General features: G+C 41.9%; 1 protein-coding gene across 1 annotated transcript; it reads right to left on the reverse strand.

Annotated features, from left to right (window-relative positions):
• Positions 1-24,754: 24,754 nt before the first annotated feature.
• On the reverse strand, positions 24,755-40,016 carry TSPAN8 (tetraspanin 8). The gene is made up of 8 exons (XM_010561779.1): positions 39,957-40,016; positions 35,051-35,126; positions 32,269-32,384; positions 31,555-31,629; positions 31,362-31,469; positions 29,533-29,682; positions 27,374-27,457; positions 24,755-24,808 (listed from the first exon to the last, which is right to left on the reverse strand). The coding sequence occupies exons 1-8, from the start codon at positions 40,014-40,016 to the stop codon at positions 24,755-24,757; spliced, it is 723 nt and encodes a 240-aa protein (XP_010560081.1).
• Between the last annotated feature and the right edge of the window lie 32,073 nt (positions 40,017-72,089).

The following is a 72,089-nucleotide window of genomic DNA, read 5'->3' on the forward strand; positions in this document are numbered from 1 at the left end:
CTCTTCTGTGGTTGGCCACTGGCTTCTTAGTCTTGAGCACCATCATTGTCCTAATGCAGATTCCCACTGCCTGTGTCTTTTGCTCCTTCCTGAGCTATTGCATATTGCTGATGTCCTCAAGTTCTCTCTCTCACGAAAACTGGGTATAAATGAAGTCTTGGAAAAACAGAGTAATTTAAATATGCCCAGAAGTGTTTTACCTACCTCTGTGTAAGAGCCGAGTACTAGAATGAGCAAATGAAGATGACAAAGGTTTCTTTTTTTTTTTCATTCTGGTTAACGCCTTTTCCCATTTGACAGAGATCAAGGCAGCTGGTCTGGTTTATTGTCTGCAAGACACATAAAGTATCTTAATCTCCTCTGTTACCTGTTTTGTGTGGTGCCAGTGTCTGCATCTTCTGGGCTTCACATATGCAAAATCATCCAGTGACAAGAGTAATACTGTCTTGATTTAAGGATATGGCATGTAGACAAGCACCATTTTAAATTAACGGGGAAGCATCTATTCCCAGCTTGACTCTGTGTAAGAAAGTAGAGGTTGAGAAATTCTCTAGTGAGAAAATTCTTTGAAGATCTACACTCTGGCATAGTATTACTGAATGAAAGCTTAGACCCTGTGAAGTGTATGTCAACATTGCTGCTGATTTCCGTCAGCCCAGAGCTGCTTCCAGTGTCTTCAACAGAACAAAGGATTTAGGGTTTGCGAGATTTTTTTAATAATAAAAGTGGAATTTTGGCTGCCTCTTCTGCACAGAGAGAGTCATACCAGCAGGTGAGAAAGAAGGCAGAGCTGTTTAGTAAATGGAAAATTTATGCACAGCAAAGGAGAGGCTGTTTCAGAACGTTCGGAGATTTGCTGGAGCTTTCTTGATGTACATACAGGCTGTGGATAAGTAACCTTCTTGTTCCTGCATTTGGACACAGTAGGTGTGTTTTGGTGAAAGAAGCACTGAATAGTACAATATACTAGCTGATAGAACTGCTGAAATCAACACCAATCATTTCTGGAAAGCAAACAGGCTTGTGGGATGACAGATATAACAGGAATCGCAACGATACCCATCTGATCTCCACCCATCCGGCCTGTGTAATTATAAAATAAACCAAAGAAGAAAACCAAAACAAATTGGCTGCGAGAGCTATGGGATTTATTCTTTAGACCGGTGCCAGCTAACGGACCCCCGCAAGAAAACAAAAGAAATTGTTTATAGTTTTAAAAATATTTTCCATTTTTGAAGTTGCTCACAAATGAATTTCCTAAAAGGAGAAAAAAGAGAGAGAGGAACAGATTAGACAAGCTAAACTAAAAGCAAAAAAAGAGCAAAACCTCCAGCTACAGTGAGAAGACAAAAAATATTCCCGGAAATATAATAGATTGTTGCTTGAGAGTGCTCTGCCGCAATAATTTCTGTAACAAGCCCACAGCCAAATCCACAGGATTTTCACCATCCAGCTGTGCTCTGCAGCTATTGGGGCAAATTTGAACATACCTTTGGGAGATGGAGTAGTTCCTATATCCCACCTTTTCCCCAGAAGCATACTTCACCCCATTAACCAATACTGGTCTGCTGAAGATTTAAAGAGGCAATGCTTCAGCAATGGCCCAAATAATTCCAGTTAATCTAAGACACCAAATAGGCATGCCTGGTTTGCAGATGTCTTAAAACCAACAGCAGTTTTGTAGCATATGAGTACAGAGTCTCAATCCTCTCTACCTTCTTGCTGCCTGAACTTTCACCAGCCCGTTCCCCTCTGGAATTCCACGCTCAAAGCACAAATACCCAGTTTTGTCTTGAGCAATGACCAGAAGTAACACTGCTGATCGAAAAAGGCCCTAGCCATTACTTCTGTCAAAGGCCCCACATGTCCCCTGAGAAATTCCTTCAGTTCTGTCATGTGGTTGACTGGAAAAGCGGCAGAAGCTGTGTTTAAATTAAAAGAGAATCTGAACTAATGGAGCTGCCTTTTGCTTGTGTCTCAGGATTGGTTGACTCCTGTGTCTATGAAGATGTGGGTTCTACTGCAGCTTTTCACACGCTTGGGACAGTCATAAAGCTCTGTCTCTCACTCTTTGGTGGATTCTCCAAGATATGTAAGCCCTCAATAGCACTGAAATCAACCAAAATATTCAACAGATAGGGAACAAACAATGCACACTGAGCAAGCTTACTAACCTTGTTCCTTCCAGAAACTTGCCTAAAAATATTTCCCTTTGAATGAATTGCGAAATATAATGCCCAAAGAAGAACCTGCATTCTTAGTGCACCCCTTTGCTCATTTGTATTACCAGTAGGCTGCAGATTAGAGCATGAACCCTGCCTGGGTAGTGCATACACCAGGCTATTGCAACAAGTGATTTCAACGCGGTACGCAACCAAGGGGCTGAATGCGTCCCTCCTCCTGCGCAGCCGGTGCTGAGCCTGGCACGACGTGAAACCTGCTGCTGCCGCTGCCCGCACCCTGCTTCTAAAACGTTCTTGCAGTTTCTCAGATTTCTCTTCAATAGCTCTGATTTTTTCCACCCGAAGGAACAGAGAATGATCAAGGGAATCGCATCTCTTTGAAAAGGGATGCGATTAGTCACTCGGAGAGGAAAAAAGCTCTCATCGGGACTCATTCTGTGCCGAGGAAGAGACTGGGCTGCATGCCAGAGTGCTATTAATTCTACCTGGAAACAGATTAAATTCCAGGTCACCATTCTGGACACGGAAACCTTTTGTTTGTTCCACATTTTCAGCAGGGCTCCGGAGTTTTTTGGCAGTGTTTTGAGCATTGTGCTCTATAAAGCAGTGTTAAATACTGCACAGTTATAGTCAGGAAACACCTCAAAGTCCCCTAATGTCAATTAGCTACTTCCTCTGCGAAGTCGTAAGCAGATGCATGAGAGCAGCTCTCCAGGAATATATTTGCTAACAGGTGCATTATTAGGAAGGAAAGAAGGTTGTTTATATTAACGGGAAGTCCCCTTGAAAATCGCTCGTCCAGTGTTTTCTGTCTGCTGCTGGCCCTGCTCTTGCCTCTCACTTTTCACCCACACGTGTTGGATAATTAGGGGTTCAAACGATTTATGAAGGGCCTCTGCTTCCAGTGACTCATAGCTTCAGGGATTATCCAAGATTACCAGAAGGCTTATGATTCCCTTATGGTTTCAGAAGAGAAGCTGTGCATAACACATTGGTCTTCATAGATGCTGTAAAATTAAAATTACAGAGACTGCTGACAGTAATGATAAACTACGGCAAGCCAGGTCTTCCGCTGGTATAAACTGGGGCAGCTTCACTGAAGGCAGCAGAGCTTTGCCAAATTACACCAGGTTGATGATCCAGCCTGTTACAAACTAGGGCTGCGCAATGACTTTTTTTTTTCTTTCCACTACAATAATCCAGTTTCTTTCTTGCTCTTCATCTCTCGAGGTGCAGAGGGCCAAACACAGGTTTTTTCCCTAGGTTTAGATCACAAAACTCATGGATTTACGCAAACACAAGTCAGAATCCCAGGCTATGCTGACCTGGACTCATTTTTTAGTGAACTCTGTTTTGGCATGGGACCAACAACCACACGTTTGAATTCAACCTTTATATTTTAGTACACTAAGTCCATTCAGATCATAGATGATGTTCTCATGCTAAGAAACCACTCCTATTTCTAGCTCCACCGTCAACAGGTAATATAGCATTCAGACTGGAAGAGATCAGCTATACACACTACACTTGAAAACACAAGCCCTGAGGAAAAATTAAGAAACTTGCAGAACTTGGAGTAAATTGGTGTGAAATAATGCAGCTTGCCTTGAGAAATGCACTGGCACAGCCCTGTGCTCTTCTGAGGGAGAGAGGGACATTCTGCCTCGGTCTCATTTCACAGAGGCAGTGAATTAAAACAAATTAAAATGCTTGTACTGGCTTCAAGTTACAAGCTGGAGACCTCTACACATGCATGCAAGCAATTTGAAGGTGCTTTTAGAATTTGAGAATGAGTTCATCTGCCAGCTCAGTTGAACAAAAGCCCTTCAGAGATGGCGGTGGGTGCACAGAACAAGTGCACAGACACATCTTTTGATCCTGTTGCCACTTCTGTGCTGCGTCTAACATACTTCAGATCAGCACAGATGCTATTCTGTTGGATTATTCGCCCCTTTCCCTTTAGGGACAACCAATACATGGATATATCTTGCTTCATTTGAAATACCCGAACGCATTGCGTGCTTAATGAGAAGACACGCGGTGTGTCAGATCTATACCAGATGAGGGCTTTCCTTCAGGGGAAAGCATTTGGCCCTCGTGTTTTCCTTGGACATTCTGCAAGTTTCCAGTTAACTTAGGAGCCTGAGCCCCATCTAAAAACTGACTCGCAGTAGATCTGCACCACACAAGGAAACACAGCGCACAGATAACAAAACTAGAAGGATGCTCGCAGAAACACGTGCAAACACCAGCCCCGGTCCCCAGCACCCTGCAACCAGGTCAACGAGGTGCAGCTGAGCTGAAATGCTCTGCCCCGAGCTGGGGCACAGCACGGACGAGATGCCCAGACTCCCGCTGCTGCCGAAACCGTGTGGTGGTCTCTGCTGCGTCAGGTCCCTCCTCATCGTTCTCTGTGGCACGACACAAGCGTATACTCAGGCTTCAGAATTTCAGGGAAGAGGTCGTAGAATCACTGCTGTGCTTTTGCAAACGTTACTCCCCTGCCTTAATCAGGCGAACGCTATTACTGCTTCGGCAACAGAGATACAGGGACTGAGTAAAGGAAAGAATATGAAATTTAGCCCAGAGCCCTTTTAAATGCACTTCTATGGGTAATTTAATAGCTGTATTATAAAATGTTAATGTCAGTATAAAAATCTGGGGAATTTTAGGCCCAAACTGGGTTAACTTTTTTCTTTTACCCTCTTTCCTCTCGAGAAGCTTGTTTTCTTTTTATTGCATTCCAATAACGAGAGACCATTTCACACAGGTACATCTGCAATATGTTACAGGCAGCACAGAATATTAAAACAACCTGTGCTACTGCTAGTGAAACTAATAAGGGAGGTAAAACTTTTCTCAGGCTGAGAGGAAAAAGGTGCCTATAGCAGGAACTCCATTACTGAACTACATTACTGGAGGTACAGCACTGAACACCAAAGTCATTTCCAATTCTAAGTCTTGTTTCAAACAGCAACTCTGCTACTCGAGGCCAGGGCGAAGTGGCGGAGGTGGTGGCCAGGCAGTTCACATGAGGTTATGTTTAGATACGGATCAGGGTTTTAAAACAAAACAGTAAGTTAAGATAATAAAAATGAGGAGAATATAAAGCAGAGAGAGAGGAAGTTTATACATTAACCTTACTTACTGCATAGAGAGGGGCAAACCTGTCTACCCTAATCCTCTGAATCGACATGAGTGTGAAAGTTCACCTCCAGTGTTATTGAGTTCACGCTCGGCAAAGGATCAGCTGTGAAATAGATTGCAAAGCCAGGAGTGAGAGAACAATTCAGCTGAGAAATGAAGAGGTGAAAGGGGAAAAATGAGCAGAAGGAACAAAAAGGGGGAGTGGGAAGGGTAGCTGTGTGAGAGAAGCCAGAGAAACAGAGAGGAAGAGCCAAATGGAAAAATAAACAAATAGTTTCTTTTTTGGTTAAGGCTTAGGAATTCCTGCTACACAGAAAAATTACCATTTCCAGATTTTTCTCTTTTTTATTTCAAATTGGAAGGAAAAGTCAGAAAGACAAAAGAAATTTATAATGGAATTTTGTTAAAAAATTGCTTTTTGTGGTTCTGGCCACCCACCTGCTTACCAGACTGGCTCTCAGCACAAAGTCTAACAGAATCAACACATTCCACCAAAATGCCACTGTCCAGTGGAAAGTGGCTCCACTGGAAATGCTCTGTCCGGCCGTATATCCTGTCACTGCTTTTTTAAGCTGTATAGGTACCCGAGGGGAGCTTGGCTTCAAGAGTAAGAGCACAACATGATCTGCTAGTGCACATAATTTTTCAGTTTAGATTTCAAAAGGGAAGTTACTAATGTGCAGCCCAGCTTTCCAAGAGCAAAAAAAGCAAATCTGTATTATTGTTGTACCTCTACTGGTGGAGGAAGAGGGGGAATGTGGAAGGAAGAGGACAAGACAGAGACATGTTCATTTAAATAATGTGTCTGTGTGTGTGAGAGGAAATTGACAGATCTGAATTTATTCTGTGGCCCCCCGAAGGACTTATACCTCCGTATTTGGTTCTCCCAACTCCAAGTGTCCTAGACTTTGTTATATTTATTGTAAGTTTGGTGAACAACTACTAGTTCTTTGCTGGTGGGCTGGCCAAGTCTCAAGTATGGAACCCCCTTGCAACTGGCTCTGACCTCATGTTCTTCCCCCACGAAACTGGTACCTTGCATGTTGGGAGAGCAACACCATGACGTCCTCCCAGTTCGTGATCCCAGGTAAACCCCTCTCTCTTTCCCACACTCTGCACCCTCGTGGCGCAGCTCTGGAAGGCTTTTCATGGTTGCAGCCTGTGACCAGGTTCTTAAAACATCACTGTTTCTTCAGGGACAATCGGGGCAGGGAGCTGATGTGGCCAGGATGGGACAGCAGTGATAGATGTGGACACTGGTAGGGATGGAACAAGCCTTGGGGGGAGGGATGGGACATCATCGGCATCATCCCGAAAACAAGCTGGGCTTTAGCCAGGGGACATGAGTGGGCAGTGGGAGATCAGGCACAAGGAGGTCTGGAAATACAGATTGGGAACATCTGCAGATGGGGAGCAGTGGAGGGGGTTGGAGCAAGAAGGAGTCTGGAGACCTGCAGACTGAAAAACGCTGGAGGAGTGCGGTTGAAAAGGTGAGCAGAAGAGCACTGGGTGGGAAGAGGCTAGGGACTGTGGTGGGTAAGACTGAGAGGTAACATGGGGCAGCTTACCATCACCCACCATGTCACCACGTGAGACTCTTCATTCCTTTTACTGTGCTTAATTTCCTCCTAATTAAATGCCAAATCCAGCTGGTCTGCTTAATCTTAAATCTGCCAAACTGCTGATCAGTCCTGAGATGTTCTAGAGCAGGGGAGAGGCTGTGGGCCAATACTGTGACCTGGACCCCATATTCAGAAACTGTGCTCTGAGGCTGGCATCGTGCCCCCCACCATGTGGGTCATCAAGGCAGATGTGCCTCATCACTTAACTCCACACAGCTGTGGCTGGTCTTGGGGAAATTTGCACTAGTGTGTATGAAACTAGAGGGAAAAAAAGTATCCAGCTACAAAGAGGGTCACATTACTTTGACTTGAGAGCTTAGATGTCTACATCCCTCCCTCTGAAAGCAATCCAGGATCTGTGAATTCACTTGCACATATAGATGTTTGGCAGATGCATCGGGGAAAAATATGTGACTGCGATACATCATTAATATGTTAGTTTATCTAAGGTAAGGGACATAATACTGGCTAAGAAGGCTTTTTTTCTGCTGTATCAGTTCTTTGAAACTGATTTGGAAGCAGTTCAGATTTTCATTCAGATTCAGTGTTGATTTCCAATAAATTTATTTTCAGTACCCCTTATATTTATGCTTCTTTCAGCCTGTTTTCCTTCCATTTGGCAATCTGCATGTGCAACTCTAGCTGTTAGCTGTTGGGCCTGGTTGCTGCAATGGGAACTGGCTGAGGTCTTAAATTATGTTTGAGAGCTTGATCCCACTTGAATAAAATCAAAGAGAGCTTTCCATTAACTTTAACATGAACAGTGGAGAAATCAGAAATGAGAAATATTTTACTGCTTAAGTTCCACAGCCCTGAACTTCAGTAGGTATATGCAGCCAGGACACAAAGATGGGATATAAGGTTGATTTATCAGAATTCAGGCTTTAAAATTAAATTAGTAGATATATTTACCATCAGAGGGACAAACTCTACCCTTATGCACATATTCCTCCTTGCAAGTCTATTGCACTCAAATTCTGCACTATCTATATGAACAAACTACAGTTTGTTCCAGTTTGTCGTCTTATAATTTGCTTTCTCACAGTTCTAGAACTTCTCAGGTGCCACCTCCAAAAGTAGCATTTTTGCACAGATAATGGAGGTGTTCTGGGAAAATAGCCTCTTTGTACTAACAGAACAAGTCAGAGGCATCCTAAAAGACAGGCCAGAGCAATGCTGTTTTGTAGCATCCTGCTGATTTGCACAAAAACCCCTTTGTTGATTCCCCTTGGTTTTTTTGACCTTCAGCTGTGAACTCCCTGGAGGCAGAGACCCTCTCCTTTTAATTGTATGGAAACTCTTTAGCCCAAGAGGAATGCTACTATGAGCAAAGGACAATTTTGAAACTTTGTGAAGCTGCAAATGTTAGGTGGCGAGACCTTTCCCTGTGGTGATGTGTGCTTTCTCACACAAATGGTCCCCCCAAAAGTTGGCTGGACTCCTGCTGAGCATAAATGCTTACCGTTGCAAATAAAAGCTGTGATCGAGACCTTAAAGCTTTACTGTTAGCCAGCCAGACAATAATTCATTTGTACTTGATTTTTCATTAACTCCTTTTTTGCTGTTTAAGGGGATCTTCCCAGGGCTTTTTCTAGTTGTATTAACCCTAAGATCTTTATCTTCCATGTGCTTTTCTTCTATATGAAGGGAAAAAGTGAAACCACATGAAACCGGGCAACGCACCAGAAAACATTTATGAAATTTCTGGTAAAGTGTTTTGGCATAACTACATAACAATAACATACTATTTTCATTAACTTGAACAAACAAACCCAATAGATTATTAAAAAACAAAACGAAGAAGAAAGTACAGATGCGGTGTAACTTTACACTTTGACAATGCAGAGGACAGATTTACCAGCTTGTTTACTGCTTCTCTTGACGAAGGAAAAGAGCTAACCCAAAAGCCATAGGCAGAATCTACAGCAAAGAATGCGGCGGGGGGAGAAACCCCAGTTGATCTAGGTCTCACTGGTGCCAGTAAACCAGCAAGATCCACAGCACTGTTAAGGATACAGCATTTGCAATCATTTAACTGACATCTAGTTAAAGCTGACGATGTCAAGGTAATGGATGCTCAGCAGAGCACCGAGGTGTCTCCTGAAGCGACAGGACTGTATTCCTCATTTACCCTCCTGCAAGCATGGACTAATAATTGGTTTAGAAGTATTTTCCTCTCTTTTCTTTCAGAAGATACATGGTTGCTTAATAAGGTGAGAATAATTTTGGTGTCATACAGAGCACAAGAGCGTATGCTCTGTGCAACAGTTGGAGGGAGAACCTCCCTTGAGTGACTGCTCAGTCCAAGCATTCTCCACTGCTGAGCTGAATTCGGGTTACGTAGGTGGTGGCACACAAACCGCTGCCGTACAAGCAATCTGCCTCCACTGTAAGCAAGCTGGCTTGGACAGTAGAAGCAGTAAAGCCCATTCATATAGCAGTCCAGGGAGACTATTTTATTGTATTTCTGAGGATAAATTTATCTTCAGGTAAAACTGCAGGCGGATTTATTTTGCAAAGGTCTCGGTGGCTACGTTGCCTGTGCTTGCTAACATGCAGCTTGCTCAGGCCAGCTCTTTGCAGGACCACACTGTGGGACATAAACATAGCCTAAATGTGCGTGTAAGACCAGTTTCTTCCATGGAGAAGGGGCACAGCAAGCAGGAGGCAGAAGAAAGAAGAAGCATCAGCTCGACGCAGCTCTGGCCCAAAGCCACAATAAGAGAGGAACCAGGAAGGAGGAGAAGCAGGAGCTCAAAACTGTTTAGATGCAGGTTAATGTGCCAAGTAAATGAAAATCAGACTGTTCAGAGATGGATGCCGCGTGGTTGTAGATAAGGGGAGGAAAGGACTGCTCAGGGTCACAGCTCCTCTGCTGTTATATTAGGGGGAATGTACCCACCTCAGTCCTCCCAGTAAATCCATCTCAGAGCTTTTAAAGGCATTTATTTATGCTTGCTCAGAATACTGGGTCTCATGAGACAATTAAAAAAGACTGATGGAGCATTTCTAAAAGTCCAACAGCTATTTCAAATATGAAAGAACAAAGAGTAGGCTGGGATTCAGGGATCTCACAGAGCAAGAAAGCATTCGCAGTGAAGGAAGCGCAAGTGGGCTGTGTTTCCTACATTAAAGCAGATTAGTTGTGAAAGAGTGATGGGGTTTGTGCATTTTTTATTCCTTCTCATGTGAACTTGTACATCTGTTAGACGTTTGTGTACTAGTTTATAAGTAGTGGAGCTATTTAAGCTGGTAAGACATACAAATACCCCAAAGGGAACAAGTATGTTAACATGTACAGCTGTTATGAAATGGGCATTTTCTGTGCTAGGCCAAAAAATTCTCATCCTTGTGGCATTTCCACTAATTCAGAATGAATATAAATGTTGAAAATTTTATTTGATTTCTCATACAATGAAGATCAGATCTGTAAAGTTTCGTTTTTCCCCTTTTAAATAGAGATAGTGTTAAGCTTTCCACCGCGCTTTGTTCCAGCAGTTCCTCCTGAGCTAAGTCTTACATCTTGTGGGATACCCTGATTTGATCTAATTGCAAGGAATAATTTCCCGTTCTTATACATGGAGGTATTTTGGAAGAGGCTTTTGTTTTTGTTTTAAATGCAGTCCTGCTGTTCCAGCTCATGTTTTACTTTCCCTAAGAGAAAAGAAAAATGACTAGAAAATGGGTAAGAATTGCATTATTCCCATCACTACACTTTCTTTCTGCCCTTTAATTAATTACTGTGTTGCAGAGCTTGGGGACACTTTACAAGGAGCTGAAGTGAGCTGACCATTGGGAAGGAAAAAAGGCTGACAACAGAAGACACGGGCAGAGCGGTAAGGCATGAGGATGAGAGGCAGAAAAAAGCCATGAGCAAATTTAAACACCAAAGTCCAGCATGGTGAGTCCTCTGCCCTCTCGTGCCTAACCCAAAGTGTACGCGCTTTGCTCGGTGGACCTTAAGAAAGCCTTCCAGTACTGTAAGAGAGTGAAATCTGTCCCTTCTAGCAGAGGAGTGACTTAGGCTCCTGAGGGGAGCTTGTGGGCTGTATCCCAGCTGGGGAGGCAGGATCCTACGCAGGAGCGAGGTGGATGCTCCATCCACCCCTGTCCCATCAGGGTGCCCATGTGCCTCTGTGTGGGGCATGGGCTGTGCCCGTCCAAGCCCTTACAGCCCTCCTGCTCCGCTCCGGGTACAGCTGCCTGGGACCCCTACCTTGGGTTGATGTATTCCTCTTCATGCCGGTCCCTAACATGGCAGTGTCGAGCATCACGATGCTCAGCCCCTTGGCGTATTTGTCTTAAATCAAATGGAAATGGAAAAACCTCTTCACACAGGTGAGATTCAGAGGCAAACGTAGGATGACCTGCCCAGTGCTTACAAGCCTGATCAGGACTTGCGCTGGCTGCAGTGGTCTCCCATCCCAAAGGGAACACCTGTCAACTCCTTATGGAGATGTGCTGAGAAATCCAGCCCATCCTGCTGAGGATTTTCCTGCCTCAGCATCAGTTTTGTCACCAACTCAAGGCTTCCAAAGGAAAGCCCTGAACTCCACAGCAGCCCAGCTCTGCACGGTGCCTGCGCCTGTCCAGGCTGCCCTCCTCCTTAATGGGAGAAGACACACACTTCTGCAGAGGGATTTGGCTCACCTGAGGTTGAGGTGGATCTGTGCTGAGCTGCTGCCAAGGCACCCAGATCTCTGGTTTTCCTTCAACCTCTTTTCCCAAGACCTGGTAGGAGATGGGCAGCGGGGACCCCAGGCCACAGGGTAATTGGCCTCCGCCAAGCGAGTTGGAAGAAAGCTAGACATTTTGTGATGGAAATTTTTCTGCTTCCCATCCATTCCTCAGCAAAGTCAGGCCATCCATGTGGAAAGTTTTGATTGTGACTAATCAACAAAGAAATATGCCATTGAGTAATTTCTGATCTGGTTTTATTTGCAGTTGTTGTCCTGAAACATAGCTTTTTGAACATCAGTGCGAATGCAGACTTACAAGTCAGAAGTGGCCACTGGGAGCGGAGAATTTAACTGTCTGAGCTTACCTTTAGCTCTCATACTTGTAACTCAGATAAAATACCGTGAGCCCCTTCTCTTATTATCTGTCTGCTTATACCATCCCCCATTTCCAGCTGTGGACTAGCAGATCGCTGGAAATGGGTGGATGCTCATCTTAACCCAAAAAGAGACATCAGAAAGAAACTGGATTAATGCTGAGAAGGGGAGGTTCATTTTTTAAAAGATACTTGTGCTTGTCACAGTGGAATTAAGAAATCTTATTCCTCTCGCTTGATATATGGCACATTCCTACTCCCATACATCTGTCCGGATACATGCCTAAGCAGCACACTTTCAAAGTGTCCTTGAGAGTGGCTCATCTTTTGTGCACGAGTTACAGGATGATAAAGTCTCTGTAATAATCATTTATTGTTTCCAATTTCCATCTGTATCCGGGTGTAATGTTCACAGATTCAAAAAGCTGGAACAGGCAGGTATTGGCTAAGTAGCCCACCTGGCTCCACTTATCCCCCTTTCAAATTAGAGGCAATGTAACCCAAAACCTCTATCTTCTGCTTTTTAACATTTCACACAAACTCATTTGGGAAATTTATTGTGGCTTTAAAAAGATCTGACTTTTTTATTTGGTGCGTCACACTGCAAGAACAGTACAGTACCTGTTAGCCAGATGGTACAGGAATAACAGGCCAAAAGGTACCAGATTTCTTATTTAGAGTCTGCTGTGAAACATGCATATCAGATTCAGGTGATATTAATGAAAAAATAATGCTGGAAAAGTTACAAGCCATTATTCCATGCAGAAATGGCATTTTTCCCCTTTTACAAGCACTCTCAAGTTAAATAAGCTTTGAACTTTCAGATCTTTCTGTTTGCGGGGGTTTGCTTATAACAGTCATGTAGCCAATATGACGACAAGTTTGGAAGAGGCCCAGGTATTTTTAATCAGTGAGACCATGCTGCAATGTATGAAACAGATTTAAACTGCTTTTTGCCTTTACATGACCAAAATTTTCTCTAACTTAATATAAAATCAGCGTAACCAACTGACCAAATTCCAGGAAAATTTACTGCTCCTTAGCAGGCCGGGCTGCATTATAATCTTAATTGTCAGCCCTAATATGCTCTTCCGAGGGTTTTATGAAAATCAATTTAGTTTTAGAGATCGTAAATGGTGTGGCGGCTCTGTCAGCGTGAGCGCTATCAAACTGCTTTACTGTCATATCAAAATTAATATCCAGTTTTCTTTCTTGTCGGTATTAAACCAGACCAGATGTTTGCTTCGAGTTTGTAAACTCCTGGTAACAGTGACAAACAGGATGAACGTTAGAGGGGAAAACAACCCCAGCGCCGGCGCTCGGAGCCAGTCGGTCCCACCCCGCTCTGCTCCCCGCTGCGCACGAATAAGCCATCCCTCCCACGGGGTTGTTTGCTCGCTCGTTCGGTTGTTTGTTTGTTTGGAGGGAATTGGGTTAGAGTAGCTCGACTTCAAATGAAAAACACATCCTAATCTAGCGGGACCTGCACTGGAAATAACGCATCAGAGCGTCCCGGCCCTTTCTGAAGCCTGATCTGCGCTGAAGTTTGGCTGCTGGAGCTGTGCTTCAATTAGGGGTTTCCAGACTTGCTGACACAGTCATGCCAGCAGAGCCCTAGTGTAGACAGGATCTGCTGGGAAACAGCTTCTTTCGGCCATCTCGTGTAGTGCCTTTGGGGAACGCTGTCTGCTTTTCTCCTTACATGGGCTTATTCCTTCAGACGTGCCGTCAGATCCTGCCCAGCCCAGCCTGCAGCACTGGTCACCATGTCCTCACCCCTATCTCTGGGGCTTTCAGCTCTTCGTGGGCAGGTCTTCCTCACCCCAGGGGCTGGCCGGCCCCTCCTGGGCCATCTCCTTCTCCCGTCAGCTCCCCGCAGAACTTGCTTATCGCTCTTCAGCAATATTCACCTCCTCGGTGAGCACCTCGGGAGAAGCCAGTTGCAAGTGAGACCCACACGTGTGAAAGACTGTGGGCTTTTTAGGGCTGCTGTAACAAACATGAAATGAAATGAATGCATAAACCTACCCAATACCTCACTTAATAAAAAAGTTAACCCTAGTGGTGGCAGGGGTACGGAAAGAACTGCAAAACCTAATCACAGTGGGAGGAAGTATACGACACTCCTGATCTCAGCTACTATTAATATCTGTGTAGGATGTTCTCACTGCGTAACATGGAAAATGGTAATTCCTATAATCTTCCTGTTTTGTAGGAGCATCATAGTTTACCTGATTTGTGAGATGAGATAATGAGCTGAGGTCTTAAAGTAATATAGGAAACCATTAGTTTCAATGAGGATTAAAGTGTATCTTTAACTGCAAATTTATGGTGTTTTCCAAATTTAAGACAGGCCACTTTAGACAGAACCAAAGAAAAAACAAAGATGAAAAAAGGGTGCCTTTCTAACTTAAAATAATACTGACATAATTTTCTCAGATTTTCACATTATTTTGAAAAGACCTTCAAAGCAGGGCTGTCAAAATGTTATTAATAAGGTGTAAAATGGCTCACATGTTAACTTTCTTCACATTTCATTACAAATTAAAAAAAAGAAGAAGAAAAAATAAAGAGAAACCATTTCTGCAAACTAAATTTAGCTTAAGTGCATTATTATTTTTTTCAGCAAAACAGGTCATTGGTGGAAACCTGTGAACGTTTTTTGGTTTTCCATGGTTTAATGAAAATTAGACATATGCCATTAAACTCATATGATGAATGTGCAAAATCATTTGAAACAGAAAGGAAAAACATATCTGAACAGGCTTTTTGCAACAAGTTTTAAACTGCACACGGCTTCAGTCAGAAGACTTGGAGGCAGCTTAATTTCTTTGAGCTATGAGACAGAAGGCCAAAGCCCTCAGCAGAAGTAAATTGGTATTGCTCCACCAAACACACTGGAGCTGTGCTAATGGCAAAGGAATCATGCTGATTGACATCAGATGAGGATTTGGCCCTATTTCGTCTCCTGGGTGAATGAGATTTTTTGTGTTAAAGAGAACATTATTATTCCACAAATGGCACAGCACTGTTGCCCTAAACACTAACTTGCTTTTTTAAACTGTTGATTCCCAAAGATTCTTTAATCTAAATCAGGGTAATCAGGACAAAACAGTTTTCCGTTCCCTAAGATCACGATGTGGTGCTCTTTGTTGCTACTCTGAGCTTGCTCAAATTCACTGTTTCTACTTGAACATGGACTCCTGCCTGTGAATGTTGTCTGGCCACCAGACTGATACGCTTCAGTTTGTGTTAGAAAAAATAGATGCATTCCGAAGCAACCGACACTTGCCATTTTAGCAGTTTAAGTCTTTACAATTAATGAGTACCATCCTCTGCAGAATCCTGCAGTTTCAGAAAACAATAACAACACATGGTTTAAAAATCTGTGAAATGATGCTGATATCTTATTAGTTCCCTGTTGTTCTGCAAATCCATCTCGTCTGCTACCATCTCACCTGCCCCCGCCCCGCCCCGAGTCCTTAACTCTGCTCTCTAACATTTGCAAAAATATACAGAAAAGTCAAAATAACAAATTATAAGGTGACTGTGAAAGCTCGTTTTCCATGCACGGTGCTTATCCATGCTCCAGTGGGGTGGACGTTTCTTGGCTGCAGGCAGATGCTGAGCCTTGAAGTTGTGGCTCAGGTGCTGAGCTGTGCCTTGTGCCTGACAGCAGGCTGCTGGCATGGAGGCCACCGTAACCCTTATCTCTAGTGACGACTTGCACATTTTTCAGCGCATCTGGGCCCTAATAATTGTATGTCCTTGTTAGAATTTGTCACACTCTAGGCTACGGGCGACCTCCCAAGCTCTGCAAAGTGTGTAGCAACACCATTACGTTGGTTGGAGTAATAAGACACATACCACATACAAGATGTATGCAAGAGATATACCCTGGAGAACTAATGCAAAGTAAAAGCCTGGGGTTCACAAATTTGCCACGTGTTCTACAGCTCTAATGCTGAAGAAAACTGTCCTCGGCATATGGACAAGCCTCAGGACAACCAGGAATATTAATTAAGGCAGCCCTTGCTGCTTTGCTTTCTTCTATCACCTCAGTTTCAAACTGCCCAGCATTTTCCATGCCAACGTTATTTTGCTCCCAGGTGCATGACAAAATCTCAAAATAGAAAGCGTAGCTGAACTGCACTTCACAGCCTTAAAATAATTTAGTTATTCCCTTCCTTGCAGCCTTCTTTCCCTTTCTGTTGCCCACAAAATTAATTTAGTCATAATGCCTGTGGCTTTGCTGATTCCCTGTCACATCTTCATGTGAACAAGTCACTTAAGTCCACAACAGCATTTGTGTCTGTTTCTCAGTCTCACAGTTGGGTCAGCTGCTTCAGAACACAGACTATATACTGTGCTCTTATTTCCAGCATGGTGTGAAGTCGGTGTAGTCCCATTAGCATTCCTAATAGTACATTACCTAACTTATAACAGCATTTTGACACAATGATTCTGTTTCCAGCGTAACCCAAACTTTTCTAGACTTCTAATATATCTGTCTAAGCGGTCTGTTGCAATAACCCAGGTAACTGGTTGTCAAGCGATAACAAATCCTTTTCTAGGGACCAAGAGAGTGAATCAAGAACCTTGAAGTAAATTGTCTCACTTTAGCTCTGCTAAGGTGAGGAAGAAATCTGCAGGGCTGCCAGATATGACAACAGGATCCAAGGGATACACTTGGTCTCGTCTAGCAGCAGCTAGAGCCCAGGCAGAAGACCGTAGCAGTCTAAAAGGCACTAAATGCTGACTGAATCCCACTTAATTTATCCAATCTTAATTTGATAAATAATAGATTCACTGAAGTTCAGAACAGATCAGGGAACCTCTATATTTTTTCTTTTTGGAGTCATTAGCATGTTTGTGATGTGATGGTCATGGGCTGTAATATGCAGTAGTACATACATAGTTCCCCTGTGAATATTCTCTAAATACTCCGTCTGGTGGCTTGCATTTCTTGAGTAAGTGTCAATATTCATTTCTGGTTTCATCTCTTTGTACATATTTTTCATTTCTGCCTGCATAGTTCCAGGGTCTCTAATGCATTTCTATTCCAATATAACTTAAAGTGATCGCCATCAGACAATAGGCATAAATTCAAAGCATGGATCCCCAAGCACAAAAAGTTTATACCAACTATATCACTTATCATTTCAAGCTTCAGAAGTGGCTGCCATATGACCAGAAATACATCAAGTGTCCCTCTTGGAAGATAGAAAACCCACTCCACCTGCTCACAAAATTCTCCACACCAGCATGAAGTCCATGGCAGTTGCTCCTTTTACATAACATTGTTGTGGTTATTGCAGTTAGAGCCATGCATTATTAACATTGACTTGCATTATTAACATCGACTTATGGTCACTGCCATCCAAAAAAGTTAGTCTTTCAAGAATATTGGAAGCGGAGCCAATTTCAGCTCTGAAAAACTGCTCTTGAAGACATTTGTCCACAACTTTTTGCATCTGTAGCACATCTCATGCTAAAGCCGCAGGCAATTTTTTTTTTTCTCAGATGGTTTGTATATTTCTTTGTATGTATATTTTAAAAATTATGTTTAAACAAGTTCGCCACACCGTACTCCAGAATGGCCTCTTTATTCTATTGACTCAAATCCTTTTTCCACTGGCTGAAAGATTAACAAATAGTAACACGAAATAGGTAATAGCAGGAAGTTCCCTGTGTCACTGTAAGAGTCCATGTGTAGAATGGGAGCAGAATCTTAAAACACAAGGAGAAGGTAATTCATCGCAATTGTTTGTGCTATGGTATTAAGCATGTCAGAGATAGCACATCTGGATCCTTTGTACCACGATCACAGTACCCAAAACCATATCTGATAGACAATTTCCTGTACTTAATGTGACGAACCCTTTCAGAATCTGGAACGTCTCTTAGAGCAGAGGACATTTTTGAAATCCAACCACCATAAAACAAGCCCTCATTTCCTTCCCCTTTCAGCACACTCTGTTGTGTTCAGTAGTCTGTGATTTCTCATTTGTGCTGACAAACAGTCCAGTCCTTGATCCGTTTGCAAAAGGCTCCAGGGATCCATCACGCTTCCCATCAGGTTGGGTTGTAAACTTTGGTCTTGTCACTCCGATCGCATTCCGGTTCATGTAATTCACATCCTGGCTCCCTGAATTCCTCTCCCAGTTGCAGTTAGGTATGTTCTCGTTCGCTTCCTTTTCTGATGTTCTGAGCCTTGTTGCCACATGGTCCTTACTCCCCACTCCATCTGTTTGCCTGTCTATGAACATACATGGAAGTGCAATAGCCCGGGTATCAAGGCAGCATGCTCCCTACTCCTTTGCTACAGCAGCCAGAGAGGTGACTGCAATTTGCTTCCTACGCAGTAATGCAGTGCTGGTGTATTTCTTTGGTATATTCATTCCTATTCCTATTCACACCATTGCTATATACTTTTTTATTCAACAATTTCCTCAGTCACTGCTTTTCTTGAAAGAGTCTATTTTAATCCTGTGCCAGAGGATCTCAACAGCATTTACAGCAGTAGACACTTGTCCAGGCAGGGAACAGAAATAAATAAAGGAGGCCCTGATGAACAGCCAACATCTGTTTCCATAGCTCCACTTCCTAATATTTGTTACTCTTAATATACCGCTAATACAGGTATTAAGCATTAGTCAAAGATGGTTTTGACAAACATCTTTGAACAAAACTAAATACATTCTAAAAGATAATTTTTTAACAGAGACAGTAGTAAGTACATTCAGTGCCTTTGTCATCCCCTACAGAATCAAATCTACAAAAGATCTTTCCTGGTCTGAATTAACTGTAATAATAAAGAACATAATGTCAAGTTGAGTAATGATAGATTTAATGGTTCAGAGTGTAGCTGCTGCTTTAATCCGTGAATATAATGAAATAGAGTTCAGGAAACACTTGTATTACAGTGAAGTAATATATTCAGCTGAAACTTTAGCAAGGAAATGCATTACAGAAACAAAATAATCAGTATTCCTATATCGACCTGGGTTTAGCTGATCTGGCAAACCTTTTAGATAACAAACACCTCAAAGGCAGAGTTGGAAACAGCTTAGAAACACATTAAGTTCATTTAATAACAGTTGTGAAACTACTGACACTTTGGGCCTTTTGGTGCAAGCCCTGGAACCCACTCCACTAATTAACCTCCTTATGTTAGCAAGATCACAGACTTTCAGCGTAAAGAGCTGGTATGCTGAAATGCCTTGAGACTGTTTGATGAAGCCATCTGAGAGTGCGCTTGGGTTTGTCCATATTCGATGCCTGGTTTTCCTACCAGTTTCGTCCATAGTCTTGTGTGTGCAGGTCCATTAGCACAGTTTAGTTCAGTTTTCATGAAAAAACGGGCCCAACAGTCTCTTCGAATCTTGTACAGGTTAATGTAGATGAAGAAACTGGAGTCTCTCTGATGAATTATACTAGGTGAATTTGAGCTCCTCGCAGATTAGGAAGGAAGAATATTACATGTGTCTTATCCCTCTTACTGCCCAAGGACCTCTCTTGCCTCTTATTCCTTCATGCCTTTTCCACTTCTCTGGTTCCTGTCTTTTAAAGAATTCTGGACTGCTGGAGCAAATTTTATAAAATTGAGGGGTAAGGGGATATTGCTGTGGAGACTTGTTATTCTCTACAAGGAGAAAGAATTTGTAAGCGGATTTGAGACAGAGGGGGAGAGGCATGATTTTCCCATTCGTCCCCAGTGCCTAAGTTCAGATAGATAAAGGATTCAACCCTATCAAGTGGTGAATGACATCACCCCTCTACCTCCCCAAGAAACCCAAGCAGGCTCAGCATTTTGCAAAATACACCGAGGGTCAGCTTTCAGTTCAAAAAAGAAAGACTTGAAAAGAACAAAAAGCAATTTAATCCAAACCACTGCACAAAAAGAGAGCCCTTCAGTGAAAGGATGAGAATATTGCTATTGACAGGGGTGGGGAGAAAACCTGCCAGTTTTCTTGATATATAATTATCAAGAATAATCAAATTGCCATGGATAAAGCCAGAAGAGATCTAAGCCTCCCTTTGGTCCTAGTGTAACGTTTCCCCAGATGGGCACAGCCCGTTCCCTCCTGGAGGAGCAGTGTCCAGGCAGCTTCCCCAGCCAGAACCTTTGCAGGGGGACGTTTTGGTTCTGGCCCGGAGCAGCGTTAGGTATTTGCTCTGTAACTGGCTGACCCAAACAACCCAAAGTCAAATATCCCCTCAGTTGAGGAGAGTTGAATCCAGCCTATATCAGCTGAGTTTCTCCCATGCCAGAAAACCTTTGGCTAAGCAGTTAGGACAGGTCTTAGAGCAGAGCCAAAGAACTGGCTTTTAATTTTGTGGTTTCAACCCTATTTCAGAATTTAAACTGATAATACTCCATCTTAATTTAAAAATAAACCCTGCTGCCTCACTTAATCATGTCTTTAAACATACTTGGGCTAGATCTGCAGTGCCCTGGTGTCCTTCCCAGAGGGAAAGCCAGCGGTTCCAGCTCCTCAGGCTCATTCTCCAGGCGTCCCCAGGGACTGTACGGCTGGCAGAGCCGTCTCTTGGGGTACCCTTTGCCTACCAGCTCTGCTGTGATGAGCCCCAGCTGTGATACCGGCTTCTTAGGGACCCTGACAGCCAGCCAAATTTGGGGCAGATCTGGCGTTGCATGAAGAACAGGTTGAACTGGCTTTCAACATGACAGCCAGGACACAAAGGTGGATCGGGGCCAAATTCCCCCCACACTGAGCTGAGTGCAGCAAACGCTTGGATCTTGATAAGCTCAATATCTTTATTCATTTTTCTTTCAAACTAACCTGTCCTGTTTTGCTTCATTCTTCTTTCATTTTTTTAAAATCAGATTTCATTTTTGTTTGTCTATCTGCCTCTGTCTTTCTCTTCATTGTTTTTTGTTTCCAACAACGGACTTACTAACGCTCCCTTCATTGTTTATGGCATTCCTGACATTGCTTTACTGACCCATATTTTACCATAAACTATATCTTCTTTCTTTTTCTATTCATGCTGTATTTTTCCCCCAAATGCAATCCCTTCTGAGAACAACACGTTCCCCTGAAATCCCTTAAATGATGTAACAAATCATTCTTTGGAGATAGTTTGACCCAGGTGTGATGTCTTATCTGTTGCTATTAAATCGTTGTTTGGCTTTGACATGATAAATCACAAGTTTGTGTTAAATAGGCTTGGGTTTAAGTTGGGATTCATCTCCCCTAGCAAAGGCAGGGATGCGTTGTCTTTCTTCATACCACTCTTATACTATTTTAAGATTATAATAATATATGCTTTTTCTCCCTTTGGTATTCCAAAGCACTAAGGTCTTGGCCATGTGTCTTTCCTCTGTACGCTTGATTTTATTGGGTAACGTTAAGAGGAACATAACCTTGGATGAGATTATTGTGAAAAAAACAAAAACAACCTTCCCCAACACCCCACAAAAGAAAACCCTTATGGTTTTATTGTTCTATCGAGGATTTATTGTCAAATTCCATTTCAGCGATTCCAGACATCATGATTAAAAAGTGGATGTGGGCTCAGAAAAATGACCCATTGTTATTTCGAGTTAATTGCTAACTCAAAATGTTCTCTGATAAGAATACCAAAAGGACTCCATGAAGGAGTGGTGCTGGGATCTCTGTTACAGCATCGTGGCTCTGAGAGGGACATTCCTGCACAACAGATGAATCTCATCCTACCAGCCCAGAGAGTAAGCAGGGCTCATTTCCTAGCAGGCTGGATTATGACTGAGCAAAAATGTCAGTGAATTAATGAATAATTAATGCACCCTCATGGAATATTATACTAATGCTCTTTCCTGACTGACCGCTGCTGCTATTGATTTTAACAAGTTCAGTATTGCAGGGTGGGATTCGTTCACTCTAACTTCACCTACCTGCAGTGCAAATGACTCATCTAACCTCTTTGGACACCTATTTTAGAATGAGATGGCTCAAATCCTAGATGTGCTTATTTCTCTTCATTGATCATAAGAGGAGTCCAAACAGGTAGCTCAGATATGGCAGAGGGAGTGGACTACATGGTCTTTAAAGGACCCTTCCAACTCAAAACATTCCGTGATTCTATGATACGAATTTCTACTCTGTAGAGTTTTGCATGTGGCCAGGTGAATCCCATCCAGACAGATTTCTCTTTGGTTTATGCTTGCTATTTTGCTGTTTTCATTGAAAAATGGAGAATAATACTTCAGGCGGCTACAGAACATTACAAGTAAATAAGTTTTGCAACATCAAAGGCAATGGGCACGTTTTAGAGGCAAACCCACTTCAGCAGCAAGCTGGTAATATTCTGAATTACTTCATTAAGTCAATCCCATTTAAACAGTCATAGTAGCATATAATCATAGTACTTCAGTTTTATTCCTTAAAGCTTCAGGAAATAAACACAAATTGCCTAAATAAACGGAGGAACTATTCACCTTAGCTCCAGATGAAACTCTTGCATCGAGCAAGGTTCCTTGTTGAAGACAACAACATTTTGCTGTTGATTTTAATGGCACCACTGTTTTAACAAAAAGTCTAATGTATCATACATCATTATTTTAATGCAAGAAGAAGATATTTTGAGGGCTGTGTCCAAAAGCAGGCTGTAGACAACCAAAATTAAGATGTATTAACACCTTGCTTTTATACATCCGTCTTCCCCAGAGTAGCACACAGGACCAGACTGGTATCCAAGCCAGCGTACATCATGCCAATCTTGTGCCAAGCCTTATGACAAATCCATAGCAGTAATACTCGAGTTTACAGCTGCCTGAAGCGAACTACTTCTGGCAGCAAGGGTGAGCTGTAATTTCCCCTTCATGTCCATCCGCTAGGCATGCACAGCTCTAAGCCCCCTCTCTACGGGAGACCCTCTGGTCCTTTGTTCAAAGAGGAGAACATTCTTTCTCATGCAAAGGAGAAGGAGGAAGAGGAAGATGCAATTCTCTCTATGTCTTGCCCTTCTACTCCCCATTTTCTCTGTAGTGATAATCCAAGAGTCCAGCTATCATCCCATGATCGGGGTGATTCAGGCTCAGCTCCCAGGATTTCAAATCATAGGTAAGATACACGCAGGAAAAAAAAACAGTCTGGGGAAGAGGAGGACCAGAAGCCAGCATTTCTCCTTCCAGTGAGTACGGCTGGATTATGGAGTCATGCTTTTTCTCTGGTCCAACAAAGTTTGAGCTCTTCTGGCACAGTTTCTGAGGTTCAGCGGAGGGAAGGGCAAGTGCCAGAACTGTCTGGTAGCTAGATGACTTTCCTGGGAGACACAGGAATTTCTGAAAGCAGCTCTCACTGCTTGGCCTAATGGTCTGAGTGCTAGGGAAAGGGTGGGGGGCGGGACAGAAACTTTTCCTCTGGATGTGTTTTAAAAGAAAGCAGTTGCTGCAGATGAATTTTACCTGAACCCTCTCCTGTCAGTATAAGGCATGGGCAAAGGCCTCTGCTCAGGGAAAGCTTTTCATGCATTTATAAGCAACAGTTGCGTGGCTCTGTCAGGACGGGAGCAGTCTGAGCGTGCTTTGAGACAGTTGCGGGCACTTGAGGGGTCTTAAAGTTGGAGGGCACGGTACGTGGTTTTCTCTGAAGAGCAGCTGTCTGGAGGTGTTTAAAGTGTTTAAAGTTTAAAGATGAAGCAGGGGGCCCAGCAGGACTGGTGGAAACAGCTAGCCCCTGACGCAAGGCAGTGAGGCCGTCGGCACGCTGTGGGAAAACCTCAGCAGATCCCTACGGGCACCGTTAGGCATCTTCCTACCTTTAAAAAGCAAAAATCGGCTCCCTGATGCCGTTTTACTTTCTGTCAGGGAAAGGGCCAGCAGCTCCCCAGGGCCTGGGACCACGCGTGCTCCCCCCCCCCCAGGGTGGCAGAGCAGGACCCAGCAGCCAGGACCCGTCTGAGGGGACGCGGACCCATGGGGCAGGGGGGGGTCTGAGGTGGCGGGGATGCTTTAGCCGGCTGCCCGCCGTGCCTTCCGTCGCCCACCCGGGGCTGGGGAGCCCACCGCTTGCCTTAGCCCCTCCGGGTGAAGGCTCACCCGCCTGACTCCTGTGTGTGTCTCGCCCTCAGATGGGCTTGGATTTCACCCTTGACGCATATTTGCAAAACACTTGCCACGAAATCCAACTCTCGCGTGCAATCTGAGCATCCTTTGGGCCTGAGAGCGACCATCTCATCCGCCGGGAGATAGATTTAAACGTCCCCGAAGGGAAATGCGGCTTTCCTATTTGGAGGAAAGCTAGTTCCCGCGCTTCTCACAAGTAAAACCCTGACCATATATACCATATCGGGTGTCAAACTGACCTGCGACACTCGTAATGAAAACACCCTGCCCCACAAGCCAAGCTGCCTTCCCCGGACCCGTCAGCCACGGCAAGATGGTTTGCAGCTGTTTAGGGTGACTGCTCCGGGTGGTGTAACACCCGTGTGGACACACCGTGTGGTGAACTCGGAATCTCAACATGACTTAAATGCTGTCTTCAGAGAAAATAAACTCCTCGGAAACATAAACAAAGACATTTATTACAAATAAAAATTCACATTCACATCATTAAATCTTATGAAGTATGAGGAGGTCATTTTGCAAATTGTGAAGCATCCGAGTGCACAAGGGCTGCCGTTTTCATCAGAACAGCTGCCTGAGACATGCATATATATATCTGAGTGTGCCAGGCCAAATATCCTTCTATCTGCAAAGGTTTTGATTTGGCTGGTGACATCGTTCTGACACTTTTACAGTTTCATTTTCTCTGGATCTGGCAGTAGAGGCTCATAGAAAACCCCAAACCGAGAATCTGGAAAACAAAGACATTTCTGGTATTACTTGGCAGTTCTGGAAATCCCAGGATACAACCGATACACAGTGGGAACATTTTGTTTGCAAATGTCTTGGATTTACATGCAGGCTAAATCTGCTATGCAGAAGATCTTTCCCAATGTAATTCTTAAAGAACATGACTCTAGAATACAGCCATTTTAATGAAATCAGTATGTACCACAGGTAAGACTGCAGACATGACAGAAAACTTTCATTTGTTTAAAAGATGGATAGCCTCTGTTGGATGGGGGACCCTGTAACTCTGGGGGTTTAAAATGCAGTTGTTAGCTGCAATGGAGCAGCAAATACTGAGAAGTTCAAGAAATTCAGACAAAAATTCAATCTTTTATTTTCTAAGAAAATTGGAGGAACTTCCTTGATTTCATTGCATATTCTAAGGGTTGTTTCCCTTTGAAATCTCTTTTCTTTTCTACTGTCACTCTTTTTTATGTAAATATATGTGTAAAGGCATACGTGTATATGTATACAGGCATACATCTATACACACTGTTTTGAGTGGCAAATGATCATGCAACAAATATTTTATATTCATTGATAATAGATTTGGGATAGAAAGACTGAGTCGACTAAAGAAGCTGTTGCTTGAAATATAAAATTCAGTAAGGTCACCTTCTGTAGTGGGAATTACTGGGTGAAATTCCACAGCTTGTGACAGACAGCTGGCGAGATCAGAAAGCTTCCTTCTGGATTTAAAATTAAGCAGTCTGTGAAGGTGTTTCACAAAAGTGGAAGGTATCCACTTGACAGTTATGAAGCCATGAACACCAGGATGCTTCATTTATTTAAGGAAGAGACAGCAGAGAACATAGGAACACAGGGGTACAGTCGAGGGGATGGACTCACAGCTGGAATAAGCTGACAGAGCTTCCCTGACATACCATGCTCTCATTTTCACTTGTGCCCAAGTGAACGTGGGCCCTTCTTCTCAGTATCATTTCCACTAATAGGGTGAGCTGAAACCATTAACAGCCCACAAGTGGCCTAATGGAGCAGGCAAAGGGGGGAACACTACAGAGGAGCACTTTTCCTTGTCCACTGCTTTTTATCTGGGGTTTTCCAGAGCACAGACATGGTTAAGCCTTTGATTTGCAATTACTTGAGAATTCATAATACGTTAGTATCTTTGGAAAGGCTAAATGTTTATCAAGTGTAAATTGCCAGCTGACAATTTGTACCAGCTGAGGCTCATATTGTTTATTCATGTTGTTTTCGAATCCTTTTATGATTGGGAGAGGCAGCCGCCACAGAAAATGCCAACTGGAGAACAGGGAAGAACGATGGCCCATGAACTAAAGGCTACAACTCATGTAACTGCAGTAACTAGAGCAAAGTGACTTGTAACTTACCTTCAGGATATAGATGCAATTTTATACTTCTGTTACATTTTTAAAGGCCTTTTAATATTGGTGTATTTCACCTATTTTTTCCCTCAAAGTCTACATATAGGCGAGAGACCTGACCCTCCACATATAGCACCTTAAATAACATGAAGCCTGTGCCAAATAAGAAGTTACTGGCCTGTCCTCTCCCAGTGCTGCAGCTGCGTAACTCTTCCCCGCTTACTATTATTTTCCTGGAAATGTATTTTTGAGTTGGGGCTTTTGCCCACTCTTCTACCACGAGGAGCAATCCTCTGCCAATGATGTTAAGAAGTTTTCACTTGGAATAACAGACTGAACTCTGCACAGCAATCTTCATCATTTCTGCTTTTCCCTCAAACATCCACTGGCAGGGGGTGGGGGAGGAGAGAAACCACAGAGGAATAGTGAAAAGAAAGAAAATGACCGAAGAAAGCAACATGATGAAATCCCCTGTTTCTTTGTCATTTTCTCCTAATCAAAACCTATCATTCGTCAAGTAGCTGACTGGGTAGCCTCACTGTTTTTCCTCCTCTCTTCGGGAAAATTTTGCATGTTATTCTTCAGTGTATGATGAAGCAATTAAAATAAAGAGCTCACATACTCTGCTTTTTTTACACACAGGAATATATGGAGCAGCACAGGTGTGCACTCAGGCACATTCACGCACCATCTTGACAGCTAAATTGTGCCTCAGAATAATAATTTTGTACCATAATTTCTCCGCGATAAGAATATGCAGTTTAGGGGCTAAGTTTTCTTATGAGATTACTCTTTCCTCAAGCAAAGAAGGGAAAGAGGAGGAAAAGACTGGCTTTTCTGCCTCCTGCCTTCCTGGGGCTGGGTATCCGCACGCCCCCCTGTCCACGGGGCTCACTGTCAAGGCACAGCCTGGCCCCAGGACTGTCAAATCTTTGCAGAAAAAGTCCCATGTGATACACTTATACAGGCAGCAGGGTGGTCTGATCCCACCTCAAGTTCACAGCTCGGCAGCCGCATACTGTTTATATGAAATAACAGTAAGATTATAGCTAAGGTGAGAGGTGGTTTTCCCTTGTCTATTAATTGAGCAAGCCAGGTGTTCTAATCCCATTCCCAGTGTATTTCTAAGTAGAACACATTGCTTGTCAGCTACTAAATATTTTAATGGTGTATACTGGTACCTCAATAACGGCCAGTCCAAAGGCGATACCCATAATTATGAGCAGATGGTCTTTAAGGTATTTGACAATCACCTCTCCACAAGGCTGAAAAATAATAAAAAAAATGATTAATTATATGTAAGCATTATTATCCTAAGGTTATTAGGAATGCATCCTCTAAAATAACTTCTCTCGCTCTTTCTCTTTCTCTCTGTGTTAAAGAAAGACTGTTTGAATTTACTCTGGCTTGTTGCTAACAAACACAATGAACACAGCTATACATACCTTGTGCTCTGAGAAAGATATCTAGTCTTTGCCTTCCCAAATACGAAGATGAATTTAGTAGCTGACCATAAAAGGGTACAATTTTAAACAAAGATATATGGCTGTAATGCCTTATGTTTGTATGATTTTCAGTTGACAAGAAAAGAAGCTTTTATTCTTATTCAAAAGAAGCTTATTCACTTGATAATCATTTGCTGCTAGGAAAGAACCAATGGAGCAATGACCAGATCTGAAAGAGAACTTCAGTTTCCCGCTAACCTGATCTTGGATTTGAAACTTCAAAGCTTATTATTAGAATTGGGCTCAACTAAAAATATTTGCATATAAAACCTAGCTTAAAAATTAATTTTGACAAATGTTTGGTGGTCTTGGGCTGGGGCTGGGAGGAAGAGAGTGATCATATCTGAAGTTCGATGCAGAGCTACTCTCCTTTTTAATAAATGCATACATCTGTTCTTATAATGACTACATCTTCTCCAGGCATTGACAATACTCCTTTTGCAAACTGTAGGCAAAGCCAAGTACGGCTTAAATCCATCAAAACTACAGACTGTTCCAACAGTACAACTGCCTTCCCCCCAAATATAGTTATATGCTTTCACCATATTTCCTCCCTCACAATAAACACATGGGTCTTCTCCTTCTAGTCCTTCTAAAAAAACTCTCATTTAGGCTGACTCAGAACTGCACTGAATTTCAAATCTTTTTGCCTGGATCACAAGAGTTGAATGTCTTTACTAGCATCTAACACCACCATGAAATCCGTGTGTTCATGTGAGCGATATCTTGCACCTGCAGTAATTTCACTGATGGCTTCTCATGTGTCCTTTGAGGGTTTGCCTGAGGCCAAAAAGACATTAAAATGTAGCCAAAACAGCCTCTTTGTATACGTCTTATTTCCAGATTGGGTTCTGGCATCCTCTACTTAACCAGACTGTTCCCTTGCTTTAAAACAGTATTTGCTTCTGTGGGACTACACAGGGAGGAAATTAGTGTTCGGGCAGGACCTGGCTAAGGAGCTGTGCATTTAGAAAAGTATACAAGCAGAATGGACATTTGCTAAAATCTGCTTTGTGCTAGGTGCAGATTGGCAAACTTTGTACCAACAGCATTCTAAAAATGAAGCTGTTTTGTGCTAGTATGCATGGAGTCCAAATTTCCATATAAGGAGACAGACAAATCTTGAAATTAATTAATTGAGATCTCTGCTGCCCACCTACCAATTTCTGAGTATGCTTTCTTATTGCCTGTCCCCAGACATTTTTGCCTTATTATTATATTAACTGCCACAAGCTTTTCAAAAGGCTGTAGTTGTAGGAAATTACACTTCGAGTATGCTGCCATGAAGCCTACAATATGTAAGGTTTCCTTCCAGCAGATCCTGCAAAATGAGTGTGGGGTTTTTTATTAAAGGACTATAAAACCCCAAAGGTCTTGCATTTAATGTGTTTGGTTTTCAATATCCCTTAGCCATTTGAAAGCCTCTGAGTCAACGTGTCTACCACCAAAATGAGCCTGGATGGGAACATAACCTTCTGAGGGAGGAGTGAGAGCCAAAGGGTAGCTGACGTGCTGCCCTGACCCCGAGGCATACCCTGACCCCAAAGCCATAATAGTTTTCACCCATAGTAACCATGCAGACTGCCGAGGTCCTAAGGGTACTACACTGCACAGCTAAAATAGAGGCATCCCAGGAAGAGGCAGCAGCAGCGTATTTCATGTATGCACAGTAATTTCATCCCAGATTGCACAGGGGCAATACTGGCTAATGAAGTGAAGGCAAAACTTTGCCTTTTTGGAAAGATACAGAACTTCTGACTGTGCCAGTCACCAAAGACAACCGTGGGTTAAAACCTCTTTTTGGAAAGACGGGTGGAACATTGTGTTTTTCTTACCGTTTTATAAACGTATCTGCCTTGAAAGCTGGTGCAGAGGTCTTTTGGTCGGTCCTTTAGTTCACATGCACAGACTTTAATGCCACCAAAAGCAGTATTAAAATTTTTTCCCCAGTCTGCAGGTCCATTCAGCAAACCACAGCACTCATTCTGCAAGAAAGGAAGAAATGGGGACATGAGGAAAAAAGTGGTGATTTGCACTTCGAGGGGAGTAAGCAAGGGAGCTGAGAGAAACAATGGAGGAGAAATTTCCGTTCATCTTTTCCCATGTGGAAGTTGTCGCAAATTTGTATGTCTCAAACAACCTTTACATTTCCATACCAGTTATAAGAATTTAAGCGCACAATTTAAAAAAAAAAAAAAAGGAAAAAAGACCAGATTTTCAGTATACAGGACTCAAAAAACATTAATATACTATAAAAGTGCTAATTGTCGGTGCCAGAATGGAACTGCAACATGGAGCAATGCTGGGTATAGTATTTTTTGAAAATCAAGTCTTCTTCCTGCAAGTTATACTTGCAGAAGGTAAGTAAAAGCTCCAGTAACATCCACATTTCACATCTTGAAAAGCCAGGCTGAAAACGTAAAATTCAGGCATGTAAAACTCTGAAATATAGAAAAATAACCACCTTGAATGATGGTTAGCCCTTTAAATTAGAAATGGACTGAGGAGGCCAGGGCTCCATTTGGGGTTTGTGAAACCTAAACCAGGTGCAGTTTCACTTCATGTTCCACTTTATTCAAGCCACTAAAGCTCAGGGGTGCAGACTTGGGTTTGAGGTCCTCCCTGTTTTAAAAAGCAGCTGGAAATGTTCACATAATTTTGTATAAAAGCAAAGGCCGTGGGACATAATAAAGCAATGCTGGTCTATTTAAAAATTAATACAGTAATTATGGGATTTTTCATTTTGCTCACCCCTCAATCATCTCTCCAGGGAGCTGCTTATTATATCAGAAGAAATAAGCTGGCTCAGAAGCAGAGGACAGGGCTGGAGGTAGAATGGGGAAGGAGAAGTGGAAGTATATATATAAGCCACCCAAATATAGTTCCTTGCTTCCTTTTCTTTCACGCCAGCAGCCCTTAAAAATATAGGAATTCTTTAAGCCTACCCATCAAAGTCATCACGTGTTAGGGCCTAAAAAAAACCCAAACCAGCAGGCACCCACAGGTACTAGTGGGAGGGGCAGGGGTCTACAGCATCAATGATATCAGTGAGATTCAAGGGCACTCTCTGGGTGATACCCAGGAGCAAGCTGGCACCAAGCGTCCACCTTCGGGGGTCCTGCAGGTGGGAGAAGCCAGGACAGGTATAAGCACAGTCAAAACAAACCTCCCTTTTATCATATTTTCTTCCCCCTTCTTACATAGTAAAGTATGGCATTTAATGTCGCCATAGGAATAGGCTATTGCAAATGAAATACACTCCTGAAGTGCCTAATCTTGCCTTAGGAGTACTGGAGAGTTCTTAGCTGGGACAGAGTGAAGGGGCAATGTCCCTTCGGAAGGGAAAGCTGTAACAAAGGAGCAGGCAGCCTTCTCATGAAAGAGCTTAGCTAACTGTCAGTCTCACTTGCGTGTTCTGTGTCCTTGCTCCATTGCTCTTATGAACACTATTGCACAAAGAAATGACCGCAAAAAGACCAGGTCATATCGAGAGAGCAGAAGCCCCTTGTTTAGTGGTTTAATCTGCATTTAAGTCAGACACTTCCCCATCCCCGTGGAATAAAATTCAAATCTATGACAGAGTAAGCCATAAAATGAAGCACAGACAAATGCTAGAGATGGAACAGACAACAACAACCCCTATCCTTTGTTACATTTTAATTACCATTCTCTCAAACTTCTGGAAATTCTCTTGAAACACTTTAGATTCTTCTGTAGAGCTTTGCAATGTATTCACACTTGCCAGGAGAGTCTTGTTAAGGGATGCTTCAATCTGCAAGTCCAAATATTTTATTAGTTTTCAAGGTAGAAACAAAACTCTCGGAAGACATCAATGAAAATGCAGAATAATACTGTACCTGAGATCTGTACACTGCTCCTAAAATACCTCCTGTGACTTGAAGGATCAGGATCAGAAGCAGTCCGATAAAAAACTAGGAAGAAAACAGAAGAGGGAGAAAACTATAGTACTTTTGACCAAGACAATATGATTTCTTCTAAGTGAATGTCAAGCTTTCATGTGCTTGAAAAACCATGTAGGTAGAATGAACTGAAGTTCCAGTCAGAGCCGCTCCAGTTATTCCTTCTCCGGCGATGAGAAAAGGGGGTGCTCGAGACAGAGTGTGCTCAGCTGGTGAACAAAACAAGGTGCATACCGGAGTAGTGCCACGATGGGCAACGTGTAGGTGAGAGGTGTTGGGCAGGAGGACAGGGAGGACATTCTAGGAGGACCAGCAAAGGGAGCAACTGGGAATTTATGAAATTAAATGGGATAGGTAGGGAGGGAGGACTGGTGGAGGGAACTTTGGTGATGGTTGGATGGAAAAAAAGCTCGTGACGTGCTCGGGGCTCTGTGGACCCTGTCTCTCTGTTGATGAGACCACCCATCATTTTTTCTGCACTAGAATTCATAAGGGGCTCAAGCACAAGGTAAGCAATGAAAACACATGATCATAATCAAGCATCTGGTTAAAAAAACAGAACCCATCTGCATTTGATGCTACTTGCAAGGACCTTATCCATCAAACGTAGCTGTGGCCTGTTAGAGGTAGCCAAATATTTTTCTTTCCTACCAACAGCAGCATGCACCGGCTCTCCTTTATGGCACCACAGCACCCCAGAAACCCGAGGACCATAATGATGGAGCCCACGGCTATCAGCAGATCGACCCCTGCAAACAGGCTGCTGTCTATATCCAACTCCTGAAAAGAGAGGGGAAAAAAATCTTTCAGCTACAAGAAGCTCCTCCTAAGAACATCTATATCCCCTCAAACAAGAGAATTACTTCATAACTCAAAAATATACTGATTAGCAACCATGGAGAAATTCTGACCCATAAATAAACAAACCTCTAATGCCCCCTTCTTAAACATTTTGTTGGGGAGCTCAGTGGAACCTGGCTTTTCACAGTCTTTGTCTCTGCACAAGATGAAAGTCAATTTTACGGAGTAAATAAAGATCTCTTGTCTTTAAAGTGCCTTTCAGTTAGTTTTCAGTCGATGAATCTTTGCTTTTTACTGGAAGTAGCAAAATTGATTATCTCAAAATGTCTCCTACATTAACCAAATGTTAAAGAAACAAAACCTCTGTTTGTCATTAGAAGGCCAGGAACATACTCTGTGGCTGTTCCTGAGAGAACACTTCTCAGAGCAATGCTGGATATACTAAAGAAATAGTTAGACATATTTTCCAAAGCAGCTTGCTTTTTTTTAGGCATGATCTCTAATATTGCCCTCAGAGATGAGGACTGTATTTTGATGTGTGGGACATTCAACTAAACAATTCATATACCTCAATATTATTAAATATAAAATTATTCAGTTCCCACAGGACTGACTAAGGCCAAAGGCCAAAATAGAGAAAAATGTTCAAAGAATATTTTCCAGTGTGGCTGGTGCCAAGATTAGCAAAAATGTCTGGAAGTTGTCACATTTATCTTCTGATGGAAATTGCAAAGGTATATAGACAAGTATAATTTGAAGAATGTGTTGTTCTTTCCCCTTCCAAGTTGGACTGAACCTCCTGTTATTTATTCTTAGAAAGCTCTATTCATCTACAGCCAAATCCTTACAGTCTGTTCAATTATTACTCAGGCAAAATATACATTGGTTTTGAATGGGAACTTTGCCTGCCTAGAGGCAAAAATGTGAGAAAATGCTTTCAGTTTTGGTCCCTACTCTTAATTCACAGTTTTGGGGGAGTACTCAGTGTCACTTCAGGAAACCAATTTGGGACACACTTTTCTGAATAGGAAATCTTGCAAAAAATAAGAAAGGATAATAGTGGTTATGATTTTCCAAGCTCCGTTGTACCACCTGAGCCATCACACAGCAGATGCTCAACTAGCAAGTATGGCAATTTTAGCTTCTTGTAAAATGTTGGTTGAGGAGTGAAAGTTGTCATTCTTTCTCTTCCACAGCAGAGAACGGCAGAGCTCTCCACCATGATGTAATTTACCCCATGGCACAACGTCGTCATGAACTGAGTTCTGTTGCATCCATCCTCTGCCAGACATGAGACATCTGGGACTGGCTACAGGCAACAGTGTCATCAGCCAAATGGCAGGAAAGCTATCATCTTTTCTCCACCAACTTTTCATTCCCAGGTGGGAAATACTGACTTAAAAATTATTGTTATTGATGGACAGACTTCAGCAGAGCAGCAGAGGAGTGATCTGAAGCTTTGCAACTTAATCTATACCAAAGGCTCAGTCTGAAAGCTGAAAAAACTACTTCTGTGTCATACCTGGCCATTTTTTCACTTCCATCGCCAGAAAGCCTTTTTGGAAATAGAAGTATGCGAATTAAATTTTCAAATTCATTTACATTTCCGTGACCCAAACTCACAAGAAGAAATACACTGCTTAAACCTTAGAGTCAGATTGTTCTTCCTGTTAGTATAACAAAGCACCAACATACAAAGATTGCACGGTGCCTTTCAGAGAAGCATCTACAAGCTGTGAAATCAGCTTCACTCAAGGGTGACTGAAAGCATGCTGCGAGTCAGAGACCAGTGCCACTGGGAGCATGCTTGGCAAAAGGTTGGCACGGCCCACGGGGCCAAAGGGCCTTTGCACCAACAGGTCCAGCCTCTGCTGCATGTCTGCAAGACCAAGGGTTCCTCAACATTCTATTCCCCCTAGCTTTGCAGGAACAGAAAGGTATAAAGTCTGAAATAATTTAATAACCCAAATAAAATCCGGGAAGGGAACTCAAGGACTTTCTTCCCCGCTCCAGGAGGGCTGTTAGGACATTTTAATCCTAAAAGTAAAGATTTTGGGGTCTCTAAAACTCTTTCTATATAAATATGAGGGGAAAAGGATAAGGTGTTTTTAAGGAGCCACTGAAAATAGAAAGGAAAAAATCCCTGCTCCCTTTCAAAGTGGCAGTTACTGGGGAAATAAAAATTGTGTTATTGCAGATAGTGAGAAAGGTAAAAATATTCCCTACAAACATATGGAATTAACTGTAGGAATATATATGACTATACTATTCTAATAGGGAAAGACATCGAAAAGTCTAGGAGCCACATGGCCCCTCATTATTCTAACACTGAAATCAATAACAAAAGCATCATTCGTTTTCATTAGAGGAGAGAGAGAGACATGTTGCCCAACGGAAATCACTGTGCATCTGCAAGAACCTACATTAATAACACTAGAAGACACTTCTTGTAGTCACATGTCTGTGCTTACGTCAATCATTTTATCTGACTACCTGCACCATCTTGTTTAATCTTAAACATCATAAAATGCATTAATCTTTACCAACAAAAACATAACAAATTTGTGGAAATGAAAATGGGAGATGAAAGTATATGCAGTAGCTTCCACATTTTACATGGTTCTGGTATGACTGCATACATTTACCTGCTGAACATCTTTGCTAACACGTATCCACACAGAGACTCCCAATATAACGGAGCCACACACCTGCAGGAGAAAATAAAGAACATTTAGGAAGATCAGAAATTTTAGATTAACGTTCAGCATCCAAATTGCACCAGATGCTGGCCAAAATTCTGAAATCATTTGTTTGGCAAAGTGAAAGAAACATGAATTGCTGGAGCATAGAATATTGATTCATATCCAGGAAACTTCATAAGGGTAGTTAAATCTTCAGTTATGCACCAGATCCCTGATGTTTCTACCTCAGAGGACTCTGCATTTCCTTGATGATTTATACATGTGGTTGGGAAGCACACAGAAATTCTGTCAGATGAGGGAGGAATATAAATTGCTATTGTATGTATATAACATGGCTGTAAAGCACATTGTTTCTTGTATAATGGAAACACATGAGATTTGATAAGGGATGTTTGTATAAATGTTGTTTCTAGAAATATTCAGGACACACATCCAGAGACATATTCTTTATGGTAAAACTCTCAGGAAAAGTTCTAAATAAAGTCTTTCTGCTGTTTCTATTGCAACAGTATCTGGCCATCTCCAATCTTTAGAATATTGCTTCTATAAAATGCCTATAGTTATTCTTTCCATTACATTTTTACAGGAAACAATCATACTCAGCCATGTACATGTGAAAGTTAGACTGGGGTGACTTGCTTTAAGGTGTTGAAGTCAGGGCAGATGAATCTCAGGTCCAGACACATTCCTTAATCACTAGTTGGGCTCCTGTTTCGTTGATCGTTGAGGTACCATTCCACCATGCATCAGTCACTCTATTCCTAACCTTGTCCGTGATGATTCTTACACAGAATTTCTCTTTATTAAGTGTTGGAGACAGGTAATTAAGAGACTAATCAGGTGTAAGGATTGAGGACTGAGACGACTGGTAGGAAAGAGTGATCACTGAGGGCCAGAGACTAGTCAGATTTAGAATTGTCTTCCTGTATGTCATTAATACTGAAGTCATAAATGGCCCTGAAATGTTGTTATGAGCTTCCCATGAAGACTGGGACTATTCCTAACTGTTTAAAATTAAGAGAGATATTTTTTATATGTTTTAGATAATTTTTCTTAAAAAATACTTTCCCTGCAAAAGGTTTCATATAATATTCAGCATCAAAGACCATAACGACTTTAGCAGATTATTTAATATGGAACAGAGCCAGCACTCGGACATGAGTACCACACATTTTCCTGCTCTAAGTAAAGTTCCTATAAGTACATTTGAAACATGAAAAGGAAAGTTGTACAATTGATGACAGCTATATCATGTTATCAAATTTAACTAGAACTCCCCACTGAAACCTTCTGAATCCCACCGAATCTGTCTAGAAACTGCTGGTATCATATGACTCTATATTTGGGTCTTGTTCAGCAGCACTATGTGAGCCATGTGGCTATGCACCAGACAACATGGGCTTGCTAATGTGAAAATTTCCACTGAAGTAACTATTGCTACAAATCCAAACAGAATTTGGCCCACTGCCTTATTTGTTACATAGGACCTCCCACAAAAATACAGCACAGTAGTAGAAGTAAATAAAGCTGAATGTACAGGAGCTTACCACTCAGATGGGAATGCTACAATATTTATTTCCTCCACTCAAAAAAGAAACATCATTTATAAATCAAAATTTTTAGTAAAGTGTATATGTTTTAATTGTAAAAATAGAGTTGGTTTAGGCTGATAAGAAATGCTCTGTTTCAGTAAAATCTTAATGTTTTGTTTCTGTTTATGCTCGTAATATACAAAATGTACAAGAACATGCAAAGAAAGTTTTGAAATAACAAATCAAAATGGTCTGTTCCCAAAGAGTCAAAGTCAAACATTTCAAGTTTGCTGGAAGACTCAATCCTAATTATTAAGTTTCCTTGAAATAAAGCTTTGATGAAAGAAACTTTCATTTCAGAAAATTTTCAGTTTTAATGAACCAGTATTTTCCAATGGAATAAAAAGAGCTTTGAAAAGATCCTCACCCATTTTCCCCAAACTGGGTGGCTATCATAGTTTTGCCTCAACCCTTGACCAAGAAGCACTGACGTCATCACAGTCTCATAAACTGACCAGGAACAGGACTGTTGTCCCTCAAATTCAATTGGTTCTTCTCTTCTCAAGCCCTTCAGTCTTGGTGTGATGAAGAAATACATCCTAGTTAAATTAGTATCACCTCAGATGAGCCTGCCCTGACTCTGGACCAGCAGTACATCAAGACTCTGCACTTCCCAGACATGGGAAAACCAATCCTATGGGGAATTCCCTCCACTGGCACACACTTTTTAAGCAACCAGTTTAAGGGTATGAGGAGGAGCATTCTACAAGTTTGCTCCTGTTCAGGAAAACATTTGACTGGAATACTTCCTTGAGATGCCTGAAATTAGGAGTGCTAGGAAGGTCCTACAGACAATGCGGTCTATGGCTCAGCATACCTGCTAAGTTTGCCTTGCTACTTTCAGGGATCGAGATGTTCAGAGGTAAGGTATGGGGAAGTGGCCACTTTGGTTGTAGATGGGACTGCAAGTCCGGTATCAACAACCGATCAAAGATTGCTCTGTCACTCATCAGGTTGCCTCAAACTAGGATCAGACATCAATATTTAGCAGAAAAAAAATGGTAGTTCTACTATTTTGCATGATGTGGAGTAGCAGAAGCTGACAGAATGAGGGCAGCAGCTGAGACTGGATATCCTGCAAGCTCTGAAGAAGGGAAAGAGGAAAAATCTGACCTATGTGTCAGGTTTAATGCACAAAACTGACTTAACTTAAGGACTATTAAAAGCTCCATATATGCACCCAGCTCCAAAGCACAGCTCTTCAACAGCCTATGCTCAGCTTTCTTTCACCAGGAGGCAACACTGCAGGGACACGCTGGAGCCCAGCATGAGGCTCACAGGGCTGTAGATTCCCAGAGGGCACATGACATGTACTGCAGCCAGAGCCACTTTGCAGAGCTAGCTTAGACTATTCCAGGGCTTGCTTACTTAGTGCTATGCTGTAAGAGCTGCTTAGAAAAAGGCATCAGAAGGCTGGAAAGTCCACTCCCACGTCCGCTAAGAAGGGACACTCCCAGAGAGACTGCAAAGGGCTTAAAATGAAAGGATGGCAAGTAAATATGCAGCCGTTGCTCTTACCTAATCAAGGTTAAAGTCACCTTCATTTCCCACTATCAGTTTAATTTTCCACTTTCCAATTGCCTTGTGCACCAGGGAGAGCAGCTGTGGGACCAGTGGCTGTAAAGACGTCACTGTTCCCTGTACTTTGCTGCAGCAATTTAATGATTTCCAGGACTTAGACACAGGAATGTGAATCAAAGAATTCAGCTTCATTGTACTCTGTCGGTCCTTATTCCTGTTTGCATCACGTCTGTTCTTCTCTATCTTGGTAGTGCTAAACACCTTCCTTTAAAATAAGTAACTATAGCTGCATTCCTGTCCTCCTCTGTCCCATTCAGGCAGTCACATGCACAGCAAATGCTCTCAGCATATTCTTCCCCAGAATAGAGTACAGATTTTCCTACCTTTGGCGTAAAGATAGGTTTGGGAAGTTTGTTCCATGCCTGATTGCTTCCTGAGCTTTCAAGACTCTCCCAGGATCGCATCCTGTGTTTTTTCCTAGGAAACCCATGCCGTCACTGGAGGCTTAGGCACGGGGCATTATTCACATGTTTGTTCCAGAAGTAGTTTGGAGCTTTTCTAATGCTAGGCTGAGACATTTGCCTATGTTTTAGCTTACAGTAAATACAGATGAATGTGAACAGGAAAAACTTCCTGAGGGGCAGGAATTTCGAGTCAAAAACTTATGGACTCTTTTAAGTACCGTTGCAGAAAAACTTCAACACAGATGTCAGATATCTTCAATCTGCCTTGATGGAGGTGGAGGAAGAAGAGGGGGGAGGCAGTCCAAACCATCTCTGGCCTGTTAGGAATTTCTTTGTGAGGTTCAGAAGCGATCAAAGAATTTTGCTAATTCTTGTCATTTTGGCTAGCCACAAATTTTCCAAGGCTACTGTTTGTGGTCCCTTTTGAATGGTATCACCTTTTCACTTGAAAAAAATCCCTTGAGGCAAAGCCCATATTGTGGCTAGTAGTTCCGCTTCTGGTTTCAGTGAACCTCTGGTGAACCTGACAAATCTCTGTCGGGAAAGCTGACAGTGAGGTTGAACCATGCGAGAAATGTTCTTTAACTCAAACCTTTCCAGAGCTTCCAGGACCTGAAATTCTTGCAAACCAGCTGAGGTATGATAAATGGACAAATATGGTTCAAACGACACCCAGAAACCTCCCTGCCATCCTGTGCTGTATCTGCCTTGGTACAGCTATTGGCAGTACTGCCAGCCCATACCATCTTACAAACATTTACTGTCTACCATCAGAAACTAATTATGACACTGAACATAAAGCAAAGAACCACAAAGAAGGATATGAAAACCATTTAACAATTAGGAGGCTAAAAATACAAGTGAATTTTCTGTATCTCCTGTTGCAACTACATTTTCAGGATTATGCCATTTGGAGGCAAGCAGCAGACAATAAAAGCAAGAGAACAATGCATTGTAAGTGGAGAGCCTGTTATCTTCTGACTGAAGCGAGTGATGTCCCTTGACATGAGGGGCACGATATAGGCAGGGAGACAGACTCATGGCTGGTCCACTTTTGAATGTGGAAGGAAAGCTATTCTGAAGGAAAAAGACAAAGGGAAGGGCAAAAGTTAAACATATTCTCCCCTCCCTGATTTAGAACTGTACTCTGGTTCCACTTATACTCTATTTTCTTTACAATTCCTTCAACTACAGCATTCAGATAATGTTGAACACATTTCATGCATCACTAATAACAATTTAAACACCAACTTACTTACCCAAAATAAGAAGTTGAAGACGAACATGGAGTACTTCATGCAGCTGCTTACACCCGCCATTTTCAACAAGCTGAGACAAAAACGAGCACTGCAGAAGAAGCTTCCTAAGAGTTTGACCTCAATAAAAAACTTGTTCCTGCGTCTTCAGAAAACCTCTCAAATCACGTCAAATACGCCGTGCTCTGCTACTGAAAGCAAAAATTGTGACCAAGGCATCAACAATTATTTAAATAGTTCCTGTACAAAGGGTAAATATTAACCAGAGCATTGGGGAAGCACTACCAGGTGTTATCACTGAGTCTCCAGACCCTTATTGCATCTTTGTGGTTTGTACTTTTCTATTGTCATGTCAGTCCTGTCCTACACCTCGAAAGTAAATAGATAATGCAGCAGAAGTCATAGTTTCAAGAGAAAGGGAGGTGAGCATAAAAAAATTTCACAGACCTGCTTTCAAGAGGTGCAAATGATTGCATTTCTTAATGCTTTTAAGTCACAGGGTTTACTCTTTCATTACCCACTGGTCATTGCCAACATTCATTTGGTCGTGTTCACCCTCCCACCCCAGATGTTCAACTGGCATGAAGGGCTGGGTCTGTGTTATCCCGGCAGAGGAGGGGTAAGGAACGTGCCACCATTTTCTCCCTCTCGGTGTCTTCCTCACCAAATCAAGACCCCGGGAACCTGGGCACTGTGGTGCACAAAACGTCCTGCTGTGCAGGTTTCCAAAAGTGTTGTGAACCCCAGCATAGCAATCAGGGTTCTGGTGTCCGATGGAGGATACCTCTCAGCAACAGGAGCTAGATTCGTCCCAGAAGACAAGGCAATAAACCTGTTTCATTAGTTTTGTTTTATGTCTTGTTTGTTTTCTTTTGTTCTCCTCAGACTAGGAATCCTGAGGGGAAAATAAAGGTATCATTGCTCTGTTTTTTCTATCAATCAGCCCATTTTCTGGAGAAGCCCCGTATAGCAGTCCTTGGAGGGATGAGGGTCAGACACAGGTTCCCCTGAGTTCATCATAAAAAAGCAGCTTTATTTTGCAGGTGAGCACAAAGGATTTAAATGTGAGAGATTAAGGACATGCTGGACTGAACTGATTTATGAAGCCCCCTTGGCCCAAGCCCATTTTTCAGTCTTCACTGGCTGTTCACATTCTTCAATTCTGCTGTCTGTATTTGAAAAAAAATGGGAAGTGTTAGTATATAACACACCTGTAGATGGTGACAAAAAGATGTAACTTAGATCCTGGCTTTTGTAGGATCCACAAAAAAATAATCTACATTACATTGAAAACAACTTCCTCTAGCTACTCTCTAAACCAGCTTTTAATGAAGGTGTGATGTTGTAATCTCTCCATTTACTTTCACTAATTATATTTAAACAGACACAACCATTCCTATTTTTATGAGTGGCTCTATACCTGCCTTTGCCTTTCTGGGCTCTTTGCTGGAGTAATGCTATTTTTTCTAACTCTAGGAGATCGGCTGTCTGACTAGCTTATTTCGCAATATCCACCCTGAATCTGAGAATGTTCCTAAAAATAATTGCGCTCATGAAATACAGATTTTGTAAGGATTGGGAGAAACAACTGTGTGGTATGGTTTAGATCTAAAGCACTCAACAAATAAGTAAGTTGAGAAATGTGGGTGTCTTTATGGAGGGATGCCATAGCCACAGATGAATCATGAGAAAAGTTTAAAGGGCCATATAAAATTGTATGAAAAGGGCCATGAAGGGTAATAAGAGAATCACAGATGACACAGGATTTGAAGAGATAAGTCTGCAATCAGACCATGCAATTGCAGCGAACTAAGTTTATTATAAGTGGAGTTCGGAAATAGCGTTTTGTACCCAAAACTACACAGCTATAAATCTTCACACACAGTAGATACTCGTTAAAGAAGGCTTGAGCTGTAGCACTGTTGTCTGTGAGATGCTTAGCCCAGGCATTCAATCAAGGGTGTCTGAGGGAAACTGTGCTAGGGCAGTAATAATATAGGGAGCAAGTGTGAGCATACACACACTGGCTCTTCGAAAAAGGCCGGTGTGCAAGGACCTTTCACGCACAAGAGGTCCAATCCCTCTTCGCCTCCCTGTTTTCCTTCACAGCAGTCTCAGATTTTGGGCAGGCAAGGGTCTGTGCCAGCAATGCCCCGGCGTGACTCCCAGAGCCTTTTAAATATGCCTATTGAACATTAACCTCAAGCAAGCTCTGCTAAGATCCCAGTTCTTCCTAAACTTTGAAAAATCTACCTGCATTTTAAATGTTTACTGATCTCTTTGGAAAAAGCAAAAATAGACTTTCCTAGAACTCGATAGATGCTCTTTTTCTAAGATGGCAAATAGAAAGTAATGTCAAAGTTAAATATATTTCCTAGTGGGTTTCTAACATGCTAAATATGGCTACGGAAGAGAAACTCAGTATCTGAATTGACTCCAATTCCTACATGTTTCATATCTATATGTAATGGTATCCAAAGTAAAAGTATGTCATCTAAGATTAAAAGCAAACAAGCACTTTTCATTAAGTGACAGATTTTCAGGTTAAATCTTCTGTATGAGTTGATGATTTCTTATTTCCTGGCTACATAGTGCTTTTTTGTACGTCTTGGAGAAGGGGAAAGCCACAATTATGGCACAGATCATGTTTGCAGTTGACCTACAAGGATGAAGGTCATGCAGATAATTGCAGAGCCTTAGGAATGACAGCACAGGCATGAGAAATTTTGCTGCTATTTGTCTGCATGTAAAATTGCTCCCATTACCCCTCCACTAACTGTTTAGATGATCAGCTATGCCCTACCAATAACAAAGCCTGTGCCACAAGCTGCTTAAAAGCTTTTCTCAGTAAAGAAGTTGTAAAACCCCATTCACTTACTGCTCCTCCCTACAGATCAGAAGAGGAGGATTATCAGTGCACAGCCTGGGTGCAGCGCAGGGTGGGAGCCTCTCACCCAGCACACACAGTTCCACATCACAACACGGGAGCTCTGATGACATGCTGACTTTGCCCTCTGTGTCAAACAAGAAACCAGAGAGGGAGAGGCATATTTTGGCAGAAAAAAATGCCAGTACACCTGTAATGAACCTGGAGTAAAGCGTCTCCCCTTTGACACTTCCCAAGCAGCTACAGTTGGTTTTATAGTGCTTTTATCATCCTTCTCCTCCCAGCTTTCCCTTGCTCTGAGACTTTTTCTTTTTTTTACAACCTCCATTTCCCCTTGTGAGGTGCCTCTCCATGGTCAGTTTGTGACCAAAGCCCCATATCAGATGATTCACTGTATAGCCAGTCATATGTTCAGGTCTGGACTTGAAAAACTGGTTTGTCCTGGGTAGCAGCGAGCCCTTTGAACAGTGCCATGTGGATAGTGGGTAATAAAAGTTTGCTTGCCATTGGAATTTCTGTTCAGTGAGGTGATAAACGCACAATAGAGAAGACAGGTAAGAACTATATTCAGTGTGGAGCTTGCAACCTCAATGGACCCAGCACCACCCCAGAGTGAGCTAGAATCCCCCCAGAAAGCAGTGCGGTGTGGTCCCTCAGTGCCAAATCCTGCTACTGACTTCTCTCCTTTCTTTTCCTCCCTTCTACCACACCCTGAACTGTTACAAGGATGAACAAGTTTTGTCTCAGAGCAGGATCTGGAGCCCCTCCATTTCCTATGGGCTATAGGAGTGAACTGGGCTCCTGTTAGTGTCATACTGGGAACTGATGTCTTGCCTGTTAGGGCTTTTACTTTCACTTTGAAATAATACATGTTTGTAGCTATTAACAATGTAAACCCTTCTTTATTGATGACTATGTTCCTCTGCACTCCAGCCAATAAAAACGTAAACTCTTTATAGAAATGATACAGCCCAACACATGAGTTGGTGAGCAGCCCAGCTCGGAAGAGGCGGTGGCCTGACCATCAAAACAAACCTTGAAGTCCCAGCCATGTCTACACACTCAGGAGCAGGCAAATCCTGCTGTGTCCCATGCCAGTCCCAGCTCCGGGCTGGGAAATGTATAGCTGGGTTAAGGCTGTGCTCTCCCCTCTTCACGAGGGCTGGAGAAAGGCAACGCAGATGTGCAATATCCCTTGTCCCAGAACAGGCACTCAGAGGGGGACGCCGGTGTCAGTGTGTTGGCCATTGGGGTGTTGGTCAGAGGGTCGTCATGCCCTCCCTCTGACCACACTTCTCACGTTAGCACTGGAAATCTTGTCCCAGGGGAAGGGAGTCGAAATGGGGGTATGTCTCCACAAAAGGTTCTTGTTCTGACAAAAGAGTTTCATCAGAAAATCCCCAGCCAGCTCTGTGCTGAACTCCTATCCAGGCGCTCTGTGGCCTGACGCCAGCATCACTCATATGTTCCTGCTTTAGCGAGGTCTAGTGTCTTGAACACTCTCACTTCCCCTAAAGCAACAACTCTTCCACCAGAAAACAAACCTTGTGCAGCAGGTCTGCCTGTGATCCGCTCTCCCTCCCAAAGGATGCAGCCTCCTCTTCCCATACACCACCAGTTTTCTTGTAAGCCTTTCATCTGAAAACTCTCTGAAATACCTTTTTTTAAGCTCTCATTGAAATTTGGCTCATATTAAAATCAAAGAAGTCCTTAGGTATGAATAAACTCACATACCTAATCCACATATTTCTCTTTTCACCTTCCCTGCCTCCCCAGACCTTTTCATTTACTGCTAGCCCTCTTGGCTGTTTTACATCCTTTTTGCTCATTTATGTACTTCATGAACTAAGCTGTTCTTTTATGTCAGGGCTTATGTCAGGGATTTCCTATTTCCCAGCGCCTGGTCAGGATTCATTTAAACTGTATATCTCTGGGTTTAAAATATTTTGTTGGTTTCAAAATGAATTCATCTTGGATTAACATGCTAATCAGTGTCAGTAAGGGTTTCACTATCTAACCTGTAAGTATATTATTAAGCCTAACTAAGTTAAAAAAATGCTTGCTAAAGAACCCATACTGAATATGATTCTCTGTATTATGTAGGCAGGGTTCAATGTGTGGGAGCTGTTACTAACATAAGAGGTGGTATTTTTGACCCCTGGCATTTTCAGCTTATCTTGAAACTCTCTGTGCCATAAAGTACAGATTGCCGTGAAGAAAGATGCGTTAAAAACATAGAGAGCAGCTTTTGTCAATGAAGAATCAAAAGGCTTCAGATGCATCTTCAGAATATCATCTTCTTTTTCAAGCAGGAGGGAGCCGAGCCAGGAGTGTTTCTCCTGGAAGAGGACATGCATATTTCATATTCAGGTCTAAACACCAGCAACTTGATTCTGATTTTGTTTATGCCCATGTAAATCAGAAGAAGTTTATAAGGCAAGTTTCTGTCAGTACAGATTAGAAATGATATATCTAACCTTCCTCCCTGCCCTAATTTTTCCAAGGGAAAAAGAATAAAACTGCCAGAAAAATGTGACACTTTCTCTTCTGAATTTTCCCTGCCGCCCTCCAGCCGTGGGTGGGAAGTGTCCCAAATGATATGAGACCTAGACAGGTATACAGTTATTTTGTGATCCAAAAATCAGATACTTGTATGTTAGAAAGTGAGAACTAGGTTATTCTGTTGTTGTTTTATAGACATCAGTTATGTAACTATAATTATATTATTCCCTATAAAGATGCTTTCTTAATGCTTTATATGAAAACTCTACATAATATGGGCAGGCAGGCAATGTGGTCACCAGTTATGTTTAGAATTAGTACACAGGAAGTACAAAACATCTGTCATGAAATTTTGCCCCCAAAAATGCAGATTTGATATTTATTTTGACAAGTGTATTTCTTCTATTTCAGGATAATATGACACTCAATCCCCACTTTCACTGAGGCATACCTCTGTTTGGCAAAGTAAGTAAACACATACAAAAATTAAAAAACAAATATAAGTAAGCAAGCTTTAGCTTTCAACATTATTAATTCCTTACGTCTCATTCGGGGTAAAACATCCGTGCTCTGAAAGTTGAATGGGAGCTTTCTTATTTTTCTAGAGTTGCTGTAGACAAAGTGATGCTATCAAAATAGCACTACACAGCAAGTGAGCTACAGGCTTCACAACCCCTGAAACTCGGAGGTCCTCTGGGACTATTCTACCAGATGTGTAGAGTCTTTTCACAGTCCAGAGAGGAGTTTCCATCAACCCTCATCTGCTCACTGACCTTCCCAATCCCGCTGACATTAAACTTTGCCGCTCTGCAGCGCTCCGTGGACACTGGGGTCTTTTCTGATTCAGATAGTTGTATTGCTTTTTCAGTTTAATCCCCCCACACACAAACCTTTCATTTCTGCCCCTGAGTGCCGTTTTTTACAAAGCTCGAATATGAAAATTCTATCATTTGCAGACTATAAACATTTGCAGAAAAAAAACTCGTATTTTCATTCCCACTCATCTTTGTCCCGCAAGTGCTATTCATTTATCCCCTCTATACATAAAAAGGCTCTTTTCTTTCCAAACGTTTTTTCTGTAGCTGGAAGGACAGGAAGAGAACTGAAGAGTATTACTGAAAACTTTATAGTAACTACCAAATAGCAGAGTTAGCGGCTTTACCTACTGGCAATGATCCAGATTTATAACTTGCACATGTGCAATTCACATTTGTACTAAAAACTAATTTCCTACTGAAGCCATTGAAGAAAGATGCTGTAAAGAGCCCGGTCCTCAGAAAAGCTAAGAAGCCCATGCTGAGGGACTGTCGGCCTCCCAAGACTGTAATCAGAGCTGAGAGTGCTGAGCTACTTTCAGAGGAGTCTCAGTACCATCCAGCACTAAGCTCCAAATGTTAACCACTACTGTAAAAATAGCTCCCCTTTTTTCAGCTTTCACAATTTTCTGGGATTACCTCCCTCTGAACAGACAAGCACACAGAGCTAGGATACTCTTGGCTGTTCCATAAAGATGATTCTCTTCAATGCTACAAGAAGTGTCCAAACCCCTCCCTTACTGACATAGAAAGAAGGCGCATACTGGAACAAGCCCGGGGCTTTTGTATCTACAGAAATTCTTAGAGACCAGCTCGGCCTTTTGGAGGCCATGACGTGCTTCCTCACTTGCTTTCTGATCCCCTTGACCCGTTCTGTGTCAAACAGTACGATACCAGCAGGGATGAGCTTCTGAAGGTGAGCCTCTGATTGCCGCCATCCATGAAGGATTTCAAAGCTCTGCACACAGTTCGTCTTAGAGCTGACTCTGAAACTTTAAAAACCTCCTCTGCAGGGCTAGGGAAGGTAATATTTATGGAACTACTCTGCCTCAGAGTATCTGCCCTGGGCGGATAGTTGGAATGGCAGAGGCCTCTGTTAACCTTACAGTTAAAGAACTAATGCAACAACTCAAGCCAAAATTCACTTAGTAAACTTCCTATTTTACGTTATCAGAGTTTCTATGAGAAATATTTGCCGCTGTGAAAGTATTTGGCCAAGCCAAAGCCAAATCTTGAACAACCATGTTTATATCCGTGGCAGGAACCAGAGGAACTTACAGGAAGTGTGAACTAAAATCAATGCAAATTGTGAAAGTCTAGCTTTAATTTAAAATAGAATCTATATAAGAAATAACATTTAAAACAGAGGTGGGAATGCCAAAAGGAAGAAGAGTGAAAACTTCATGGCTAAACATGAAACAGGATCGTTTTCATGTCATGTCTCCTTTGAGCACAATCACTGTAGTTCTTAACTGTTAAGATAATAAAAGACACTTTTCCATTAAGCTGTAGGCTCCCCATCAGCATATGGTTAGGTTTTGTGTCTTCTCTTTGCTAGACCATTTACTATCTCAAAGTGAAGAATTTCGTCCTTTGTCATGTCCATAGATGAGATTAACAAGCACACACACTTTATACACTTCATTAATCCTTGTGATGATTCATGCGCATAGGGGTCATACTCTAATCCAAGTCAGACCTCTAAAAATACTTGACCTCCAGATGGCTGTGCTGGCTGCTGTAGCTAAGAGCAGAGTTTGGACACATCGTCTTTCTTTTCATAGCACCATAGTACAGATTAAACATATTCAAACTATCCTTATAAAAGACATGCTTAGTCAGTGTGCTGACTATACATAAAAAAGGTCATTTGGGCAAGGATTTTGATTAGTCTGAGATTTAGTTCAAAGTCTGGCAGCATTGCACTTTGCTCTTGAAAGAGTCTTTGGGTACTAAAAATAAGGTATAACCACAGTGCTGCGAACAATAAGCTTGTTGTCACATATCGTGGGAGCATCCTCCAGGGTGCACACTGCTGGGTGCACAGGACTGCGCTCCAGGGTGCCCAAGATCTCTGGAAGGGGTGCCAATGAAATACTACAACCGAACAGAAATGTTGCAAGAGAAAAATAACCATGAATCTAATCACTATTTAGCTATGCTTGGGTTCAGCTCCATACGTGGTTTTTAAGGCTCATAGCTCTTTATGAGGAGTCAAATTTATTCCCAGATCTGAATGGCTTCCTCTCCTGCCCTTTCTTCCCATCACACAGAAATCAGACTTCTGTTTGCATTGGGGTACTGCTATTTTGGTTTATTTAATCTTACTACTGCACTACTCCAAATTTATTCTATGACAGCCACCCAGAATTCCCTGCAATGAGGATATTTCTTTTCCAGAGACTTTATAAATAGGAGTCCTTTCACTTAATTGCAGCCACTTAAAAGGTTAGTCTGTAATTTAAGTTAGTTCTCTAACCTGAAGGAGATCCATCCCAAGTATATAAAATAAGTGAGATGGCTTATTGTTGGGAAGTTATTTGTCTTTTTTTTCTGACTATAGAGAGAATTTAAAGGATTAGCTCAGATTATGTGCCAGATTTAGGAATGTGCCAATATTAGGAAGCTAATATTAAAGGAACTAGTTATTACCCTAAGAACTTTCTATCTGTGTAGGAAATGAAATGTTGCGCACTGCACACAGCGTACCATAAAACAAAGTCTCCTGGCTTTACTCAGAGATAAGATATATAGCTATTTTTCAGCCTGTTGGATTACTTAGAAATATTTACTCGTCCCAGGAAGTCTGTTAATCATATGCATAAAGGATCAGATTCTTACCTGGTGTAAATGGGAATAATTTCACTGATCTCCAAATTGGGCTCAATAGCAGAAAGAACACACCACAGGCCATTAACTTCTCCTGAGACTATTGAAAAGGAATTCATCAGATCAGAATAGATGTAGGAAGTTTAATATCTTCCACTATGATCCGTCTGATGTATTTCCTCATAAAGCCTGTCAACGATGGCAAAAAAGAAAAAAAAATTGCGAAGGTCAAAAGCTGTTCTCTCAAACCCCATCTGCATTGCAGTTTCAATAGATGCTGCTGTTAAATGTGGTGGGTTCTACTTCACTTGAAGCATTTAAATTAAATCTGAATACCATTCTGAAAAGATATGCTATAGATCAAAGAGATGCATTGAGCCTGGAGCAAAAATGAATGAGTGGGTTTCTATGGGCTGTATTACATTAGAGTTCAGAATAGATGATCTTCATGCTCTCTCCTCACCTGAACACATGAATCCAGTCTCATTTAGCTAGACAGTACTTCACTGCCATAGGTATGCTGATTTCATGAACTATAAAAATACATCTAATTTAAGAAACTGGCCTTTGAGCTCAGTGAGTACTCCTGAGTCACATAAACTAGTCTGTTGTTATTACAGACATCATATTATATCCTTTTTTATCAACTTCCATTTTAGCAGTTTGTTTTCTTCACTTCCTCTACTCCCATTGCTATACTGGTTAGGAAAGTTCTTCTAATTTCCATTCTGAATTTGCACATGGCCAGTTTACATTTATAGTTTATTTCTGTCTTTTCTGACAACCCCATCTTTTAGCTTAAATAGTTGTTTTCTTTCTGTAACACCGTCATGAACTGAAAGACTGCTTTGCTAAAAAGATGCCACATTCTCCTCGCAAGATGCTTGCCATTGCCCTGCTGGACCTAACCATGTCTCTGCGCCTGTTCCCTTTGGGTTCATCTTTCCTGAATAAGGGACATCCGTGTAGGACATGGAGTTTCAGATGAGGTCTGAAACATAACCATCCCTCTTTCTACAGGTGATTACTATTATGACCATAATTGTCTGTCTTGGCTGTATCACACCAGTAGTGCATATTTATCCTGGTAAATAATGTGCTCAAGTTCCCATCCTCAGTTGATTTTACCTGATTAGTTTCTGGTTTATAACAGAAGTTTTTTTCTTATCCCTCTCCAAGCTAAATACTTGACATTACGTTTTGCAGAAGTCCATCCCACACTTATCCCCCAGTCCTCAGGCCATTCAGTTTTTCTGTATATCTTGAGCGTTCATATCTTGATCATCTCTCAAACCTTTGTGTCGCTAGCATTTCCCATCAGTGCTCCCCCATTCTCCACACTACAATGAAAATGTTAAAAAAAAAAAAAGTCTCGTCTCTGCTGCTTTGCTGCTCCTGCTCTGCTCCTCTGTAAACTAACTTCCTTTAATGCCAGCATCTTCCCTTTCAACACTACATGATGACATCTTTACTTTAAGCATCTCCTTACCCACCATAGAGTGCTTCCGTTGATCTCCATCTCTCCCAGTTTAACAGATAACCCCCTATATGACATCCCATCACATGCTTTACAGAGATGGGACAGAGGAGAGCTCCTGCATTTCTGCATTTCCATTGTCTGCAGAAGTGGTTGTCTTACTAAGCATATTTCACATCTTTCAGGACAAGGCCAATGATGGTCATTTTCTGAATATTAGCTGAAGAACTTTCCCGAGAAGCAGAAGACTTAGGGTCTAAGCAAATCTCAGCCTTGAATGGGGGGAAGAATCCCCAGTATCAGGGACAGTGCATTGTGGAGGGGTATGAAGGTGGGGTGTGCAAACCTAATCTCCTGAAGCTAGGCCCCTGTGGAGATAAGAAAGCAGAACCCAGGTGACTAGTAGGAAAATAAGGTTAATTCTGTATTAGTTGACTCGCTAGGACAGTAAACTAACCATGGATCCGTTGTGGGATTCAACTACCATAGGTGTTTATGCATATTGCTTTAAACTGGTTCTTGAATATGTGACAGAAAGAGAAGATCCCTGAGCTTCCACCTTTAAGTATTCATCTCTGCCCAGCACACTGACTTTCAATTTGTTCCAGCAGGGTTCTTGCTTTTCAGAGAGGCGGGTGAATCTTCCTTTGCTTCCAACAAGATTATTTGCCCTCTACCCCCGTGCCCTGAGCCCTCATTTCACATTCCTTTTTCAGAGAGACAGCTTTTCTGTGTATTTTTCCTCTTCCTCCCCAGATCGTAGCTGCCAGGTATCTCCATTCTTCCTTCTGTCTTTTGTGAAGCTGGCTATTCTCTCCAAATTCCTTCTTTCCTGCCCTCTCACCCTTCCTGTTCTTCATTTCACAGCACAGAAAACTCATCCCTTAATTACCTCTGTGTCTTTCAATTGGCACTCTGTTCCTTTACATTTTTCTTATAGACATACTTCCCTGGGTCAGCTTACCTAGAACAGCCTTGAGATTCCCTCGTGCAGTAGGTATCTGCAAATTCTGAATTTTCTGTGAAGCTTTTTCTCTACCATATATTCTATATCTATCTGTACTCCTGCACCAGTTGATTCTACAGTCTATTGATCTTTTCTTGGAGCTCTGATATACTTAATGCATGTACAGCTCTAATCAGATATACATTCTGAGTTTAATGCATAATACAAAGTGTCTTCTCTGACTAGCTCTACTGATACCACAATTCTTTGGATTTCTTCTCCCAGTAGTCTCCTATTCATCATTGTCTTCTCTGCGTAGTTCCTGCTTTTAAAGACGAAAATAAATTATGTTTTTAAGAAAAAGAAAAACCAGAGCTATATAAAGTTAGCCTTTCACTACTTTCTATTTGCTCCTGCAATAACTTAATTTTGATTACTGGAATGTAACATCTGGCTGAGATCTCTCAGCATCAAACTAGACTTTCATAACCAACTATTGTGTTTCCAGGCAATGTGTCTCCCAAATTATGACAACATACCAATACAGACATAAAATGTGTTTATGAGTCTTCAACTGCTGTGGAGGATGTGAGATCATTGGGCTGAATACTTAACCACATCAGGCTTGTTCGGGCGCCATCGCAGATTTCATGACAAAACTTAAAGGTAGTTAAATAACAAACCGCGCGTCCTCTGTGCACAGAGGAATCCTCTACGCTCACCGAATTGGCGTAACTGCTCTGGCACCAGCTCTGGTTATAGAAAGTCTTTTGGGGCATGCCCAAGCAATAGTGACCCTGACTGCTGGAACACCGCAGTACTCGAAGCAGGCTTTTGCAGCCCTGACACTTCTCCAAACCAAATCCTCTGCTCCAGTGTCAGGAGTGGGAGAGAGAACAGGAAAACAGAAACAGGCCAGAGAATCGATGACAAAGAAAATACCAGGGAAATCAGGGGAAGGAAGAATACCGTGGGCTGCTTAGGGCAAGGGAAATCAAGACAGATGGGCGCTGTACATGGACTGTGCTACACAGTAAACTATTAACAACAGAGATCAGAGACAGACAAATTAAAATGCTCCTGAGCTTTTTCATAATTGAGGCAATAAAACACAGCTTTAGATACACATTCACACCCCTCAGTTTGTAAGCAAAAGAAACCCTAGTTGGAAACTGCACCCAGCCTTTCTCCTCCCTTATCCTGTTAATAAATAATTTTCATAGATAACAACAACTGGTACGTGGAACTCCTGTAATGATGGAGACTTCACTCACATTTACATTACACATTATCTACAAGCACACCTTGAGAGATGATAAGAACATGCGTGTGATGATGTGTAACTGTTGGTGCCTGGTACAGTACCGATTAATCTAAAACACGGTGTGTACTCTAACGCACACATTTGCTGAGGAAACAGGAAGGAAAAGGAACACTCCAGCAAACATAATGTTCTTCTACTAAACTCTCTCTCTTTTTTCAGTATGCGCCCAGCTTCTTTACTAGGGTGCAACTGATTGAGCATATTTTAGCAAGTTTTAGTAAGATAATATTGTCCCAGAAATTATAAACTAAACATAGGTTTATCATAATGCTTTACACCTTCCCCACCTTTTAATTCATTTCTTGGAGGCTTTTTTTCTCTGTTGAGTATTTTTTATTCCTCAGCGTGTAAATAACGTCTTTCTACTGCTGGCAGCAGTCTTCACATTACTTCAGACTTTGGCCCCCAAAGTCTCCTGCACCTGTGCTGTTCCAGAGCCCTGCTGAACCCCCAGTGACCAGCTCTGTGCCCAGAGCTTTGCCTGGAAAGCTTCATTGCCCCCGGGGCTGCTTGGGCAGCCAGGCACAACAAACCCCGCTTCTTGCTCGGGACGGCACAGAGACTCCCCATAACCACAGAAAATTAGCAAATAATTGATGTAGTAAATATTTGTATTCCTAAGCAAGGAAACAAACCTCACAGGTTAAGAATGCCCAAAAAGATTTGGTGGAGTAAATTGTTTTCTGCTAAAATAAATTACAGTACGACCACAAAACCCCAACATCCTCTGTAGTTTGAGATCTTAGGCAAGGATTACTTAGCTTGTATTGTCTCTACTTTTATGACAATTTTATTGTGCCAATGTTAATTAGATGTGCTTAACAACACATAAAAGTAACCCCAAGCAGAACTGGAAAAAAAGTCAATTTTTTACTTAACTAAACTTCTGTGGTGAGAGGAATTTTACTGAAAACCTTAGCACTGCAAAATTGCACACACAAATAGGCTGTACTCTGTAAAAGTCACAATCATTCATAAAATGTAGTACACAAGGTTGTTGGAAAGACCTTTCTATTCCAAAACAAATTTGCAAAGTCGGAAATGAAACAAAGATGAGTGAAAGGTAAGAGAAAGCAGAACAGAAAGTATTAATTATTTTGTGCAGGGACAAAAATGTAGCAAAAGAAGGGAAATGAGAAGCAGCATTTTGCCAGGAAAGCCATCATGTGAGCTTTTAGATGCAGTTGTTCATAGAAATTGGCAGGAAAGGGACTTCTATGACCATAGCTCCAAGTCAGAGGTCAATGGGGTGACCACTGTTTTAACCTTATACTTCTGGGACAACATTTGTAAATAGAGACAAGAAAGAGACACATCCAGGGCCAGAATTAGATGAGGAAAAACATATGAGAAACTATAAATCAGCTTCTTAGGAAAAAGCAGAAAATAGCTGAACTCCTTCCACCTTCTCAGGTAGTAGACCTGGAGCTTAGACCCAAACAGCAGGAACATAAATTGGTAGCTGTCACTGTTATTCATGATTAAATGCCAGCAGCAAATGCCTCACAGAGTATGTGTGTATATATAGCTTGTAGCTGAGGTTTTCTCAAAAGCTGAAAATATTGCTTTACTAACTGATAAGAAAACAAACGCAGCAGAATGCCAGTGCAAACCCTGGCTGCTGTGAGATAGCTGGCAGCATGGTGGATGGATACAGCTGGAAGGAAATAATGCCACATTTACGTATGCAAAATATTTTCAAATATTCATACCCAACCCAGCAATGACAGGGACTACTGTGTACTGAGGTGGGGGCAGGCATATTCAGAAAGCTGCTTGGCTAAGACTAAATGCATCAGTGACAAAAGCCGAGTGGGACCCCCTTCAGAAGGGACATAGGTCTCACACACACGCACACACAAAACTCTGTCCTCTTTGGGAGGTGTCCATTTAGTAGCCTTCCACCTTACTGAATGAGTTATCCTTCAGTCTGGAAGTTTAAAAGAAAGAGGGGCAAAAGAGGGTCCCTCACAGTCTACTCCATCACAACTGATCAGGGATGATAACCATTACTGGGTATAATTCTGCTACAGCAGCCCAAGGAGACAATCCCTATCTAAAATCCAGGCATAAGGCAGCATTCGGTACACAGTTAGCTGGTCAGAGCAAATTAGAGGGACGACTGCAAGCCAGGCCCATCAGACAACAATCTCCTGAGACACAAATGGTAAAGTTACACGGTCACTGGACACATTTTTGTTAGGAGGAAGCAAAACACCTGAGCACCCACGGGAGCACGCAGCCATCTACTAACCCTGTGAAGTAGATGGTTTCTTGCTTCTGTCTTTGCCCTCTTGGTTGTCTTGAAGGATGCAACCTGTAGACTTCCTTGCAGAGATGCTGGGCACCTTACCTCGTGGGGGTGGACAAAGCTCCTCCCTCAAGAGGAGGGGAGACAGCTAGCAACACAAGGTCAAGGTGAAAAACCCTCAAGGAAAAAATGGTCGCTTACCTACGTCAGCTAGTCTCTGTCTTCATGCATGTGCTCAGACACCAGATCTCAGGCAGGGATGCCTATAAGCACATCAGAGCATCATTTCAATAAGGCATAATTACTATTGTAAACAAGTTATTTTCAGTTGTTACCCGGTGTATAACTATAATCAGATCTTCTGCCCTTGGGCAAAAGCCCAGGTCCTGCTGCCACCGACCAAAGACCTGTGCAGGAGGCTGAAGCGTTTGTTCCCCAGCTCGCAATACTGCAAAGAGGCAGAAGATGGCAGAAGGAAGCCCTGAAATAGCATCCCACCAGCCCAGGTGGGAAAGCCCTGTCCGGAGCTGCTCAGCGTAGAGGAAGAAGTAGCCACATCTGATCTCCATGTGAGGGTGGCTTTTCACCTTGGCATTTTGGGGTGTTTTCTTTGCCTTGGTGTCTTATGTTTCTATGACACCAGAAGTACTGGAGAATAGCTGAACACTGTGTGGGAATGTAAAACGCTTAAACCAGTAATGGGCTGGGTGTGAATTTCTCTTTTCACCCTGTTATTTTGTACTGCTTTTGTAGCCACGACTATTACTGAGATCAGATTCTGCTCTTTTGTGGCAACCTTTGGAGAGTCACGTTCCAAAGGACAGCAATCCTGTGAATTCTCAAAAACGGTTGAAACACCAGATTTGGAGCTCTTGTGCAGCTTATTTTGTATGTTTTAGCCTGCTGCTTTGCTTAACTAGGCCTTCCCTTACTTTCAGTTTGCAAGGGTTCATTTGCAAGCTGGTCCCACTGCACCATCAGGAAGAAGAAACAACAGCACAGTGGCAGTGCCAGTCCCACTTGCTTTCATTCAGTGTTAAGCAAGCTGTCAAAGGCCATGCTCCTTCCTTTCGAGTGAAACTTTGGTGAAATCACAAAATCCTTTCATCCACATGGAACTTTAAAGAGTGGTTATTAGATTTTGACAAAGCCTGCAAGGCTGAAGACAGAAACATTATTTGATCCTTGGACGCCTGTTGCTTTCCCTCTAGCCTCCTCACTTGATCTAATATCTAAAAATGAGAGCCAGCAGCTAAACTAATCTGTTCTGGAACAGACCCTAAAGGCAATGGCCGAGTGAGCAGTGACCACAGCTAAATCTCCCAAGGTAGCTGGAGGTCCCACAGCAGAGCTATGGCTCAGTGGATTGACGAGGAAGCTCCCCTTGGCCCACTTCTCCGCTCTTTCCACTTCAATCTCCCTGGAAAGCCCAGTACTCAGAACGGCTCCCTACCATCCCTGCTTTTCTGGCAAGCTCCTCTTGGCACCCCTCTTCCCCTGCAAGGAGCAAGGGGCTTTCTCTGGCTGTCTCCCACCAGGCTGCTTCTCCTGGGGTGTCTGCTGCCTGCAGCACCCCGAGGGGACGGCGAGGACAGGCAGCCTCTGTCCCCAGGGCTCTTCGTGGAGCTCTGTGTCATGGCAAACAGACCCATGCTCGTAACAGCAGTAAGAACTGAAAATAGCAGTCAGTAACAATTGAAAATAGAGGTTCTCACACTTAGTTACACTAACACCAGGTCTTACTGCATTGTCAGAGAGGTGTTAACCTGACTGCACAGACTAAGAGGAAGGCCACTGTGGTTTTTTTAATTCATCCATTTTGTTCAGGAAGGGACAGCAAGTGGCTACTCGCATTTTTACAGGAACTGAACCTCTTCAATGTGTCTGTCCTCTCTCCCAGCCCCAGGTGACCAAAACAGGAACTGCATTGCCTTGGTGTCCCATTAAAGGCCAGTCTAAGCATGGCACCTCGAAGCAGCACTCCCACAGCGTGTCCACTCAACTCGCTGTCCACTGATGCTCTCGCCCTTGCTCGCACTGGCCTGATAAAGTGTGGTACAAATTGCAGTTGTTTGGGCTGTTAAATAAGACCAGCTGTGTTAATTTTATCTCCACTCAAAACGAAGCAAAACAAACACGCACAGAAAGGGTTTGACAAGGGGAAAGAGAAGAAGGAAATCAATAGGGAAATAAATAATGTGTTTTAAGCTTCTAAGAGGGTATTAAAATAATGCAGATTAAAGAGCAAACAAAAGCTCTGAAGCAAGCTGACGGTGTCCTTTTAAGTGAACATGTGTGGGTTTATACATTCACATATGCCCTACAGGTGCACTTGCCAGCTATCCAACCAGACTGTACGAAAAGTATGCGTGATTTTCCCTCCTTTCCCTCCACCCCACCAGACATGTTTACTATAAAAGAAGCTGAACAAGTTTGGTCTCTTCCTAATAAAAACGTTAATAATTATTTCAAGTATACAAAGACTTGCTGCTTTTCTTTTTCTCTTAAGCCAAAATGATTGGTGAGATGTTCTGTTTATTACTCTCAGCACTTCAGCCATCACCCTGGTTTTTAGACACTGGCTAGAAATTTATTAGGAAAAAGGAATCACTACCATCTCTTCAAATAGTTTCCTTGGCTTTTGGCCTTAGTTTCTCAGCAGAAATCTGCGAGAATGTTGTTGATACTCTTTGATGGAGTAAAAACCTGTCATGAGATGCGTCATGGAGCAAGTTTGAAGGCCAGCTCATCCTGGCATCTCGCGTCAGAGACCAAGTCTGCCATTCTGGGATTAAAGGAGTGAACAAAAAAACTGCACAGGAGCCCTTATTGCCCCTCTCCTCTTGAGGCTGGCAAGGAGGGCGTCATGTCCATCAACAAGAATGATGGGGCGGGAGGGTTGGGAGGGTGGAGAGTACAGAAAAGCTGAACCATGGCATGCTGATGGGACTTAATCCAACCTGGCGGCAAAGCTGGTGGCTTTGATAAGAATGACATGTTCATCAAGTATTTCCTGGTCTGTCAATCTGGTAACTCCCATCAGGACTCTCATTTCTCACCAGATAGAAAAGCACAGGATTATCTCACTGTGAAAAATAAAGTAGCCACATAAAGCTGCTTTAAGAATACCCAGGGCCTTGTCATATATCCACACTATTTTATATCAAATCCATAGAAGACGGGACCCATTGTGCATCCAGTAGGATTGCCACATTTTGGGATGGGTCTTGTCACTGCACTGAAAGTATTGTCCTTTTTCATAAAACTCACAAGCTCTATTGTGTCCAGCATTGCCAGTAACCCTTATCAGTATCTGGAATATCTGGAATATCTGGAGCTGAGTCAATTGGCTGTGCACTCAGTGCACAAGCCATTGTAGAAGTGAGAAAAACAGCAAATTTAAGAAAATTATGCTTTTAGTAAGCAAATAAAGGAAGAATTGCTATTGGTGATGCCCATGACTTTTCCAGCTGCCTAGACATCTGAAGAGAGCCAGAGAGGCAGAAAGATTTCTTTAAAGATCTTAGCTCTATCCCATTTGTAGGTGCCCTTATCCTAAAAATTTATCTCTGCAGATGATTCCTGTATCTCTCACTATCTTTTTCTCTATGTAATTCTCATTCTAACACTTCACTTCCACATGTCTGACAATCAGTAATGGCTAAAACTAAATTTTCTGTCCATCTTTCCCAATTTTTCCACTGCTCTTAACCTCACACTTCCTCCAGCCCATGATCAGGAACATTTAAGATTCTGCTCCCTCTTTCAGTCACTGTATGATCCAAGTCTATTTGCCTCCTCCTACATAATAGCTCACAGATTCATCCTTTCTCTCAGCAGTCAGCTAAGGCTCATAGCAGGATCCCGTCATTTTGCACTTCGCCTGTAATAATCTGGTCTCCAGCCATGTTCCAGCACTACTGCTGCCTTCACTTCCATTCAAAACACTATTAGAACCATGTTCCTGGCTCGTTGCTTTGGCTGCATCACCACTCTCCTTGTGTCCTTCCAGTGGCTTCGCATTGTCGAACACAAGCATCTTATCTTTGCCTTTAAGATCTTTCACATTTAGCCTCACCCTATATGTCAAATATATTGGCCTATCAAACTGTCAGCTCCTGCCTGTGATCTGACAAAGATGACAGCCTTGATCACCATGTCTGCTTCTTCCTCAGCCACCTCTATGCTTTCATCTGCCTGTCCCCTATGCATAAGGAAAACTACTATGGAGAATTCTTAATTTAACCTCCCCTGCAGGCTTCTCTGTCTGGGGACAGAGAAATAAATTCCGTAACTCCCCTCCTGCACTGGCCAAGCACATGCAAAGCTGTGATTTCAGCATAACTGCTAAGCCCTGTTCACTTTATACTTGTCTTATCCTTTCATCTTACTCCCACTGAGTTCAACCACTGTGACCGACATGGACAGGAATTGTATCCTTTGCTATCTGCCTCCGACCTGGACACTACATGGGAACCCTTGCTCCTTACAGAAGTGGCAGTAGTGACTGTGAGAAATCTCTCTTTGGAATTGTTATTAAGGAATCCAAATCACCTTATGTTTGTAAGGATAGGGGGCCAAGTCCATGCAAGGTATTAGGTGCCTAACTTAATGTTTAGATGCCTAACCTCCCATGTGATCTGTAGCAAGTTAGGTACCTTATAGAAAATAGACAACTTCCTCCCCCCAGCTCTGCAGGTACGTCTTGGAGACCTCAAGACTACTAATGGCTGCAGCAGAGGCTGTGGGTTGTTAGCATTGCCTACACCCAACTACAGAGCAAGGCTTTCCGTAGAACTGTATCTCTTCCCAGCAAGGGAAGCTCAATTTCTGGGGCAGTGCTGTGTTAGTCTCAGCTTGCCCTGCTTCTTCATCTGCTTTCTCTGCCTTACACAGTTATCCTCTTTCTCTTCTCATTTCTCCTTCTGCCAGTCAGTGAATGTCACCCCAAGATACTGGCAGTAGCCTGTAGCCATAGTAGTATTCCTGCTTACACTAGCGACATAGTGGCCAGTTCCAGCTCACCTTGTCACTCATAAGGTCTTGCTCCCTTGGCCTAGTTACATGTTACGAAAGAGCTGCTTCATGTCCTCTGCATATGAGGTTTTCCATTAAGGTTGCTCAGCTGCCACAATCAGGACCTGCCTTTAAGGTAATGACCTGGTCACAGACTCTAGCATTGCAGTGATTAATTTTACTGAACAAAGGTGTTTATTCCCAGCTATCATTATTATTCTGCTTGCTTAGGTCTTGGGAACCTCTTTAGGCTGTTGGCTTGATGCAGTCCGGGAGGGGTTATAGCACTGGATTGCTCAGGACTTTGAGACAGCTAATGGATATTAATGACTAGACTCATTGTTATATAATTGCAGAATATGGGGAGGCTGTTATACTCAAGTAGTTTTGGCCACCTCCCCTTCTTTCACAGCAGCCAAAATCTTGTACCTGAACTGTTTTGCCTAACAAAACTGTGGTCTTTCTGGCCATTTTTCATTTGCTGCTTCTACTACTTTGAATTCTTGGCAATGAACCTTAGTGTAACGAGAGTTATGATATGGAGTTAAATGACAGAGTATGGAAGAGGTTTTAACTTTATTAACTCTTAGCCACCAAAGTGGAATGGTGTTATATTTGGATTTTTTATTCTTTTGATGTTTCTAGAAATCCCACTGAAACACTGCTGACTAAAGTTCAGTCACTCATAAAACTTTATAGATCATTAAAATTTCTGTTTATTCCAGCTCTGAGGGAGATGTAGGTTACACTATTTTAGATGTTACTAACTTTTATTCCTTAAGGACCAATAAAAATCAGGCCCGAATTAAATCCCAGAGATTTAGTTTAGAGGTTAATTTTTCCAGTGGACAGCCTGGAAAATTACATTTTGTCCCAAAGAAATCACATTCATTTATGTTTAATTTCATCTCCCTGCACATAGAACATGGACCAAAAGTCAGGTAGACAGGAATCCTTGTGGCTTTGGTAAGTTTGTTCCCCATCCCTTATAGGAGGTGATACTTTTTAGTCTAAAACACTAAGTTTAATTCACTCACTTCACTTCCCACTTCACTGGGCCTTGTACCCTGACTGCTCACAGTAAGCACACACAGCTTACTCTGGTCCCATTCTGGATGAACCAAGTCCCTGAAAATCAAAACCTTTGAAATTTCTGGATTACAACTATTGTTTAAATATATGTATAAATTGTGTTGTGCTGTTACGGCAAAAAGACCTCTCATGTGCCTTGTGGGTTCTTTGGATAACTGAACCAAGATTTTTCAGCGGCATGTCCTGAGGAGGAAAATCTGCCTTAGACAAAGAGTTCCATCATAAGACAGTGAATTTAATCATTGTGACTTCTCTTCCACTATGTCGTGGCTATTTGCTTCTTTTGCTCCTTATCCATAATTATATGTCTGTTGGTTTGCTCCTGTTTCCCAGTACTGCTCCAGTATACTGGCTTCCATATCTACACAGACCTGCCCCAGGGCAGCACTTACTTAAGCACATGCATAACCTTCAGCATGTGAACTGCCTCAGGAGATTTTAGCTTGTTCTTAACTCTAATGAGTTTTTCTGATCAGGGTGTTTAAATATTGAAATGCTGGCAAATATTCAGATAGGAGCATCAGGTAATTTTCTTCAGGCTCCCTCCGCCTCAGTACGAGTTTTGCAGGGTAGTTATTTTCAGGTGCTGTCTGTGTGCAAAGCTGAAAAGCGCCAATGATTTTCCCATGCTAAATCATCTTCCTGGTCAGTGTGCTCCTTTGCTGTTTCAGGTTTCTGTGATGACTAAAATCATAGAGAAATCTTCAGCTACTCTGAGGTCAAAAAGATCTCCATTGGAATCTCTAACATTTAACATGCCCTGTTGATGCTGCTCTTCTCTACAGAAACTTTAAAAGCTTTGCATAGTAAATGCGTGATTTACATGCAGTCCATAACTCACCGGTTTCAAAGGATCTGCTTTTCTGTCCAAGAGCTGCATAAATACATCATGTTTTTCCTTTTTTATGGGATTACTTTAGAACAAACACATTGTGTTATGATCGGTAATTAAATCAATAAATCTCTGAAACAATTCACAGCTTTCTGATTTATTTGAATGGTCAGTGCAACATCTTGTGTTCACATTGTGCTCTTTGAAAATTATATATGGCTATGTTGACAAGTTAATTTTTTCCATGCCATCTCCTTCTCACTTCCTAATGAGACTGAAGACTGCATATAGCTCAACTATTTTTTATAATGTACTTTCTGGAGTACTTAGCACTTATGTTTTATATCAGCTTTTATTTCCAGTAATGAATTAGCACTTCAGCCCAGAAACCTCTCTGACAAGAGCCTAAATGTACACGTATTTTCCCAAGTTTCGCAAATAACACATGTAAATACGCACACAATATACATGTGCATTCATCAAGGAGAGGAAGGAGAGTGTATCAAAACATTTGGATCTTCAGTTCAGACAAGCATGCAGAAGTTTGGATGTTTGTTGAAAGTCTATCCAAATGCATCTGAATCTTTTGGCTCTGGAAATCAATCGGAAATCTTGCAAGGTCAAACTTTCTCATGAGATTACCTCTAATACTTCTTCAGCTTCAGTCAGGCCAGTAAAAATACCACAGAATACTCTCTTGTCCACTTTTTCTCCCAGCTGAAAATGGAAAAGATGAGGAATGTGAAAATTAAACAATTAATCAAATTTTTTCCAACCCTCAGGAAAAGGCTTGGTTCAGTTCAAGTTTTTTTCGCAAGGTTTCAGGTTTGCTCTTGTTTTATGCAAACTTGTTCACAGAGCCCAAGTCCATATGTGAATCGCACTCATTCTCGTGGTCGGAACTGCTCCTGTTAACTTTAATGGGCTTAATAACAGGATCGTAGTCTTTCAGTCTCAGAGTACAGTGTTTACTAGGGGTTTCTATCCTTACATGCAACCACATTCCCACTTTATTCCCACTTCCTGCTATTATGGGGTACTTTCTTCAACAACTCTCCTGACAAGTAAAGAAAACACTGCTCTATAAATCTATTTTAACTGCGCAGAGGCTTACTCAAGCCTGTACATCGCACAAATTATACTGGGCTAATTTGGGATTTAATGGGATACAGAGGTATTGTGCAGGAATTTTGCGTATCAACGTACCATGCATGGCTTTTCCCCAGTGATGATTCCCTGAAACATTATCTTCTGCTGAGAAGGAATTCCAGGAACACTTTTGCCTTGAGCCTGCAAAGATCTTCTTCAGAATAGGTGACCTCCTCAAGTTCTTTTCATTTCCTAAAGCCTAGGTCTCATGCAGATTAGGAAGAGTTTTAGATTATTTATCAAACAACATTTCTTAAAATCACTGTTACCTCTGTTACACTGTGAACTGTTACCTCAAACTTGCATGTAAACAAACCACACTGTTTGTAATAAACAAAATGAAATCAGATAAAATATGTATTAACATACAAATATCATTCACTGCTTATATCTAAGGAAGGTTTTGAATAGCTGCTGATTGTCACAGAATAAGGGGTAGCACCAAATGGAAAGATTCCAGATGGAAATTCCTCTTTCTCCTTCATTCTCCTTTGCACTGGTAAGTCAAATGTCAAGGAAATTATTCCAAAATTAAGTTTTTGCCAAAACGTTCTGTAACCAAAATAGAAAAAACACAGTCTTTTTGACCACTTCACAAGAAAGGAAATTAGAGCCATGAAATTGCACAAATTATATTATTGGATTGTTTGTTTTTCTCTGTAAAGAAGTTCATGATACAATAGATGAAAGGTCTGAAATAATTAGGGAAAAAATAATACAGTTGCAAGTACATATTTTTATTTTCTCTTTGCTTCAACAAATGTGAGAGTGCCAAGTTTTCATTTCTGAAGGTGTCCATGTAGCAATATGCAAAAAATAACTAGTTTTTCTTTTAGATTTTAATGACATCTCTGTTTATTTTCCCACTTAGACTGAAAGGGAATTATAAAGGGTTGTATGTTTGCCAGTCATCTTGCTTTGTTCTGAACACCACTGTTAATTTTGTCTGGAGTTGGATGATTCAGTTATTTGTAGTCCTCCATACATCTCATAGACAAACATGCACACACTGTAACAAAGAGAGAAATGAAAAGGACTTATCCCAACTAGAAGCCTTCACTTTTCCAAGAGGTCAATGAAACAGAAGGTGTTTTGGACAATCATGATGCAATTAAAATGACTCATTGTACTGAAGTCATTGGCTGGCATGAGGCAAGTAACTTTACTGGGATTATTCCCAGTTGCATTTCATTTCAGCTCCTGAATTTCAGCTGCACTGAATTATTCCTGGTTAGACAAGGGAATAATGTTATGGAAAAAAATGGAGGGATAATGTTATTTCAGCAGTCTAGAGAGATGTCCATCATTTGTTTTAAAAGTTACATATATACGTTTATTCGACATTTTCAAAGGCTTGAGTTTATTTCTTAATGGTGTGCTTACTTATCTTCAGCATTCTGCCTCTGTTCCCAAATTACCATTAAATGGCAATATTCAGTGAGACTTCAATTTAAGTCAGAAAGACCAATGAGAACTCATAACACACTAAAATGTGTGCTTCCCATGCAAACCAATTCAAGCTTACTCCTTGGTGTTCCAGGTTTAATGGGGTGGATTTTAGATATTTTGGACTATGTTTATGCTAGTGAAAAAGTTACAGTCAGGACATCAGTGTGAACATTTTCCCAGGATCATCTGTTAAATGTAATTGTTAGAATACTTCCCAGTTTTGACATGAGACAATTAATACTCTCCCAGTATGATAATGATACAGAGGTTAGCGCAGGGCAGAGACTTTTCCCAGGAGGAGCATGGACAAGGTTGTCCTGTTCTGAGGAGGAAACACGTTTAGCAATCACAAGTTCTGCCATGGCACTTGTCCCTGAGATTGAGATCTGTCCCATTTTCTCTACTGTGGGAATCAACTGTCCATATGCAGGGCAGGGAGTCAATGTGCCAGCTGGGGATGCAGTGGTCAATGCAGCCAAAGATGGAAATTGAGTGAGTTGCCATGAAGAGAGCCAGAGCTTGAACAACTGCGTTCTTCACCAACAAAGACCAAGATATATCTGAATTGGATGTGTTTGGAAGAGTAGTGACAGGTCCTTTACATGTCATTTGTTTGACAAATGAGCTATGTATCTTTCCTCATGCACAAGAAAACAAAATCAGTCATAGCAGATGAATCTTGAACTGATGGAAATAGGATTTCTTGCATATGAAAAATAAATGATAGTAGTTTTATACTTAGAACTAAATGGCATCTGCACAGATGAGAATGCAATTACATGAGAGAGCAAGTAAGAAGCAGAATTCCTCATGAGGTATTTTTTTATCCTGAAGACTGGCATAACCTCTGTTATGTTGTGTTAAGCAGTTAAAAAATTCTTCTTCCAGTAGTTTGCGCATTCCTTGGCCACAGCAAAATAATTCTTTTTCTCTCTTTCTTATTTTTCTTTAAGAGAATTTAAGCATTATGAGTGGTGCCAGGTTTGCAGCACTGGAAAAGGAAGACCTCAGCTTTATGGAAGGTAAGCCAGTGAGTGGCAAGAATGCAAATATATTCATGATGCGCTTCTGCTTTTTAGCTTTACAAGGAGAATTTGTCTCTGTGACATTCTGTTTTTCACACTTTCTTTGTTAAGAGCTCCTACTATGCTCTAAATGCATCTTTCTGTGTGTATGAGTGTGTGACAGAGTAGATGATGGAAACATTTATGCACCCTTTTCATGGGGTTTCCTTTTATTTCATCAGTCAGAATGAGTGCTTGCTGTCCCAATGAGGGAACAGCAGAGGAGTTGTCTCCCCAAACCAATGGCACTCTCAGTATCTGGTGCTCACAAGGTTGCACCAAAACCAAAAGATCACAGGTAGAGAAGCCATGGGAATCCAACATTGGTTCCCAGGTGAGGTTGCAGGCAGGCTTTCTGGCACCAGAAGATATCCTGTCTTTTCTTCCCTGGAACTTCCCTTCCTCACTCCTAGAAACCTGCACCACAAAGGTGGGAGGCAATTCTATGACCCATGACAGTCTTGGCATCCATCAGCTACTAAGGGTTTAAAAGATGGCCAAGATGGATCAACTACCAGCACTTATGTTCATCTATCCTCAAACCAGGTGCACAGAAGGACAGGCATCCTGGGGTCATAGAAGAAAGGGTTGGAGCTGGAGAGAAAGGATAAGACAGCAGAGTTGACACTCTTGTCTCTGCACCTGCAGTACAGCATGCATGGCAACCTGGATCTTACAGTGGGAACCATACCGAATTGCATCAGGAACACTGAAATTTCTGTGATGGGAACAAAATACACAAATTAAGGAACTGGACTAAAACCAGTTACATATTTCACTGGGTAAGGTAATGTCAATGATAAATTACCAGATTTGGTAACTAGATTTTACAAAAGTATGAATCTTCTATGTGTCCAGAAGAGAAGATTTAAAGTGAAATGGGATACGGTGTGGTAGGAAAGAATTCCAAATGGCTGCCGCTAGTAAAAACACACTTTGAATCTGTTGTCTGAGCAGAAACATGCAGTTTTCCAGGGTATAAATAGAGTTGGTGAAGTTCTGTGTCAACAAAAGGGCAAAAATGTTTTAAGGTAAGTTTATAGAAAGGCCATAGTTCAGTGCCAATCATTTCAAATCAGCCTCTTCTGACTGCATATCAAATGCATGCAGACTGCTCTGGTTTCAAGCTTATTGGTTTGGGATTTTCCAGTGCTCTGTGCTGCTTGATCAGGAACACATGAGACCATAGAAGTGTCAAAGGATACCATTGGCAATATCCCAGTAGCAAATCTTTCCTCTTTTCTTGCACGGTCCATTTAATTGAACACTCATATCAGTGGCAGATTCATTGCAAAACACATTTTTCATTTTTATGCCCTTTTTATGAAAACTGTAAAGTTATATGCTTAAAAGACTTTGGCTAAAAAATTATGTGAAAATGGATAACTTCTACTTTTCCTAAGCTTGGGGTGGAGTAAGCGGTTCACATTGTGAATATCCCTGTATACGATGCATTAACACTTCTATTTACAAGCTATTACCAGATGTCTGATTTGAAAAGCATTTTTGAAAGATTAAATTCAAAATACCTGCTGTCCTTATGCATCTGAGGGGGTCCAACTATTCATACAAGTTACATTTGGGAATACTGAAAAAAGGCTGGTCGATGTGTTGTTTTTCCTTATTTTTACCTTTTTATGCCAACCTGAGGATATCTTAAGTACATTACAAAAGCTTTCTGCCCACCAGTGGGCGTTCAGAATACTGGCACTATCTGAAGTGGCCCAAGCTGACAAAAAAATCAGGGCCAAACCTGAGTCCCCATTTTTTATGGAAGGAAAATTCCCATTGACGTCAATGGGAGCTTTGCCTGACTACAAAATAAAGAAATTGGCCCCAAATGATATCTCCAAAGGGGGCTTTACTCACGGCACACAGCTGTATCTCATGAGCCAGATCTCCAGGATTCCATTATTCTTCTCCCGCCTGTTAGTGAACTTACTAAGCGAGCCAAAGTAAGAATAATACCTCTGCTCTGGGAAGTGAGGTTAAAATGTGTGCCATGCATTCTGCATGTACATGCGCAGCTTACAGTCATGTCATTGTTCTCAGAAGGAAAGTTATAGTAACAGGCCACCATGCTTGCTACAGTAAAACGAAGGGAATTCACAACAGGGTCATCAAAGCGATATAGCACCATAAAAGTTAGCAATGAAAGGACCTATGGTTAGATCCAAAAAGACTTAGGCCCCTGAAAAGGGTTTGTTTTGGGTTTTTTTCAATTCAGTTCATTTCATCCAGTGACTTCTTGATATAATATACAGCAACAGTTCTCTGAAAGTAAAGATCAGGAGTGCAGGACTCCCCTCCTTCAGGAAATTGCCCAGATCCCCCTCTTTTTCTGGCCTAGTGAATCTTGGCTGAGTTTTTTTGCATCCACTTTGACAAAATGGACTAAGATCACTTCCCTATGCTTCCCCACAGCCAAGGATTAAGGCACTCTAGTGGGAGATCTGAATCTGCATGTCCTTAAGATGAAGATGGCCTGAATCCAGATTTCCTACACCTCCAGGCCGAAGGCTCACACTATTAGATTACTACAGAGAGGAGGATGGGGAGGGTGTCTTTATGCTCTAGCTTTATAGTCAAGGTGGCACCCACAGACAAATTCTGTGAGAAATGCCTTTGTCAGTACATTTTGTGTAGGCCCTGCTCTCCAGATGAAGCCTCTCAGTGTGCTTTGGTGAAGAGGTGTCTAAATTCTGAACCCCAGGTGAGCTTATGCACAACATCTGTCCAAGGCTACTTAGTTTACTGGGGCAGTCTTCTCTCACATGCTCTGTTTTTGTCCCTCACCATTCCTGACCCGTGAACCGGTGCAGAGTGCCAAGTGACTCTTGTCTCAGCAGCCCAACAACAAAATTCACAGAGGAGTCCTTTGTCACCAGTAAAACCATGAAACCTTGGTCTTTCTGTTGCCTCTAGACACTGGTAGATAGGATGGCAAGAAAAACAAGTGAATGAGCCCATGTATATATATACATTCTCTTTAATAAATTTTGCTCCACAAATGGAAGTAAGTGCTAAGCCACCACGCCCTGTGCAGCGGCTGTCACATGAGGTCTTCTTTTCCAATACCCCCAACACAGATCCTGTAATGCAACATGGGTTCTGGGCTATGCAATCTGCACACTGGTGTTTCAGTGAGAAAAGCACTGAATGCGGGTTATGGAGAATGCAGCCTCATTGAGCAATGAGACTGCTGAGTAATGACATATGTTTTTCTTTCCAATCTTCACTTCTTCTGGCATCACCAGCTAGAATATTGTTAAAATAAAAGTAAGGGTCAAAAGTATGAAAGGAATGGAAAAGCAAGAATTCTTTTCAAAAGTCCTTGAAAATATGTGGGCTTAAATACCAGGATGTGCATCAGAAGTAGCTTATTGCCACGAGTCAGAAATCCTGTAAGGAACAGAAACTTAGCAATCCCTATTTATGTTCCTTTACTGTCTGAAAGTGGTCAGTGTTGATATTTGCTGGACTGTTCTCAAGTTGTGTGTGATAGAGGTCTGACAGTCCAGTGACATGCTCATTGCATGGTCCATCCACATGCCAGTCAGCTACCTGGGAGCTACCACTTTGAAGGCCTCTGAGTCTCCTTTTTAGTGATCAAGATAAGTCATTATGGATTAAAGCGTGGCACTTCATTCATTTCAGCAGTTGAATGGGCTGCTGCCACAGTAACGCCAGCATCTTCCAAGTCAGAGAGTGGGTCATATCAGCACAGTCCAAAGAGGAAACACACATCCCCCACATAAACATGTTTGGCATTACTGTCAGGCCATCCTTGTAGAGAAGTGCAATAAGACTCTCTGGTGTATCAGCCATTCCCCAAAGTTTTATGTCATCAGCAAACTTCGTGAGGGTACGCTCTGCCCCAACATCCAGGTCTTTAAGGAATATGTTAAACTCTTGTCTTCATAGAGTGAAAAAAACTTGCAGTTTTTCAAAGTGTGACCTGGTTTTCATGACCTATTGATGAGCTCTCAACAAGGGCACAGGTTTCAAATTAGTTCATAGTTAAAATTAGTCATCTGCCAAAGAGAAAAAGCAATTAATATATAGAGTTATGTTTTGAAAATTGATGCAGAAATTTCCCTGACGTTGAAGTGAACATCAGAAGTGCTGCCAGCTAATGTGATCAAATTGGTCTCCTAAAGCTGAAGTAACAACATGTGTTTCACCTTCACCAGGCTTCTTTCACAATATGCTTCTTGCAGGAAAAAAAAACCTCTTCTCAGCCTTCTGGAGTCAGTGAGCCTATACTGCAGCAGGCCTGGGTGACAGCCAGAGAACAATTGTCTTCAGAGGATTATGGGTAATGCCTTGCTAATTAACTATAATGGTAACCTGGTACTGGTTAATAGTGGGTTAGGCATTGCTTTCCCGTCTGTCAGATGTTATCCGTTCAAGGAGAAAAATATTTGTAAGGTGATTTCACTTATGGTTTCAACATATTCTAAATGAACTATCTTTGTTCTCCCACAAATGGTTTTGTGTTGGATAACACAGTTGACAAGGTTTCATAAATCCTTTTCCAAGTTCAGTTTAATTGCAGTTCAATATTGTTTTGTTACTATTAACCCAGGTAAATAAATAGAGTGAACTGGCAATTTTGAACTGTGATCTATGGCATGGTCCCCAAGGTACTGGCACACACGGAATTCTTGCAGATCACAAATCTGCAAGAAACATGTTTGTGTCTTCCAACAAAATGTCATCAAACCTCTGAAGGAATCCATATTTATACTTTGCATGGTGCGCTACAGCTTCACATCAGAAGCAGGCAGACTCTAAAGGAGCAGGCTGGAAACAGAGAGAGAGGGAAGATTCCTCCTTTGAATCTTGCTCTTTCCAAGTACTAGAATCACAACTTATTTAAACTAATTTATTGTATGTTGAAAGCAATTATCTTTTTGTTTCCCATTCTTTCCCTTTTCCACAGAATTCCTTTGTTATTTATTATAAAATGATCTTCCGTGCTTTTCCTCCACTACCTAATATCCCAGTTCTCTGCTAATACAATGAATATTTCACAATTCACTTTCTCTCTCTGTGGTGAAAACCCCCTTTAATCTCTAACTGGTAAAGACTCACCATAAAATGTAACAGATTTTGGTGAGATCCTCTGTCGAAGAAACTTCAAAAAAACTAAGCTGTTACAGGATAAACAACTGCTTAAAACATACAAAGCAAAGATTGAGGCTAAGAGATGACTTTTTATAGGAGCGTATCTCTGTTGTACTATGTCAGTTTGTTCCCAAATCTGTTCTGTTTAACAGATTTACATTTACACAGGAACTGGATGAACAAATATGCTTGCAATACTTGCAGATCATATAAAATAAACCAGAGTAGCCATAACCAAGATAAATGTAAAGAATTGCAGCAGAATTTCAGAATATTCTAGAGCTAAGATAGAAAATGGAATTTGAAGTTTACTGTTGACAAGTGTAAAGCAATGCACACCGGAAAAAGCACCTTACGGTTCATTAATTTATTAATACTCACTGTTAAGGAAACCAGTTCTGGAGACATGGTGAATAATTACCTACAAAAATAATGTAATGCTCAGTAGTGATCAAAAAGACATCTAGAACATTAAGAAATATTAGGAAGGTAATTGAGAACAAAATACATCAGTATGATCCATGCAGTACATATGTGTTGAATACAACATGCAGTTGTGGTTCCCAGAGCTTATAATAGAAATAGAGAAAATAGAGAGAAAAGTATCAGTGGTTAGACTGAAACAGTTTCCATACATGGGCAGATAGTATGACACTCTTAATCCTGGACAAGAATGCTGAAGCCTCAGAGGAGAGTATGGTGGGGAGGGTTAGTGGGGTACATTAATTCACTGGCCTAGACAAATGCATAGAAGACATCACTAATAGCTACAATAAACAATGACTGGGGTGAAACCTCTGGCACATGGAGACTCGAATCTGCTGACAAACAGAAGCTGGGGGAGTATAACGAGGAAAGATAATACTTGCCTGGGTCTTGCATTATTCTTTAAGTATGTTGTCTCAGGCATCAGTCCTTGGTGGTACTAAGCTAGATGGTCTGGCCTTAGGTGGTAGTTTATCTGTTCTTAGAATCTCCTTAGGTGAGATTCACTTCATCTCCCTTTAGATAAGGGTTTCTAAAGTGAAGAAACCTACACCTGAAGTTGTCACCAGCAGCTCTCATTATGTAGAGAATCAGGCATTTTTAGGACGTGATTCATCCAAACGAGTTTAGACACCTACCTCGGAACAAGATGAATCATACTCCACAAATGTTTGTTTCTCTCCATTGACTACAAAGGGAGCCAAAAGTGATTATTTTTATTGTAGATGTTTATATTTAGTCAGATGAATTTCATCCACTTTATCTATTCTTTTTCTCCACTACTATTGGAATAAAACTGGTTAGAAGTGCAGCACAGCAGAAACAAGGCCAATTAAGCACTGTAGATGCACATTCATGACAAGTACTCAAACCACATTCTGAACTAT

This window comes from Haliaeetus leucocephalus, unplaced genomic scaffold (assembly GCF_000737465.1).
Source record: "Haliaeetus leucocephalus isolate CR32 unplaced genomic scaffold, Haliaeetus_leucocephalus-4.0 Scaffold151, whole genome shotgun sequence".
Classification (NCBI taxonomy): domain Eukaryota; kingdom Metazoa; phylum Chordata; class Aves; order Accipitriformes; family Accipitridae; genus Haliaeetus; species Haliaeetus leucocephalus.

What these genes read in the sequence shown, in the direction of transcription:
- TSPAN8 (XM_010561779.1), bottom strand. Translation starts at nt 40,016, where the DNA reads ATGGCGGGTGTAAGCAGCTGCATGAAGTACTCCATGTTCGTCTTCAAC. An exon ending in TCAGCAGGTAAATGTATGCA is followed by an intron (nt 32,385 to 35,050) that starts GTCATACCAGAA and finishes AGTTGGATATAG; the next exon opens with ACAGCAGCCTGTTTGCAGGG. An exon ending in GAGCAGTGTACAGATCTCAG is followed by an intron (nt 31,470 to 31,554) that starts GTACAGTATTAT and finishes TTGGACTTGCAG; the next exon opens with ATTGAAGCATCCCTTAACAA.